Source organism: Gracilinanus agilis, chromosome 6 (assembly GCF_016433145.1).
Source record: "Gracilinanus agilis isolate LMUSP501 chromosome 6, AgileGrace, whole genome shotgun sequence".
Taxonomy (NCBI): domain Eukaryota; kingdom Metazoa; phylum Chordata; class Mammalia; order Didelphimorphia; family Didelphidae; genus Gracilinanus; species Gracilinanus agilis.
In genome coordinates this window covers 52,822,087-52,894,175 of record NC_058135.1, presented here as the reverse complement: position 1 = coordinate 52,894,175, position 72,089 = coordinate 52,822,087, and the positions used below count along the sequence as shown (strand labels likewise).

Below are 72,089 nucleotides of genomic sequence, written 5' to 3'. Positions count from 1 at the left end.
CATAACAGCAGTAAAGGTTAGGCAATGGGGGCAGGGGGTTAAGTGACATGCCCAGGGTCACACAGCTAGGAAGTATCTGAGGTCAGATTTAAAAATGGGACCTCCCCTCTTTGGGCCTGGCTCTCAATTCACCAAGCCACCTACCTGCCCCCTTAGGCATTTTTTTTTATCATAGCTTTCAGGTAGTCCAATAATTCTTAGATTATCCATCCTGGAACTATTTTCTATCTAGATCAGTTTTCTTTCTGATGATATATTTCACATTTTCTTCTATTTTTAAATTTTGATTTTGTTTTTATCATTTCTCGATGTTTTATAGTGTCATTAGCTTCCACTTACCCAGTTTTAATTTTTAGAAATCATTCTCTTCAGTGGATTTTTGGCTCTTTTGCCATTTGGCTAATTCTATTTCTTAAGGTATTCTTTTCTTCAGAGTTTATTTTTGTTCTTCTTTAACCAAGCTATTGACTCTCTTTTCATAATTTTCTTGCATCCCTATTATTTATTTTCCTAATTTTTCTCTATCTCTCTTATCTTATTATTAATCTTATTTACGAGTCCTTCCATGAATTCTTTTTGGTCCTATGGCCACACTTTTCTTTGAGATTTTGCATGGATCTGTGTATGGATTTTCTCTTCTTCTCAGTTTGTGTTTTGATCTTCCCTGTTACCACAGTAGCTTTTTATGACCACTGCACTATCTCTAGCTTCAAACTTTTCTTACTACTTTTTTCAGAGCTATCTCTTGGGGTCAATAAGTTTATAGTTCTTTAAAGGTGGTATGATCTATGTAAAAGTATGATCACTTGACTGGACTATGCACTGGTCTATGAGCAGCCATAATCATTCTTCTCTACCCTCAAACTGTGACCTGACTCTTGTATTTCTGCAGCTACAAGTGCTAGTGAATTAGTGTTCCTCTTACCTCTGGAACTGTGGCCTGGCACTGTGTGTGTGCAATATGAGAGGGTCCTAAATGCAGTGCCAGCAAAGATAGCCCTCTCACCATCTGTCAGTTAGGAGCTCTATAAGCTATTATTGTTAAACTCCCCCTGAGATTTGCTTCTGGCATTCCAACAGGGTTTGGGCTGCATGGTGTATGCTGGGATCCAGATCCAATCACCATCCCAATGTGTCTTGTCTTTCCTGCTGACATCCTAAGTTAGCTTTGTCTAGAAAATTCTATCACCTGAACTTTTTTTTTTTAAACCCTTGTACTTTGGTGTATTGTCTCATAGGTGGAAGATTGGTAAGGGTGGGCAATGGGGGTCAAGTGACTTGCCCAGGGTCACACAGCTGGGAAGTGGCTGAGGCCGGGTTTGAACCTAGGACCTCCTGTCTCTAGGCCTGACTCTCACTCCACTGAGCTACCCCTATCACCTGAACTTTTTGATGTTTCTGATGATCTGGAATTTGATGTGAAACATTATTTTACAATTATTTGGAGGTCTGTATGGAAGATCTCAAGTCAAGCCCCTGGCTTTGCTCTGTCATCTTGGTTGATGATTTCTGCTTCATAATAAAATGTGTGTTGGTAGCATGTCTTCTGAATATTTATTTTGAATGTTGAAATCGATCAGAGATGGGATTTGGACTCAGGTCCTATCATTTCAGAGTATGTACTCTTTTCACTCTTCTATATTGCCTTTTATATGAAATTGTAGTTTATTGTACATTTGTAAAGGCCCTGAGCATTTCTGATCCTACAGCAGAGACTGAAGACTAGAATCATGTCAAAATTCTTTTTTACATTATTCTCCCTACAGAATGATATGTAACTGGAAACAGATTCATAGAATCTACAGAGAGTATTCAAAGATCATCTAATCCAACTCCTTCATTTTACAGCAGAGGTCCAAAGATGTTAACTGACTTATAGATGTAGGTAACAAGAAAAAAATTGAGACTTGAACATAAGTGTTATAACTTAAAAGCCTTTCCACTTTTCCCCAGAGTTTTTTTTATAAAGACTTGTTGCTGATGACTATATATCTTTGTTATGGACCTTCAATTATTGTATCCTGTTCCTGAGAGCTAAATTTTGGGAGCTGGAGGAGTCACAATCTGGTTGATAAAACCAAATCAAAGAAATTAGGGATAGTAGAAACTCAACTAGCAAATCAGATATCATCTTTGGGGAAAACAGATGTTCTTAGAATTTTTTGAACTGTTCAAGCTGGTCTTGTTCAATTCTTATGAAAATAGTTTCACAGCAACTTAAGCTTCCTTAATGTGTGTCTGAAAGGATCTTCAGCTTGAAAGTCTTTAATTTTATCTCTTCATTCTTTTCTTACTTTTTTGTCAAGCTTAAATAAGTCAGTCCCTTCTCTTATTCTTCTCTATGATTATTTTCACTGATGGATGGACATTCTGCTTGACTGTGGCTAAGCTATATAGAAACTACATGATTAGTCTTCTTCAACTTGCCTCAAAAACCAGTACCTCATGCCGTGTATCATGTTGGTTGTCCTCCTCTCTACTTCTCTCAATCCATGAAGCCCTTCTTTTATTATCTCTGTAAAGTCATGTTTTTTGACCATCAATTTATTCACATTTACTCACCATCCTCAATGTGAGATCTTGAAAATTGCCAGTAGCCATTCTCACCTATTTGCATATCTGTTTCAAAGAAGAAAGATGGATTTAGTTCAAATCCTTTAACATTCTTCCTCTTTATCTGAACCATTGTTAGGGCTTCCTAATTATTTGGCATATATCCAGTGTCTATTCTCTCTGATTTCTCCTCCATACATTCGTCCCCTATTATAACCACCAAAAAAAACTACCCAAACCTAAGTTTTATCATATTTCATTCTTAGTAACTTCTAGGAGCTCCCTAGAATCTTTAGAATACGTTGTAAACTTCTTAGTCTGACATTCAAGTTTCTACAATCTGATTTCAGTCTCCCTTTTATGAACTCCACGTTCCAGACAAATTGGACTACTAAACATTTACCTAAATTTGACATTCTCTTTTCTTTTTCGTACAATTGATTTAGCGCCTTAAAATTTTGAGTAATTAGACCTTTGTCAGAGTTTTTTGTTGTAAATATTTTTCCCAATTTGTTGATTCCCTTCTAATTTTGGTTGCATTGGTTTTGTTTGTACAAAACCTTTTAAATTTAATGTAATCAAAATTATATATTTTACCTTTTGTAATTTTTTCAAACTCTTGCTTGCTTTTAAAATCTTTCCTTTCCCAGAGATCTGACAAATATGCTATTCTGTTTGCCTAATTTGCTTATAGTTTCCTTCTTTATATTCATGTCATTCACTCATTCTGAATTTATTTTGGTATAGGGTGTGAGATGTTGATCTAGTCCCAATCTCTCCCATACCATTTTCCAATTTTCCCAGCAGTTTTTGTCAAATAGTGGATTTTTGTCCCCAAAGCTGCCTTTTCTGCCTCCAATATACTCACTCAAACATGCCTTTCTCCATGACTAGAATGTATCCTTTCCACCACTCTACTTTTCAAAATCCTGTCTTTTCTGTAATCTGTTCTAGTGCTGGGCAGATTCCCAGGTAGAAAAAATAAATTTAATGATAGTAAGCAATAGAACTGTTAGATCCTCATAAACAGAGACATGACTTGTCTGTGATGTCTTCTTTGATTTATCTCATTTTTAATGCTCTTTCTTTTCTTGTTACTCTTAGATTCAGGGGTGTGGTAGTCAATGTTTAACAATCAGCTCTATTAAAACATGTATATACCACACTTTTAAGATTTATCTGCCTTATTAACATTTTTCTCTATAACTTTATTAAGTCTAGACAATAAAGAAAACAAGTCAAGGCCTGATTTTTAGTGTTTGTTGATCTCCAAAGTGTAAATGCCCACACTGAACATATAATTAGGTCTTGCTAGCAGAGCAGGTACATGAGTACATGTTGACTCCAGCATAATCCTGTGTTACATTTATTTATTATTATTTACAAGTGCCTGGGAGGATTAGAGGAACACATATCTAGAAATAAATGGGCCATCAGAAAACAGTGAGTCAAACCATTTCATTTTATAAAGGAGGATATTGAGATTTATGGAAGAAAAGGAAAGTTGAGCAGGGTCTTCAGCATATATATATATATGTGTGTGTGTGTGTGTGTGTGTGTGTGTGTGTGTGTGTGTGTGTGTGTGTGTATTTTCCCCCTCCCAGCCCCTTGCCCAGTGCCTTGTATGTTAATGAATGACTGTCAAAATGAATGTCACTTCAGATGTTTTTGTTGGTGAGTAGGGCATCCTCCTTTTACTTGAAGGAGGAATGGATCTTTTAACATGAAAGAGAGAATTATTTCTTAAGAGAGGAGATTATAGAAGAGAGGCTAGTGAGTTTGGAGTAGAAGAAATGAAGAGTGGGGAACAATAATTTCTGGGAATGTCTGAGAGCAGTTGGTTGGTCATTTCATTCATAGTCAATATGTATATAGACTATAGAATCAAAGTTTCAGACCTGGAAGGGCCCTTAGAAGCATCTACTCCAACTCTTTTATTTTACAAATGAGAAAACTAAGACACAGGTTTCTTTGGTCACTTGGCTCAAATTGGGAGGCACTGTGCTAAACACTTGGGATATAAAGAAAAACAAAGATAATTCCCTGCCCTCAAGGAGTTTACATTCTAACAGAGGAGACAATATGTATATTATTGGGCATTTACAAGATATATTCAGAAAAAATGGAAAGTAATCTCAGATGGAAAGGGACTAGCAGCAGAGGAACCAGGAAAGGCCCCCTGCAGAAGTTCTGTGGCTGAAGTGATGTGGGAAGGTATGGGAGACTTGAGAAGAGATGAACAGATTTGGAAGAGCTGCTGTGCAAAGTAGGATAGTAAGTGGATTTAAAATAAAAGAATCTTTATTGTGGTGGAGGGAAAATTACAGTTAAATAAAATTAAAAAAAAATAAGTGACCCTAGTCAGCTATTTTCAGGTGATCAAATATGAATAGGAGTGAAGGAAGTGGGAATAATTCACGGTTGAGTTTTAATGAGGTATCATTGGTGATAGGGAAAGGTACAAGGAATTTGAGAGCAGTGGAGAGTGTAGAAATGAGGCCCTTCACCAGAAAATAAGATAAAGAATAGAGAAGAGTCTGTTTAGTGTTTATTTCCCTACAAAGGACTTTCACATTTCATGAATATGGAAGTGTTCATTTCTGCAAGATAGCAAGATCAAGGACATGCATAGCTGAGGTCCAGTGGAGAGATGGTCAAGGGAATTGAGTAGAATGAGAAACCAATAATTTGAAGTAATTTTGATATGTTGGATGAAGTTCCCTTGGATGAAGGTAGGAGATGTGGAAGAGATAACTGATATTCAGATGCAATTCATTATGGAAAGGAGAATGTGAAAGGATCAATAGAAATTAACCACTGGCATCTGTATTAAGTGATAAATTTGAATTGTGTGAACCTCAGTGGAAAAGAGCTCATTCATTGAAGGTGGAAGAGTAGAAATCTGGAAATTACAATGGAGAATACATATTTGGACTCCTCAATCATGACACAAATGTGAGGAAGAGACCACGAGGGAAAGAATATATAGAAAGGTGGTGTATGGATGGTCAAGGAAAATCAGGAGGGAGCCATATTTTACTGAGGACCACGAGATGGAAAGAGTGAGAAAGAATAAAATTTAATATGAAAGAAAGTTTGGTTTTAATATGAAAGAAAGTTAGGATAGGCATTCCAGAGAGCATTGTCGAAGTGGGGTAGTGGGAATGGGGAGTTTGGCAAGGCAATTTGTGGGTAAGGAACACAGTGTGTATATACAGTGGCAGCCAGTAGAATTTGAACTCTAGTCCTCTGACTCCAGAGTCAGTGTTTTTTTGTTTTCTGGAAGCTATTTAAGATTAGAAGTTTTAGACTCTTTTGTCTTTTCCTTCACATTTGCACCATTTTTAAAAAATGGCATGAAGAACTTTTGCAATGCCATGAAGATAAAACTGTTTGAATTATCATCATGTTTGGATGACAGTAACTCCTACAGGTGTGGCCTCTACTGCCTTTGTCAATGCTTGTAATCTTACATACTATTGCTTTTAAAAAAAAAAACATCTATACTTAGGCAATCTGTGATCTTATTTCTATCTCCCACTCCCGTTCTAAATATAATTTTCTTCAATGACATCATGAAAAAAGATTGCTAGTTTTCCTTGATTGATAAAATATAGGCCATTCTGTAACTTCAGTCCCATATGGTAAGCTTTATCCCATACAATCTTGCCAATTTGGAGGTGTCGTAATATACTAGAAAATGATTGTTCAGAAGTTGCTACTTATTATTGGGGGAAAAAGAAAGCATTCTTAAAAATCTTTCCAATCCATTTGGATCTGGCTACATGATTCCTTGAATGAGTTGACTCATGGCTAGCTTTTTCACACAAACATGTTTTTTACAAAGACTGAATCAGAGGGAAAAGCAAACCCAGCACAGAAACTGAGTCTCAGCCAAAGTAAATATTGGGCCAAAGAAATCAGCATTTCTTCCTCCAAGTTCACTGTCACTGAGCAGAAAGTGGACTCCACAGACACAGTTGCCCTCAAATCTCATCAAATGGGGAGTGGAGAGAAGGTCCAGGGATGGGGAGACCTTGACACAGCCAATCACAGAATTCTGGATTGGAAAGGCTCAGAGAGGCTGGAAGATAGAAAATGCCATAAAAATGCGTCAAGTTAATTTCACGCTTTCCCACCTTCAACTTTTGCGTAAATTAAATTTAATGCTCCTCGACCTCAGCAGTTTGCACGCAAAACAGCAGCACATGGGTTGGCCTGATGGAGATAAAAGGGGCTTGGTGTTATTTGCAGAACGGTGAAGAAATATTTGTTCTGCAATCATTGCTATACATTAATTAAAAGTTCCCCCTTCGTCCCAACTTATACCCCCTGGGGAAAAAAAAAGATAGAATTTAGTCTTAGCTAAGAAAACTTCCTGGGGACACTTTAAAATGAAGATTTGTGAGTTGTATGGAATCATCCTCACCTGTCCCTGAAATTAAATAGTTAATTAAGGGACTAAATCCAGGTCTAAATATTCAAGCTTCACTTGTACAAACGTTAGTATGAAAGCTTCCATAGGACAGAATTGTGTACACTCTGTATAATGAACTAAAAAATCAGAGAATGGAAAGGGACCTCAAGTGCCCCATTATCTAACATCCATATGAATAATTGGGTCCTTGCAGCTACCTCATTCAGCGTCAACTTTTGCTTGAAGATCACTCATGGGAGGGAACCCTCTATGTCCCAGAGCAACCCATTTCACTTTGGGACAGCTCTGATTGGTAGGGAAGAGGCAACTAGGTGACTCACTGGATGGAGTTCTGGTCCTAGAGTCAGGAAGACTTGAGTTCAAATGTAGCCTCAGATACTTACTAGCTGTGTGTCTGTCTACCTAATCCACTGGAGAAGGAAATGTCATGCCATGCCAGTATCTTTGCCAAGAAAACCCCATGAACCCTCTTGGTATGCTATGATCCATAGGGTCGCAAAGAGTTGGATTTGACTGAAGAATTGGTAGAACATTTTTTCTTAGAGTGTTCACATCTGACTTTTCAACTGGATGAAAGGTGTAAACATGTAAAGAACTGGGTAGGATACACTTCAGATACGTAGAGAGTAGAGGAAGGGGAATCTCATGTGGGAAGACACTTGCTGCTGGCCAGGGAGACCGGAAAAAGTCTCCAGCAGAAAGGCAGATTTCAGCTGATTTTTGAAGGAAGCCAGGGAAGTCGTGAGCCAGATGTGAGGGGGCAGAGAATTGTAAACTTGGAGAAGTGTGTGCAAAGGCTGCTGGAGGCTGAGATGGAGTGTTCTGTCTGAGGGACAGGGAGTGGATCCATATAGCTGCCTCTTGGGGTGTATGGAGAGAACTGATGCGTGAGGATGCTTGAAGGAAGGAAGAAATCAGTCTGTGAAGAGCTTTATATGCTAAAGAGAAGACAGGATTTGATGCCGAGGGTAACAGGGAGCCACTGGAGTTCCCTGAGCAGGGGAGTATCTTGGACTGGTTTGGGGGGAGGGAAATGCAGCAGCAACTCTTGGCTGCTGAATAGGGGATGGAGTGGAGTGGGAGGAGACTTGGAGGCAGGCCATCGAGGGCAGAGAATGGAGGAAGGAGAATCCAGTGCTATTGGAAAGGGTGAAGATTAAGAGCAGAAATATTACTGATGAAGACAGGTGAGTGCCTAGGTATGTGTGTATGTGCATGGATAACCTGTTGCTGGAGATGCTGCAGAGCAGAAAAGGGTATGTTTAATTTTTCAGGTCTGTTTCACTGTTCTGTAGATCCTTCATTTCGCTCCTATACTTTCAGCATGGATGGCAGAGCAGATGGCAATATGCCGAAGATGGTCTGAAACTAGAGAAATACATGTGTAAAATATTTTCTCTAAGAATGAATATGAGATTATATTGTAAAACATAAATATAATTTAAATGTTTTAACACGATATGTTATAATTAATATAAGAAATAGATTTATAACATTCCAGCCTGTTCATACATACACTTGTACACATATTCACACACAACTTAAACACATGTGTGTATGTGTGGTATAAATAAACATGGATAAATAGTTTGTAATCAGATGATCAGATTTAAAATGTATAATTGGTTAAACATTAGATATTGATATTTTCATTTATGTATCGATGTTTATCATTATTCCAGACTGGGATATGATGCTCACATAAGAAAACTCGCATTTCACAACCTACAAATTGTTTTCCTCACAATAGGTAGATGGTGCAAGCGTCATTATTAGAGGCAAAGTGGTGAAGGAGAAAGGACTCAGAACCCAGAATCACTAAAGAGATATGAGTTCAAATTTTAATTCTGACCATTATTACTTATATATATATGGGCAAACGACAATCTCTCTGAGATTCAGTGTTCTCAGCTGCAGAATAGGAATAACAGGTACCTGCATCACAAATCTATTGTGTGGATTAAATGTTGTAATGTATGTAACTATATATAAGTATCAACCTCTATTATCCCTTTTTTACTATGAAGGAAACTGATTTTCATGTTGTTGTTGATGTCATTATTGAGTCATTTTCAGGCCTGTCTGATACTCCATGACTCCCTATGTAGGGTTTTCTTGACAGAAATATTAGAGTGGTTTTCCATTTCTTTCTCCAGGTCATTTTATAGATGAGGAAACTTGAGCCAACAGGGTTAAGTAACTTGCTCAGGGTCACATAGCTGGTAAGTATCTGAGGCAAGATTTGAACTCAGAAAGATGAATCTTCTTGACTCCAGTCTTGGAACTCTATCCACTGGGTCACTAGCTGCCCTTTAGCTGAGTCCTATATACATTAAATAACCTCTGTGCCTTTCCCACTCTACCAGGCTACCCCTGCAGGAAGTAAATAGCACCTGGTGAGATTCTAAAAGTTACCGACAGCATATATCCCTCTTGAATAAAACTGCCCCATTCTGTTAGCTTATGAAAAGTTTTAAACATATTTGAGTAGTCTGAATAAGGGCATCCATTCCCTATTATTCTGAGGAAGAGGCTTAATTTCTTTCCCAGACTTTATGAAAAATGATGGCATTGCTTCATTCATCTTTAGTCCAAAGTTTTTGTCTGTCTCATCAAAGATGTGGGATGTAATACAATTAATATTAAATATAAGATTATTTTTCTTTTGAGATAAATGACCAGGGAGATATTATATTAGGTCCTGGATATCCTATATATCACTCCCAGAGATTCAGAACATTCCTAAAGTTCCCAAGATTCTCTTAGTAACCCATCATGAGTCTGTCATCCATGAAATTACCTCAGTTCTTTTGGAATCAATTTCTATTTTAAGTCTATAGCAGTTTGTGAGGTAATGTATTCCAAAAGTTTACTACACACTGTGTGAATGAATACTTCCTTGTATTTGTTCTAAATATATCTCTTTCAAGATTAAAGAGTGCTTCCTTATTTAATTACGCTAATGTAGGATGAGCAAGTTCATGGTCCCCACCCATTTTTTATACTTCCATCTCATTCTCCATTTCCCATCTTCTATCCTCTTTCCAGTCTGATGAGACCTCATGTGGCTAACTTGTTCTCATGTGACAGGACTTGTATTGCTTAGTTTGTTTGTGAACTGTTAGACTTTTTCCAGTTGTCCTCTATTTGTTCTGAATTAGTGGAACTGTAAATCAGAGGTTTGATGTGGAAAGAGACGTTGGAAAGGAGATAATGTTTTCTATGCCTTTCTAGTGTCTGTATTGATGATACTAAGAACTTTGTTGGTCTTTTTGCAAGTAAAGTGGATATTGACATGTAAGAAGACTTTCATGATTCTCTGTTCTCTGGTCCTATTGAAACTCATTTGTCACTTGTATCCATTCACACAACCACACATCTTCTTGTAGAATTAGACTTTACATGAGAGACTTCCTAAGAATTAGAGCTTTGGGAAAGTATAATAGGCTTCCTCAGGAACTAGTGGATCTCTCCTCATTGAAGATCTCTAAGCAAATACCCAATGACTACTTGGTGAATCTGATATAGACAGGATTCTTTTTCAACTAGTGGTTGGGCTAGATTGCATTCTCTTATACTTCCAAACATGAAATCCTGTTACCCTGGTGGATACACCCATCAGTTTGGCTATTCAATAATTGGAATGTATGGGTATTCAAAGAACACTAACAATGCTGATGTAAGGGCTTGCTGGGTTCCTTTTAGGGCTGCTCATTCACCTTTGTTGTCCACATGACACTCAACTTTCACCTGTGGTTTCAAGAAACTACAGCAGATGCAGTGGTCAAAGCCATATAAAACTATCTCAGCAGATAGGCTAAACCAGATTGTGGGTAACTGATAGAACACAAACCCATCAGTAAGTTGGGGAGGTATCTACCTTGAGCATGTTAAAGACTTCCCCTGGTTGAATGGATGGATAAGAATGGTTTATACCAATAGCCATGAAGGCAGCTGAATGAGGTGCTGTGGAGTTCTTAGAATTTCATCAGAAACTTGAGCATATGTGCATATGTACATACACACACACACAGACAAGTATAAAACATGCTGCAGCCTGAGTCATCAGCAGTCAACCTGACTTTTGTCTTGCCATTGGATTGGTTCATTCTGGAAGAGAGATTGAGGCTGAGAACTTTGTGCAACTCTGCCTCATTTAAATCCAATTCACAAACAAGTCAAAATAACACCTTGTGATAGGATGTCACTGGCCTGCTTTGAAAACAAAGGCTCAGTGCTACCTACATACTTTAATGTTTTATTTTCCAAATTATATCTAATAAAATTTACATATTATTTCCAAAATTATAATAACTGAGTTGTCTCCCTCCCTCCCTGAAATGGTAAGCAATTTGATGTGGATTATACATGTATGGTCTTGCAAGTCATATTTCCATATTAATCAAGTTGTGAGAGAATACTTACATTAAAACAAAACCACAAATTAAACACACATAATAAGTGAAAAACGGAATGTTTCAATCTTTACTTAGACTCCACCATTTCTGTCTCTGAAGGTAGATAGCCTTCTCTATCATAAGTCCTTCAGAATTGTGTTGGACAATTTTGTAGCTCAGAACAGCTGTTTTTCATAGTTGATCATAGTACATTATTGCTGTTACCAAATACAACATTCTCCTGGTTCTGCTCTCTTCACTCTGCATTAGTTCATGTAGGTCATTTAAGGCTTCTTTTTTTCCCGTAATCACACTACTCATCATTTCTTATAACTCAATAGCATTCCATCACATTCATATGCCATAATTTGTTCAGTCACTCTTCAATTGATAAGGAACTCACTGTTGACTCACACTATTTATATAGCCTTGTTGGGGAATGTTATTCCCTCTCACTCCATTAAAAAAGACCTTTCCCTACCTTCTTGGTTGTCTTTTGCAGGAAAATTGCTTTATTCCATCCCCTTATTGGTCTTGCCACTCTAGTATTCATTTTGAAGGTTCATTTTCTGTTTAATTAGACGGGGTTTTCAGAGAGATTTGGGTACTCCTTTCTCTACTCCATCATCTTGGCTCTGCCTCAACCTACCCACATACTTTAATGAGGCATATATTTCATTTGTTTCTCCCCTTCCACGTAATATACCAAAGTGTCAAATAATATAGATCCCAAAACTAGTTATTTTAGGTAAATTTTGTTTAACCTCTTACAACATGATCTCCACATATTTTTTATGTCTCAGACAGTTACCTACAATAAAACAACACCTCTCATCCTTCAATGGCTCACTTATTTAAAAACTTTTGGTGTAGAATCTTTACAAAGGCATTTTGAATGTGGCAATACATTTTCATTGATTCCCCTTTATCTTTATGAACATTTACTCTTTTGATGACCTTTAACAGATATTTAAAAAATAATAATCTTATATGTAAATCTTGCCATTTTAGCATGACAGGGAAGGCAAAATCAACCATATATACATCCTTAGTAACAAAGCCTTATGTAAAAGCTAGTTATAAAATTTTAATTGTTTAAAGTATGGCTATTATTAGGCAGAGTGGTGCCTAAGTGGTGCACAAAAGCAGAAAATCTCTGTATTTGCTCATAATTTTATGGTGGAGTAGAAAAAGATTGAGGATTTTGTCAGCCTGGGGAACTCCCTATAGGAATTCATTTTTATCAATGCAGGTTACAACATTCTTTAACAGGTATATAACAGTCTTTCCATTATTCTGTTCTGCCTTTCAGAGAGATTGGCTCTAAATATGTGATCTGGTGTGTCTGTGTGATCCTAGGGAAGTCCCTTAGCTCTTCTGGAGTCAATTTCCTGATCTTCAAATAAGAAGTTGGTCTAGATGACCTCAAGGGCACTTTAAATACATACATGATCCTAAGTGTTAGAAGGGGCATCCAGGTGGTACAGTGGATAGAGTGTGAAGCCTGAAGTCAAGAAGACTCATTTTTCTGAGTTCAAATCCAGCCTCAGATACTTACTGTAAGCTATATGACTCTGGGAAAGTCACTTAATCCCTTTTTACCTCAATTTCCTTATCTATAAGATGAACTGGAGAAGGAAATGGCAAATCACCTTAATATCTTGGTCAAGAAAAACCCAAATAGAATTACAGAGTCAGAAAGGACTGAATAAAAAATCGTATCTTGGAAATTTGCTAAAGGCATATAGTAGTTTATTGATTTATATAACTAATAAACAGTTTATAGCCAATATATGTTATATATATTAGCTATATACCATATAGCTAATTAGTATCATAGTTTGCATTTGAATCCATCTCTTTCTGCCTCCACGGCCAGCCATTTATTCTCAAGGCCATGCTACTTCTGATTTGTGGTGGAATATAACTTTTAAAATAGCTTAACATAATTAAGCAAATCTGAATTATGGTAATGTGAACAGAAATGGAATCACCTTTTGTTTATCTGTGCCATTGCATTTTGACTAATAGCATATCTAGAAGCTACTACCCCCACCTCCCACAAGCTGTTAGAATTAATTAAATATTCCCTACCAAGTCCCCAGAGTGGGTCATAATAAATTCTTTACTTGAATGTGAAGGGCTGTGATTAGTTTTGTCCTTCTTTTTCCTTATAACCACTGTTAATCTAATGTTCCATTTCCTATAATATCTCATATTTTCTTTGAAGCATTAAGATAATTTCCTTCTTAATATCCCAACTATCTCCTGGTCATCCCCAAATGTTCCATGTTTCTTCACAAAAGAGGTTGGGAGTGACAGACAGGTAATATATCAAAACTCCAATACCTTAAGGTGCTTTGGTATTAACAGACTCATTGTACACCCTGTGCTAATTTGAGACAGAATTACCTGATAAGGAAGCAAATTAACAAAAGCATTTTTAAAAAATCTCCTTTGTAGTAATTGATTAAAATTCACTTGATTCAGTATGATTTGGATGAGATGCAAAGAGAAAACTATGATCTTTGAAGGTCCTTAAAAAGCCACAGGGCTTTTTTACCCGAGTCACAGGATTTAGATATAAAAAATAGCATCACATAGAGGGAAGAACCTTCCATTTCAGGTGCTGAATTTGGTGGTACCATGTCTGAGTTCCAATTCTAAGTCTCTTATTTCTTACCTCATAACCTTGGAGAAGTCACGTAATTCCTTTATATCTGTTTCCTTATTGCAAAATGAAATGGTTAGACTAGATTATTTCTAAGGTCCTGCTAGAATTCTATGATCTTATGAAACATCTGGTGTCATCTCATCAAATTATCTCGTTTTATAAATGGGAAAACTAGGCCAGTGACTTGTCAAGGCACACAGATGACAGTCTTTCAAATCCACATTTAAGATTTACTCTTCTATTCTATCATGCTCATATTTACTATGGGTTTTAACCAGACATAATTGCTTGCTGCCCACATGGATTCTTCCCCTCACCTATCCCATTCCTCAGTCATCCCATATGATTTCACTGTGCTTTGCTCTCCCTTCCCTGCTTTCTCAATCTAAGCCTTTTCTCAAAGCCCTAGATAGACCTATTTATCTTCTGCTTCTTTTAATAATTGTTATTATATATAATATTATAATAATAATCAACAAAATCTGCTCAATACTTTATCTTTCAGTCTTTTTTTAAACCCTTACCTTCTTAAAGTATTAAACTTTAATTAAAAAAAATACTATGTATTGGCTCCAAGGCAGAAGAGTAGTAAGGGCTAGGCAATGGGGGTCAAGTGACTTGCCCAGGGTCACACAGCTGGGAAGTGTCTGAGGCCAGATTTGAACCTAGGACCTTCCATCTCTAGGCCTGGCTTTCAATCCACTGAGCTACCCAGCTGCCCCCTAGTCTTAACAACTAACTGACTTGTGGAAACTCTCCCCAGTGCCTTTCTCAATGAACTAGATATTGGGTGTTGGTTTCAAATAGGACCTATCTTTTTTTTTGACATTAAACTTAGAGCTTACCCTACTTTTCATTATGCCTAAAATTTTTAGGTAAACTAGGGTTTATCTTGGCTGTGAGTGTAATCTTGCTACTTTCAAAATCTGTATAATTCAAAGTTTGTACATTAATATGACTTTCAATTTATATTAATGAATTAATATCTAAGGTAAGTTAAATATATTTTCAAAATTGTTTATTTAATTCATTTAATATTCATTATATGTAATGTGCAATGTATTAGGCACTGGAAAGAGAGAAAAATAAGACCTCATTCTTGCCCTCAAAGGAGTATAGTAGTTAGGAAAGCTATGTACTCTGAGGCTGTGGGGGAGGAATAAAAAAAGAAGAGAATGAGTTTGAATTTTATACTATTCCTGTCCTCAAATAGTTTATAGGCTTATTTATGGAGTTAATATTTACATACCGAAAAGACGGAGCCACAAACTTGGAATTGTGGGATCTGAGTTTGAATCTGTTCTCTGTTACTTAATACCTGAGTGACCTTGGGCAAGTCATTTAACTTCTGTTTTTTTTCATCTATAATATAAAGTGGGTTGAAATCAATGACTTCTAAAGTCTACCCTACTTGTCTATCTAAGAACCTACTCTAACCATCTTGTGTAACAGCACAACTGTGCTCTTTCCTTCTGATTGGCTGGTTCTTCCCAGAACTTCAGTTTTAAGTAGGGGGTCCAGGTCAACTATATATTACTTTTTCTTCAGGCTTCACTCCTCATCGTCCATCTCTATAGGACAATGTCTAACATTCTACTCCCTGATCTTCACCTTCCTACACCTTCTGTCTTTCTAATGTTTTCTTTCCCACATGATAATATAAACTCCTCTAAGGCAGGGACTATCTTCTATTTACAGTCATATTCCTAATAAACATTTAACAAATGCTTATTAATGCTTGACTGAGACGAAAGTGGATCATCAGGAAGGGAGGTCATATTTACCATATAAGCAGACATATAGGGACAATGAAAAGTTCAATGTAACTCAAGCAAGAAAGGACATGAGAGAAAACCATGAGACAAGCTTGGAAGAGTTACTGTAGAGTGAGAGTGACATTACCAAGGTCCTGGAATGCCAGGCACACATTGAGGATGCATATCCTAAGGGAAGGATGGTCACTGCTACTTGATAATCTTATTTTTATTAATTCCCTATCTCATTTTTCACTGCAAATATTCTAAGCTGATTCTTCTCTCCTCAAATCCTCATTCATTGATTTATTTACCTTCCCTCTTCCCACACATATAACAGGCAGCTCAATTTCCATCTTCACTGAGAAGATTTAAGCGATTCTGACTGAGATCACAGAAGCATCAATGAAGAGAAGTATACTATAGAAGACTTGTTTTGCTTCATTTTGCTCTTCTGTTCCTTCTCTTGTCCCCAGATACTCTGGACCAGGGAGGAAAGAAGTGATATGATACTTTTCATAATATATACTTTGTTATAATCAATAATTGACAGCCCCTTGAAGTTTTGTTTTATGTATCTCTATTACTTGGTTCAGATCATCATTTCAGACATATACCAGTCACTATGTCACATTCTCTTCTTTCTCCAGGAGTTCAGCACTTGAATGGCTATCTTTCTCTGTAAGCCAATCACTGTCCTCATATCCAGGCAATTCAAAATACACATTGGCATCGCTCTCCTCTTGCCTCTAAATTCATGACTCCAACTCCAGTTGACTAGTCACATTCTCAACCTGACATTCTCAACTCCAGTGACTCAGTGATGATGACAACTTAAGATCTTATCCAGTTCCTGGTTAAGATGGCGGCAGAGTAAAATGCAGCGCTTAACCTCTCCTAACCGAAACATACAGGACTCCTCAAGGGGACATAAAAACAAATCCAGATGAACGGAGGGAGCCCACAACAGGGCGCAGTGTGGAAGGTACATGGAATCGGGGCATTTCCATGCTATAAAGGGGTGAAACAGCTCTCACTAAATCGCGGGCTGAGCAACACCCCCCCCACCCCCTCCACACACACCACCTATAGCGCCGAAGCCAGCTAAAAAGAAATAGAGCAAGTTTGGAGCACCCATCAAGTCATTGGCAGCTCCAGGGCCTGTTCCTGAGAGCAGCAAGATTTAGGTCCCCAAAAAGCTAAACAATGCACACGAACTCTGAGCGTGGTTGGAGAGCGCGGGCTCAGAGCACAGGTACGGGTGGAGGCAGACACAGCCACGAGCTAAGACTCTGAAACTGTGAGTGGGGAACCAGTGCAGAAGGGTATACGACTGTGGAAGCAGCACCCTGAGACTTGTAAAGAAACCTCAGGCAGAGGATCAAGCAAGGGGGTCCACCAGGGGGCTTGACCTTGGAAAAAACCAGACCTCAGACCTCAGGAGCCAAAAGACCGCAGACATTCGCTGAGTGCGAGGATAAAGCTGAGAAGCTGCTGGGCTAATGATGGCTAACCAGACTCAGGAAGTTCAGAAAAGAAAGATTAACAACAAGAAAAAGAAGTCTTTAACACTCGACAACTTTTACACAGAGAAAATCCAGACAACCGAGTAAACAGAGGAGGAGAACAAACAAGCATCTGGACCCTCCTCAAATAAGGAAAACGGGTCACAAGCTATGGAAGAGTTCAAAACTGAGATTTTGAGGAAGATGGAAGAGATCTGGCAAGAAAATAACAGTTTAAAAGGTAGAATCTTGCAATTGGAAAGTGAGGCACAGAAATCAAATGAACTGATAAGCAAATTGAACACCAGAAATGACCAGGTTGAAAAGGAAAACCAGAAGATTATAGCCAAAAACCAAAAGATCATAGCTGAAAACCGAAAGATTATAGCTGGCTTGACCTTGAGTAAAACCAGACCTGAGTCAGTGTGAGGATAAACCTGAGAACAGGCTGGGCTAACAATAGCAACCCAGAATCAGGAAGGTCAAAAGAGAAAGATTAACAACAAGAAAAAATCTTTAACACTTGACAACATTTACACAGAGAAAATCCAGACAACTGAGCAAACAGAAGAGGAGAACAAACAAGCATCTGGACACTCCCAAAATACTGAAAACTGGTCACAAGCTCTTGAAGAGTTCAAATATGAGATGACGAAAAAGTTGGAAAAGATTTGGCTAGAGAAATGGGAAATAGCTCAAAAGGAAATCAGGCAAGAAAATAACAGTTTAAAAGGCAGAATTTTGCAATTGGAAAGTGAGGCTAAGAAATCAAATGAACTGATGAGCAAATTGAACACCAGAAATGACTGGATTGAAAAGGAAAACCAAAAGATCATAGCTGAAAACCAAAAGATTATAGCCGAAAACCAGTCCCTAAAGGCTAGAATTGAGCAATTAGAAGCTAATGATCTCTCAAGACAGCAAGAACAAATAAAACAAAGTCAAGGGATGGATAAAATAGAAGGAAACATGAAATATCTCAATGAGAAAGTGATAGACCAAGAAAACCGGTCTAGAAGAGACGATTTGAGAATCATTGGTCTTCCAGAAAAACCAGAAATTAATAGAAACTTGGACACCATACTAAAAGAAATTATTCAGCAAAATTGTCCTGAAGTTCTACAACAAGAGGACAATATAGACATTGAAAGGATCCATAGATCACCTTCTACACTAGACCCAGAAAGGGCAACGCCAAGGAATATAATAGCCAAATTCAAGAGCTTCCAAGGAAAAATCTTACAAATATCAAGGAGCAACAATCAGGATCACACAGGAGCTAGCAGCCTCCACTCTAAAAGACCAAAAGGCTTGGAATATGATATTCAGAAAGGCAAGAAAGCTGGGCCTTCAGCCACGGATCAACTACCCATCGAAACTGACTATATACTTCCAGGGGAAAGTATGGGCATTCAACAAAATTGAAGATTTCCAAGTATTTGCACAGAAAAGACCAGGGCTAAATGGAAAGTTTGATATCCAACTACAAAAATCAAGAGAAACATGAAAAGGTAAATAAGAAACAGAGGGGAAAGAAAGAAAACTCATAATTTTTAAATTTGCCTTTTTAAGGGCCTCAGTAAGATCTAATTATCTGTATTCCTATGTGGAGAAATGCTATGTATAATGCTCTGTAGTGAACTCTATTCACTATTATAGTATTCACTATTATAGTAATCAGAAGAATAATTCATAGGGAGAGAATGGAATACTAAATGGTCTAAGATGATATGGGGGTGGGGTGGGAAACAGGGGGGTGAATAGCAAGGGACACCAAGAGAAACTTGAAAGAATGAGAAAAATAGGATATTCTATTACACACAAAGAGGGCATGGGAAGGGGTGGGGACAAATACTATTATAATGAGGAGAGGAAGAGAGCATTAAGAGGTAATATTTAAACCTTACTCTCAGTGTAATCAACCCGGAGAGGAACGAGTAGCTATATTATCCATTGGGATATAAAACTCTATGTAACACTACTGAGAAAGTCAGAAGGGATAAACCAAGGGGAGCAGGGGAGTGGAGAGGTCAAAAAAGGGAGGGGAGAAGAAAGGGGAGGGAATTTATTAGGCCTTTAAAAATAAAAATAGGGGAAGAATAAGGGAGAGGGTAGAAAGGGAAGTTAATCAAGGGATACTGGCTTAAAGCAAATCACTGGTTTAAAAGGAAATAGTTTAAGAAGAAGGGGTAGGAATAGGCAAGGATACGAAAATGTCAGCAAATGCACAACTGATAATTATAACTCTGAATGTGAATGGGATGAACTCGCTCATAAAACTGAAGCAAATAGCAGAGTGGATTAGAAATAAAAATCCTACCATATATTGTCTACAAAAAACACATATGAGACGGGTGGACATACACAAGTTTAAGGTTAAGGGCTTGAGCAAAATCTTTTGGGCATCAAATAAGAAAAAGAAGGCAGGAGTGGCAATTGTGATTTCTGAGAAAGCCAAAGTAAAAATAGATATAATTAAAAAAGACAGGGAAGGTCATTCCATCCTGATTAAAGGCAGTATAAACAATGAGGAAATAACACTGCTCAATATTTATGCACCAAGTGGCATAGCACCCAAATTCATAAAGGAGAAACTGGCAGAGCTCAAGAAGGAAATAGATAGTAAAACCATAATAGTGGGAGATCTAAATATTCCCCTTTCAGATCTAGATAAATCAAACCAAAAAATAGATAAGAAAGAGGTAAGAGAGGTGAATGAAGTCCTAGAAAAATTAGGTCTAATTGATATGTGGAGAAAAATTAATAGGGGCAAAAAGGAATACACCTTCTTTTCAGCTGCACATGGCACATTCACAAAGATTGACCATGATATAGGGCATAGAATCATTGCAAAGAAATGCAAAAGAGCAGAAATAATAAATGTAAACTTCTCAGATCATAATGCAATAAAAATAATAATTGGTAAGGGCACCTGGACAGGAAAATCAAAAACTAATTAGAAATTAAATAATATGATTCTCTAAAACCAATTAGTCAAAGAAGAAATCATAGAAACAATCAACAATTTCATTGAAGAGAATGACAATGATGAGACATCCTACCAAACTCTGTGGGATGCAGCCAAGGCAGTACTCAGGGGGAAATTTATATCCTTGAGTGAATATATTAACAAATTAGGGAGAGCAGATATACAAGGAGTTAAAGCAATTGTATAAAAAATCAAGCCATTCCCCAATTGATAAATGGGCAAGAGACATGAATAGGCAATTTTCAGGTAAAGAAATCAAAAGTATCAATAAGCACATGAGAAATTGTTCTAAATCTCTAATAATTAGAGAAATGCAAATCAAAACAACTCTGAGGTATCACCTCACACCTAGCAGATTGGCCTCCAGGAACTGATGCAGAGTGAGAGGAGCAGAGCCAGAAGAACATTTACACATAGACTGATATATTATGGTAAAATCGAATGTAATGGACTTCTGTACCAGCAACAATGCAATGACACAGGACAGTTTTGAGGGATTTATGGTAAAGAATGCTACCCACATTCAGAGGAAGGACTGCAGGAGAGGAAACATATAAGAAAAACAACTGCTTGAACACATGAGTTGGGGTGGACATGATTGGGGATGTAGACTTGAAACCACCACACCAATGCAACTAACAACAATTTGGAAATAGGTTTTGATCAGTGACACAGGATAAAACCAGTGGAAATGTGCTTCGGCTATGGGGGGAGTGCGGGGGTGAAGGGGAAAGTAGGAGCAAGAATCATGTAACTATGTTAAAAACGAATATTAATAAATGTTTTAAAAAAAACATACACTAAAAAAAAAGATGTCATCCACACTTATAATTGTGCTGCCTCCATGATGTTGAATTTTGGAATTGCTCTTTCTGATCATAACTTCCTCTGATTCTACATGTCTTTTTCTCTCTCACTCTTTCTAACAACCAGTTCTTTTGTTCTCATTTTTGATCCCCATGAAAAGATAGTTTTTATGAAATTTTGTTTATTTGCTATTATACTTTTCATATTCTGAAGGTATTTCCATGATTAGATTTTTTTCAGAACAGAAGACTGTGCAGCATTGTACAAAGCTATATTTTTCCCCTGCTAGAAGTATACATGAACTTTGCTAATTCTAACAAGTTAAAGATAAAACTGCCAGGCTTCATATACTTGTCATCAGTGAGTCTCTAAAAAGAAAATGTTATTTTCTGAGGTTAGACCTCAGTTTTGTCCTCTGTGTATTCTGAATTATATTATCATCTATACTTCTAGTTTCTCCTTTAGGTCTCATACTTGTATTTTAGATCAGCTTCTTTTTTGACCAATCCAACTTAATTTGTTTCTTGCTCCTGACTAGAGATGATATATTCTGACTGGGGAATTTGGATTTGGCATCACTTCAAAAAAAAAAAATCATCTCCTGCCACCATCAACTCCTCTTTTTTGCAGTCTGCCTCTTTCTCTCTTGGCCATTATTTACCTTTCCATCAGTGAAACATAAGTAGTTTCATAATTGTCACTGTCCCTAAGTAGGCAAAATAGGGCTGTACTTTTACAGGATGAATTTTTGTCTTTCCTTTGTTTTTCATAGACAAAATAATTAATTATTTTGGGAGACATGACCATATGAAATGACTTCATATTACCCGCAGGCCAATCTCTTGGTAAATGTCCCCCATAGAAGCATCTAGATATCCCTATATATTAACTCCTTTGAAAATATATTCATCCTCTTCTAAATCTTTGTCATCTGTAGTAGCAGCAGTACCACCACCACCAGCAGCACTTGTTTTCCAGAAGATTTCAGAATCAGGATCAGAGAGGCACACTTTCTTGAGCAAGAGCATTTTCTGGGTGGGTTTCCTGCTCCATGCCTTTTTGGACAGACTTACTTTTATTTTCACAGGAGCTCTCTTTGGAATCTTGGACAATTACACCAACAAATCCACCTATCATCATCTTTGCCTTCTCCTTTTCCACTTCCTTGAGATGAAAATCCTAGATGGTCACTTTTGTTTCAGTTCCCACTATGCTTTTGGCATATATGCTATTTTCAAATGCAAAATTAGTTATAAGAATATTGTCCAAGGAAGACTCTTCATCTCTAGAAAAGATTTCAAAGCTATCACTTGGACATTTTTTCCTCTGAGGAAAAGGATGGATATCGGCATCATTGTTCTCAAAGCTAGTCAGCCATGTGGGAGAATGAGTTTGTTGCTCACACATGTTCATTGAATGAGTTAACACAGTTCATTGCTCCAAAACTGTTTCTTAACATATTTTGTCCAGGTAGTCCATTTTGGCTTAGAGGCCACTAATGACTTTTATTAAGTGCTTATTGCGTCCCACGACCTATACTAAACACTGGAAATACCCAAAAAAAAAAAAAACCAAACACAACAATAACAAGTAAAAAGAAGGGGGCGGTAGTCCGTGAAGAGATAAAGAGGAAATCAAAAAAAGTTAATCTGAGAGTAAAGTGAGCATGGTGGGAGTCCTTTACTAAATGGAGGCTTGGGCCATGAACTCACTAATCAAAAAATCAGGCTTCCTGGCAAAGGCATCTCCAGGATGGGAACTCTAGGCCATTTTTGTTGAGTAATTCCTCAACAAAGGAGTTTTTTTCCATTTTATTGAAAAAATCAAGGACCTTTCTGGTAAGCCATATCCTCTAGAACAAGGCTTAAAATATCATTTAAGCAGATTGCAGGTCAGCAATGATGAGTACCTAACAAAGACTAGTAAGAATATGCTTATATAATGAAAGGGAATTTTAAAAAAAATTGATGGAGGAAAAAACTTCCATATATCTATCAAAAAAAAAAAAAAGGTACAAGGGATGAAGGGGCAGGAGAGAGGAATTGCTTACTAAGCATATATTGTTTTGAGAGAAATTCTAGGAAATTAGAGAAAAATATGGTGCACAACAATTGGGCAAAGAGCAAAAGAGGAAGAAACAAAAATGACTTTGTCACAGAGTACTACAGATTGTCTAGACCAGTGGTTCCCAAACTTTTTTGGCCTACCGCCCCCCTTTCCAGAAAAAAATATTACTTAGCCCTCTGGAAAATAATTTTTTTAAAATTTTAATAGCAATTAATAGGAAAGATAAATAAACCTGTGGCCATCACCGCCCTCCTTGGATTGCTGCAGCACCCACCAGGAGGCAGTAGTGCCCACTTTGGGAATCACTGATCTAGACAGATAAATAGATGAAAAGTTTGTGAAACTGTTCAGTTAAACTCAATAAATATCTATTAAGCTATTAGTATGTGCCAAGCACTGAACTAGACACTAACAAAAACATGTTTACAAGTTCATAAGAGAAGCATGATTTAATAGTAATGGCAAGTTCAGTTATCCAGAATTTACTATCAATATGTCTCTGTCTCTGTCTCTCTTTGACAAAAAGAGAACCTCTAATACATTCTTGATTTGAATGCAATTTCAACCCCTCGAAGGAGGATAGAATGGGAAGATGAAATTCTGATCTGGAACTGATTCTCAATAATGATGAGGAACCAATTGAAAATGATTGGGAGGAGGCACAGTTAGATGACTCAGTAAATTGAGAGCCAGACCTAGAGACAGGAGATCTTGAGATCAAATCTGATCTTGGACACTTTCTAGGCCTGTTACCCTAAAGAAGTTACTTACTCCCAATTGCCTAGCCCTTACCAGTCTTCTGCCTTGGAACCAAGCTTATTTTGATTCCAAATTGGAAGATAAAGTTTTTTTTTTTTAAATTAAAAAATAAAGAAAATTATTAGGGTTTTGCAGGAGCAGGAGTAAACACTTCTTAAGAGTTTATGACAAAAAAATAGGAAATCCAGGAACATTTTAACATGTACCCTTGATTGTGAGAGATAATTTCAAAGGATTATAGGCAAGAATAAGTAGGCTTCCATGAACTAAAATTCTACAAGGAAAATAAACCCAGGAAGAAGCAAAATCTTTCAGAAATGAGATTCTAAAGACACAAATAGAGATGATTTCATTGAGAAAGTTAAAGAAAAAAAAGATTTACATGGAAATGAAAGTACATGCATATAGACCATATCAATCAAATTATATTTTTAAAAATATGTACAGAAGATAAAAGCAAGATAAGTAATGGAGGACTACTTTTAAAATGTAGTCTGGTACTGGAGAAATATTACACCTAATGCTAAAATTAGAGTAAACTAATAAGGAAAGTTAAAAACAAGGAGGGGGAGAGGTGTATTCTGTTAATTTGGTTAGATTAGGGGAAAAAAGAGGACAAAAGAAGAGATAAGACTTCTCTTCTAGAAGAATGAGATGTTGATAACTGATAATAGAGAAGAAAGAAGCTACTTGACTCTTATTTTTGTTTGTTTATTTTAATCTTTGATTTTTTATTTACTGTTTTTTTTTAATTTTTCTGCAAGAACATTGACCTCTCTACAGGAAAAGAAATGATTTACTCTTCCCACCCTGGAGATGTCTTGCTAAGAGGCCTGATCTACTGAATGTAGACCTAGTCTTGGTCCCAATTAAATAAGAGACTCTTACCATGATCATTTTAATCTTAATTCTATTTGATTTCCTTTTCATCTCTTCATCAGCAGTCTCTTTCATTTCTTTATATTTGTTTTTATATTTTATATTTTGTATTTCTAGTTTTTCTAGTTTAATTATGTTTGGTCTAAGCCAATTTAATCAAATAAGAAGAAATTCAGTAGAATTAAATGCTAATTCTTATGATCTGATTAAAACAGACTTTGTAAATATAAAATGTGAGAAGCAAGGTTAGATGGAGTTTTATAAGAAAACAAACTGGAGCTTTTAGTGACCTACAAGTTCAGTATGAGTTAACAGTATAAAATAGAAACAAAAAAAATGATCTTATGAACTTTGAAAACAACTGATGCAGTTACATAGGACTTTGTCTGCTTTACTCTATGCTTCCAGATGTTTCAGTGGTTGTTATTTGGGTGTAGTCTCCTCAGTATCCAGCTTCTATCTCAATTTAAGAGCCTATGTCACTTGCTTATTTTATTTTATTTTATTTTATTTTATTTTATTTTATTTTTTTAAACATTTATTCATATTTATTTTTTTGAAAAGTTAACATGGTTACATAATTCATGCTCTTACTTTCCTTTTCACCCCCCCCCCCGAATTCCCCCTCCATCCCATAGCAGATGTGTATTTCTACTGGTTTTAACATTTGTCATTGAATCAAGAACTATTTCCAAATTGTTGATAGTTGCATTGGTGTGGTAGTTTCCAGTCTACATCCCCAATCATGTCCGCCTCAACCCATGTGTTCAAGCAGGCGCTTTTCTTCTTTTTCCTCTCCTGTAGTTCATCCTCTGAATGAGGGTAGAATTCTTTTCCATAAATCTCTCAGAATTGTCCTGGGTCATTGCATTGCTGCTAATACAGAAGACCATCACATTCTATTTTACCACAGTGTATTGGTCTCTGTGTATAAAGACTTCTGGCTCTGCTCCTTTCACTCTGCATCAATTCCTGGAGATCTTTCCAGTTCACATGGAATTCCTCCAGTTTATTATTGCATTGAGCACAATAGTATTCCATCACCAGCATGTACCACAATTTGTTCAGCCATTCCCCAATTGAAGGGCATACCCTCCTTTTCCAATTTTTTTTCCACCACAAAAAGGTGGCTATAAACATTTTTGTACAAGTCTGTTTATCTATGATCACTTTGGAGTACAAACCCAACAATGGTATGGCTGGATCAAAGGGCAGGCATTCTTTTATAGTCCTTTCAGCATAGTTCCAAATTGCCAGCCAGAATGGTTGGATTAGTTCACAACTCCACCAGCAAAGCATTAATGTCCCAATTTTGCCACATCCCCTCCAGCATTCATTACTCTCCCCTTCTTTCATTTTAGCCAATCTGCTAGGTGTGAGGTGATACCTCAGAATTGTTTTCATTTGCATTTCTCGAATTATTAGAGATTTAGAACACTTTCTCATGTGCTTATTGATATTTTTGATTTCTTTACCTGAAAATTGCCTATTCATGTCGCTTGCCCATTTATCAATTGGGGAATGGCTTGATTTTTTATACAATTGCTTTAACTCCTTGTATATTTGAGTAGGTAGCCCCCTGTCAGAGTTTTTTGTTATGAAGATTTTTTCCCAATTTGTTGTTTCCCTTCTGATTTTGCCTACATTATTTTTGTTTGTACAAAAGCTTTTTAGTTTTATATAATCAAAACCATTTAATTTACATTTTGTAATTTTCTCTAACTCTTGCTTGGTTTTAAAATCTTTCCTTTCCCAGAGATCTGACAGGTATACTATTCTATGTTCACTTAACTTATTTATAGTTTCCCTCTTTATTTTTAACCCTTAACTTCTGAATATTGGCTCCTACGTGGAAGAGTGGTAAGGGTGGACAATGGGGGTCAAGTGACTTGCCCAGGGTCACACAGCTGGGAAGTGTCTGAGGCCAGATTTCAACCTAGGACCTCCCGTCTCTAGGCCTGACTCTCAATCCACTGAGCTACCCAGCTACTGCTTCTTTCCCTCTTTATATTCTAGTCATTCACCCATTCTGAATTTATCTTGCTGTAGGGTATGAGATTTTGATCCAAACCAATTCTTGCCCATATTGTTTTCCAAATTTCCCAGCAGTTTTTGTCAAATAGTGGATTTTTTCCCAAAAGTTGGGCTCTTTGGGTTTATCATACACTGTCTTGCTGATGTCACTTACCCCAAGTCTATTCCACTGATCCTCCCTTATGTCCCTTAGCCAGTACCAAACCGTTTTGATGACTACTGCTTTAGAGTACAGTTTAACATCTGGTACTGCTAGGCCTCCTTCCTTCACATTTTTTTCATTATTTCCCTTGATATTCTTGATCTTTTGTTATTCAAAATGAAATTTGCTATAGTTTTTCCTAATTCAATAAAAAAGTTTTTTGGTAGTTTGAAAGGTATGGCGCTAAATAGGTAAATTAATTTGGGTAGAATGGTCATTTTTATTATGTTAGCTCATCCTACCCATGAGCAATCAATAGTTTTCCAATTGTTCATATCTAGTTTTAAATGTTTGGAAAGTGTTTTGTAGTTGTTTTTGTATAATTGCTGTGTTTGTTTTGGTAGATAGATTCCTAAGTATTTTATATTACCTAGGGTGATTTTAAATGGTGTTTCTCTTTCTACCTCTTGCTGCTGTGATGTGTTGGAAATATGTAGAAATGCTGATGATTTATGTGCATTTATTTTGTATCCTGCAACTTTGCTAAAGTTGTTGATTATTTCTAGAAGCTTCTTAGTTGATTCTCTAGGATTTTTTTAAGTATACCATCATATCATCTGCAAAGAGTGATAGCTTAGTCTCCTCATTGCCTATTTTGATACCTTTAATTTCTTTTTCTTCTCCAATTGCTACTGCTACTGTTTCTAGTACTATGTTGAATAATAGAGGTGATAATGGGCATCCTTATTTTACCCCTGATCTTATTGGGAAGGCTTCTAATTTATCCCCATTGCATATGATGTTTGTTGATGGTTTTAGGTATATACTGTTTATTATTTTTAGGAAAGGTCCTTCTATTTCTATACTTTTCAGTGTTTTCAATAGGAATGGATGCTGTATTTTGTCAAAGGCTTTTTCAGCATCTATTGAGATAATCATGTAATTTTTGTTGCTTAGATTGTTGATATGGTCAATTATGTGGATGATTTTCCTAATGTTGAACCATGCTTGCATTCCTTGTATAAATCCCACCTGATCATGGTGGATGATCTTCTTAATTACTTGCTGGAGTCTCTTTGTTAATATTCTATTTAAAATTTCTCTGTTTTTTTATCTACCTGACATTGGAATCAGTACCATATTTGTGTCATAAAAGGAATTTGGTAGGACTCCTTCTTTGCTCATTATATCAAATAATTTGTGTAGTATTGGGATTAGTTGCTCTTTGAATGTCTGATAGAATTCACTTGTGAATCCATCAGGCCCTGGCGATTTTATCTTAGGGAGTTCTTTGATGGCTTGTTCAATTTCTTTTTCTGATATGGGATTATTTAGGTATTCTATTTCTTCTGCTGTTAATCTAGGCAATTTGTATTTTTTGTAAATATTCATCCATATCTCCTAGATTGCTATATTTATTGCCATATAATTGGGCAAAATAGTTTTTAATTATTGCCTTAATTTCCCCTTCATTAGAGGTGAGGTCTCCCTTTTCATCTTTGATACTGTCAATTTGTTTTCTTCTTTCCTTTTTTTATTAGATTGACTAGTACTTTGTCTATTTTATCTGTTTTTTCAAAATACCAGCTTCTAGTCTTATTTATTAATTCAATAGTTCTTTTACTTTCGATTTTATGAATTTCTCCCTTGATTTTTAGTATTTCTAATTTAGTTTTCATCTGGGCATTTTTAATTTGCTCACTTACTAATTTTTTAAGTTGCATGCCCAATTCATTAATCTCTGCCTTCCCTACCTAATTAGTTAATATATGCACTCAAGGATATAAATTTCCCCCTGAGTACTGCCTTGGCTGCATCCCACAGAGTTTGGTAGGATGTCTCATCATTGTCATTCTCTTCAATGAAATTGTTGATTGTTTCTATTATTTCTTCTTTGACAAATTGGTTTTGGAGAATCATATTATTTAATTTTCAATTAGTTTTTGATTTGCCTTCCAGGTGCCCTTACTAATTATTATTTTTATTGCATTATGACCTGAGAAGGTTACATTTATTATTTCTGCTCTTTTGCATTTGTTTGCAATGTTTCTATGCCCTATTACGTGGTCAATCTTTGTGAATGTACCATGTGCAGCTGAAAAGAATGTGTACTCCTTTTTGTCCCTATTGATTTTTCTCCACATATCAATTAAATCTAATTTTTCTAGGACTTCATTCACCTCTCTTACCTCTTTCTTATTTATTTTTTGGTTTGATTTATCTAGATCTGAAAGGGGAATATTTAGATCTCCCACTAGTATGGTTTTACTATTTATTTCCTTCTTGAAATCTGCCAGTTTCTCCTTTATGAATCTGGTTGCTGTGCCATTTGGTGCACACATATTGAGCAATGTTATATCCTCATTGTCTATACTGCCTTTAATCAGGATATAATGACCTTCCCTGTCTTTTTTAATCACATCAATTTTTACTTTGGCTTTGTCAGAAATCCTAATTGCCACTCCTGCCTTCTTTTTCTCATTTCATGCCCAAAGGATTTTGCTCAAATCCTTTACCTTAAACTTGTGTATGTCCAACATCCTCATATGTGTTTCTTGTAGACAACATATGTTAGGATTTTGGTTTCTAATCCACTCTGCTATTTGCTTCCGTTTTATGAGAGAGTTCTTCCTATTCACATTCAGAGTTATAATTATCAGTTATTTATTCACCGACATTTTGGTATCCTCTCCTAGTTCTACATCTTCTTCTTACAGTATTTCCTTTTAAACCAGTGGTTTGCTTTATGCCAGGAACCCTTGTCCCCTACCTTGATTTACTACCCTTTCTACCCCTTCCCTTATTATTCCCCTCTATTTATTTTTAAGGCCTAACGAATTCCCTCCCTCTTCTTCTCTCCTCCCTTTTTTGACCTCCCCACTCCCCTGTTCCCCTTGGTTTTTCCCTTCTGACTTTCTCAGTAGGGTTGGATAGAGTTTTATATCCCAAAGGATGAAGCTAATCTTCCCTTTCAGGGTTAATTACACTGATAGTAAAGTTTAACTTAAGACCCCCCAAGAAGCTAAAGAACTCACGGACTCTGAACACAGACCCTGAGCCCAGGCACAGGTGAAGGGGCTGACACAGGTGCGGGCTAAGGCGTGGACTAAGGCACAGACTAAAGCGAGGACTAAGGGGCCGATTCTGAGTGCAGGAGAGGACCTTGAGTGGGGACCCAGTGCAGAGAGGTGCTTGACTGCTGAAGCAGCTCCTTCAGACTGTTAAAGGAGCTGCAGGCAGAAGAATGAGGAAGGAGACCACCAGGAGGCTTGTAGGAGAACAACTAGACCTGAGATCTCATGAGTCTAAAGAGAGCAGACAGATTCGAACATAAAGCTGAGAGGGCACTCAGCTTACAATGGCAAGCCAGAATCATCAGGAAAACCAGAAGAGAAAGATGAAGAAGAAAAAACCTTTAACACTTGACAACTTTTACACAGAAAAAATCCAGACAACATAGGAAACTGCAGAGGAGAACAAACAAGTAACCATATCCATATCTTCCGAAAGCAATGAAAACGGGTCACAAGGTCTTGAAGAATTCAAATCTGAGATCATGAGAAAGATGGAAGAGATCTGGCAGCAAAATAATAGTTTAAAAGGCAAAATTTCACAATTGGAAAGTGAGGCAAGTAAATCAAAGACCAGAAATGACCAGATTGAAAAGGAAAACCAAAAGATTGTAGTTGAAAACCAGTCTCTAAAGGCTAGAATTGGGCAATTAGAAAAAGATGCCCCCAAATCAAAAGAATTAATAAGCAAATTGGAGACTAAAATCAAATAGCTGGAAAACAGGTCAGACCAAACTGAAAAGGAAAACCAAAAGCTTATAGCAGAAAACCAGTCTCTAAAGACAAGAATTGGGCAAGTGGAAGCCAATGATATATCAAGACAGCAAGATCAAATAAAACAAAGTCAAAAGACTGATAAAATAGAAGGAAACATGGAATATCTCAATGAGAAATTGACAGATCAAGAAAAGACGTCTAGAAAAGACAATTTGAGAAGCATTGGTCTTCCTGAAAAAGCAGAAATTAATAGACATTTGGACTCCATATTAAAAAAATTATTCAGCAAAACTGCCTTGAACTTCTACAACAAGAGGGCAATATAGACATTGAAAGGATCCATAGATCTCCCTCTACACTAAACCCTGAAAATATAACCCCCAGGAATAAAATAGCCAAATTCAAGAGCTTCCAAGTAAAAGAAAAAATTTTACAAGAAGTGTTGTGTGCAGATGCAAAGCATGGAATCCCTGCAAAGGTACAGGGAGAGCCTCACCCAGAATTCGAGGGGATCCCCCTGGAGAATTTTGGGTGAGGGGCAGTTGAGAAGGGTTGAAGGCAGTTTATTTGTGGGATTGGATGTGAGCAGACACTCTGCTTGTTTCTCCTGACTTGGGGTTTCTCCTGAGGAACCATTGTAGCATAAGCTAGTGATTTCTACTCATAGGGTTAGCCTATTTGTTATTACTATTCTTCATTAATTTAATTATATAATTACTTAGTGATTAGAGAGTAAGATATTTATCTATAGCAAGAGAGCCAGTTTTAGTTAAGTTTCCTCCCCTCCAGTGAGGAGGGAAGAAGGGGCATCAATTTAATAATTCAGGGTCACCTTTTCTTTATCCTAAAACCTTCATTAACTTCTCTAATTTTCCTTGTTAATTCCTAATATAATTTTTTACCTTCAAATCTGTGCCTGATATTTATTTGGGAAGATACTTACAATTCAGTCTGTACATTTGGGTTGAATCCTGTTGGCTGCCAGTTTAAGATCTCCTCTGTCCTCAATAGTTAGGTAAATAATTTCTATATATCTCCTCTAACTGACCTAAGAGGAATATAAATTTAAGAAAGAAACATTATTGGGGGTTTCAGCCATAACAGAAACTCACCAGAAGAATCCTATTCCTGTCTTCATTACCAACTGAAGCAGAAGAAGTTAGAGGGGGAGGGGTTTGAGAATCAGGAGTGTTTTACCCCCTCCTTTCCTCACTGTAGCCTGTCAATCTCTGGCTCTTGACTTAAAGACCTATTTGACCCTGACACAATTATCTGCTTCTCCAAACTATCTGTTATTATCATCATAACAGAAGCCAGAAAGAGACAATTCAGATATCAAGGAGAACCAATCAGGATTACACAGGAGCTGGCAGCCTCCACACTAAAAGACCACAAGGCTTGGATTATGATATTCAGAAAGGCAAGAGAATTGGTTTTACAACCAAGGATCACGTACCCATCAAAACTGACTATATTCTTCCAGAGGAAAGTTTGGGCATTCAACAAGATAGAAAATTTCCAAGCATTTGCACAGAAAAGACCAGGAGTAAATGGAAAGTTTGATATCCAACCACAAAAATCAAGAGAAACATGAAAAGGTAAATAAGAAACAGAAGTGAAAATAAGAAAACTCATATTTTTTTAAATTTGCCTCTTTAAGGGCTTCAATATGATCTAATTATTGGTACTCCTTTGTGGAGAAATGTTATGTATAATTCTCTTTAGTGAACTCTGTTCACCATTATAGCATTCACTATTATAATAATTAGAAGAATTATTCATAGGGAGAGGTTGGAATACTAAATGATCTAAGATGATATGGGTGGTAGAGAAAGAGGGGGGTAAATAGTAGAGGACACCAAGAGAATCTTGAAGGAATAAGAAAAATAGGATATTCTATTACACACAAAGAGAGCATGGGAAGGGGAAGGGTTGAATACTATTATAAGAAGGAGAGGAAGAGAGCATCAAGAGGTAATATTTAAACCTTATTCTCAGTGGAATTAACCCTCAGAGGGAAGAATAGCTATATCCATTGAGATATAAAACTCTATCTAACCCTACTGAGAAAGTCAGAAGGGATAAACCAAGGTGAGCAGGGGAGTGGGGAGGTCAAAAAAGGGAGGGGAGAAGAAGAGGGAGGGAATACATTAGGCCTTAAAAATAAAAATAGGGGAATAATAAAGGAGGGGTAAAAAGGGAATTAAATCAAGGGAGGGGACAAGGGTTACTGGCTTAAAGCAAACCACTGGTTTAAAAGGAAATAGTGTAAGAAAAAGGGATAGAACTAGGGGAGGATACCAAAATGTTGGCGAATACATAACTGATAATTATAACTCTGAATGTGAATGGGATGAACTCACTCATAAAACAGAAGCAAATAGCAGAGTGGATTAGAAACCAAAATCCTAACATATGTTGTCTACAAGAAACACATATGAGGCGGGTGGACATACACAGGTTTAAAATAAAGGGCTGCGGCAAAATCTTTTGGGATTCAAATGAGAAAAAAAAGGCAGGAGTGGCTATTCTGATTTCTGACAAAGCTAAAGTAAAAATAGATATGATTGAAAAAGACAGGGAAGGTAATTACATCCTGATAAAAGGCAGTATAGACAATGAGGCAATAACATTGATCAATATGTAGGCAACAAATGGCATAGCATCCAAATTCATAAAGGAAAAACTGGCAGATATCAAGAAGGAAATACATAATAAAACCATACTAGTGGAAGATCTAAACATTGCTCTTTCAGATCGAGATAAATCAAACCAAAAAATAAATAAGAAAGAGGTAAAAGAGGTGAATGAGGCCCTAGAAAAATTAGATTTAATAGATATGTGGAGAAAAATAAATAGGGACAAGAAGGAATACACCTTCTTTTCAGCTGCACATGATACATTCACAAAGATTGACCATGTAATAGGGCATAGAAACATTGCAAACAAATGCAAAAGAACAGAAAAAATAAATGTAACCTTCTCAGGTCATAATGCAATAAAAATAATAATTAGTAAGGGCACCTGGACAGGAAAATCAAAAACTAATTGGAAATTATATAATATGATTTTCCAAAACCAATTTGTCAAAGAAGAAATCATAGAAACAATCAACAATTTCATTGAAGAGAATGACAATGATGAGACAGCCTACCAAACTCTGTGGGAAACATCCTAGGCAGTACTCAGGAGGAAATTTATATCCTTGAGTGCATATATTAACTAATTAGGTAGGGAAGGCAGAGATTAATGAATTGGGCATGCAACTTAAAAAATTAGAAAGCGAGCAAATTAAAAATCCCCAGATGAAAACTAAATTAGAAATACTAAAAATCAAGGGAGAAATTAATAAAATCGAAAGTAAAAGAACTATTGAATTAATAAATAAGACTAGATGCTGGTATTTTGAAAATAGATAAAATAGACAAAGTACTAATCAATCTAAAAAAAAAGGAAAGAAGAAAACCAAACTGACAGTATCAAAGATGAAAAGGGAGACCTCATCCCTAATGAAGGGGAAATTAAGGCAATCATTAAAAACTATTTCACCCAATTATAAGCAACAAATATAACAATTTAGGAGATATGGATGAATATTTACAAAATTATAAATTGCCTAGATTAACGGCAGAAGAAATAGAATACCTAAATAATCCCATATCAGCAAAAGAAATTAAACAAGCCATCAAAGTATTCCCTAAGAAAAAATCACCAGGGCCTGATGGAATTCTATCAGGCATTCAAAGAGCAACTAATCCCAATACTATACAAATTATTTGATATAATAAGCAAAGAAGGAGTCCTACCAAATTCCTTTAATGACACAAATATGGTACTGATTCCAAAGCCAGGTAGATCAAAAACAGAGAAAGAAAACTACAGACCAATCTCCCTAATGACCATAGATGCAAAAATCTTAAATAGAATACTAGCAAAGAGACTCCAGCAAGGAATCAAGAGGATCTTCCACCATAATCAGGTGGGATTTATACAAGGAATGCAAGGTTGGTTCAATATTAGGAAAACCATCCAAATAATTGACCATATCAACAGTCTAACAAACAAAAATTGCATGATTATCTCAATAGATGCTGAAAAAGCCTTTGACAAAATACAGCATCCATTCCTATTGAAAACACTGGAAAGTATAGGAATAGAAGGACCTTTCCTAAAAACAATAAACAGTATATACCTAAAACCATCAACAAGCATCATATGTAATGGGGATAAATTAGAAGCCTTCCCAATAAGATCAGGAGTAAAACAAGGATGCCCATTATCTCCTCTATTATTTAACATTGTACTAGAAACACTAGCAGTAGCAATTAGAGAAGAAAAAGAAATTGAGGGTATTAAAATAGGCAATGAGGAGACTAAGCTATCACTCTTTGCAGATGGTATGATGGTATACTTAAAAAAATCCTAGAGAATAAACTAAGAAGCTTGTAGAAATAATCAACAACTTTAGCAAAGTTGCAGGATACAAAATAAATGCACATAAATAATCAGCATTTCTATATTTTTCCAACACATTAGAGCAGCAAGAGGTAGAAAGAGAAACACCATTTAAAATCACCCTAGATAATATAAAATACTTAGGAATCTATCTACCAAAACAAACACAGCAATTATACAAAAACAACTACAAAACACTTTCCAAACATTTAAAACTAGATATGAACAATTGGAAAACTATTGATTGCTCATGGGTAGGATGAGCTAACGTAAAAAATGACCATTCTCCCCAAATTAATTTACCTATTTAGCGCCATATCTATCAAACTACCAAAAAACTTTTTCACTGAATTAGGAAAAACTATAACAAAGTTCATTTGGAATAACAAAAGATCAAGAATATCAAGGGAAATAATGAAAAAAATGTGAAGGAAGGGGGCCTAGCTCTACCAGATATTAAACTATATTATAAAGCAGCAGTCATCAAAATGGTATGGTACTGGCTAAGAGACAGAAGTGAGGATCAGTGGAATAGACTCGGGGTAAGTGACATCAGCAAGACAGTATATGATAAACCCAAAGAGCCCAATTTTTGGGAAAACAATCCACTATTTGACAAAAACTGTTGGGAAATTTGGAAAACAATATTGGAGAGATTAGGTTTAGATCAACATCTCAGATCCTACACCAAGAGAAATTCAGAATGGGTGAATGACTTGAATATAAAGAGGGAAACTATAAATAAGTTAAGTGAACACGGAATAGTATACCTGTCAGATCTCTGGGAAAGGAAAGATTTTAAAACCAAGCAAGAGTTAGAGAAAATTACAAAATGTAAAATAAATTATTTTCATTATATAAAACTAAAAAGCTTTTGTACAATCCAAAGCAATGTAGCCAAGATCTGAAGGGACACAACAAATTGGGAAAAAATCTTTATAACAAAAAACTCTGACAGGAGTCTAATTACTCAAATATACAAGGAGTTAAAGCAATTGTATAAAAAATCAAGCCATTCCCCAATTGATAAATGGGCAAGAGACATGAAAAGGTAATTTTCAGGCAAAGAAATCAAAAGTATCAATAAGCACATGAGAAAGTGTTCCAAATCTCTAATAATTAGAGAAATGCAAATCAAAACAACTCTGAGGTATCACCTCACACCTAGCAGATTGGCTAAAATGAAAGAAGGGGAGAGTAATGAGTGTTGGAGGGGATGTGGCCCAATTGGAACATTAATGCATTGCTGGTGGAGTTGTGAACTGATCCAACTATTCTTGATGGCAATTTGGAACTATTTTCAAAAGGCTATAAAGGAATACCTGCCCTTTGATCCAGCCATACCAATGTTGGGTTTGTCCCCCAAAGAGATTATAGATAAATAGACTTGCATGAAAATATTTATAGCCTCGTTTTTTGTGGTGGCAAAACACTGGAAAATGAGGGTATGTCCTTCAATTGGGGAATGGCTGAACAAACTGTGGTATATGCGGGTGATGGAATACTATTGTGCTAAAAGGAATAATAAACTGGAGAAATTCCATGTGAATTGGAAAGACCTCCTGGAATTGATGCACAGTGAAAGGAGCAGAGCCAGAAGAATATTGTACACAGAGACTGATATACTGTGGTAAAATAGAATGTAATGGACATCTGTACTAGCAGCAATGTAATGACCCAGGACAATTCTGATGGACTTATGGTAAAGAACGCTACCCAAATGCTTGAATACATGTGTTGATGAAGACATGATTGGGGATCGAAAGTACCACACCAATGCAACTATCAACAATTTGGAAATAGGTCTTGATTAATGACACATGTTAAAACCAGTGGAAATGCATATCTGCCAGGGGAGGGTGGATGTCGGGGGATGAAGGGGAAATTAAGAGCATAAATCATGTAACCATGTTAACTTTTCTAAAATATAAATATTAATAAATGTTTAAAAAATGGAAAAAAATCCACCTGTATTCTTCATCCTCTTGGGGTCTTAAGTCTTGCTGCTCTCAGGAGCATGCCCTGGTGACCCCAGGTAGCTGCCTAGGACTTAATCTGTGCTCCAAACTTGCTCTAACTCTTGTGAGCTGGCTTTGGCACTGTAGTTGGTGTGGGGTGCAGGAATGGGTTGCTCAGCTCTCATTTTAGTGAGAGCTGTTTCACCCTTTTATAGCATGGAAATGCCCCGATTCCACATACCTCCAATGCTGCACCCTGTTGTGGGGTCCCTTCGTTCCTCTAGATTTGTTTTTATGTCTTCTTGAGGAGTCCTGTATGTTTCAGTTAGGAGAGGTTAAGCAGCTGCTTTTACTCTGCCGCCATCTTAACCAGGAAGTCCAAACTATATCACTTGCTTATTTTAGAAAGAGCAGAACCTTATATGGTTTTGTTCTATATATAAGGAACAAAAAACGAACTCTGTGTATTGTTTTCTTCCTTCTCCATGCAATATGATGCATTGAGTCCTGTCTGTGAAGGGATAGGGATAGGGACCTGACCTATGATTTCCAAAGTATAGACAACTCTCAGGTAAATGAACTCCCTCTGCAAATGAAGGTCTGCCTCTTATTTCCAGCTTGGACTCTTAGAACAATGGCATCAAACTCAGATAGAAGCAGAGGCCACTAACCCATAAATAAAGATAAAATTATAAGTCTGGTACAAAATAATGACTTTTGCATAATGCATGAAGATGATATTATTAGCTGGTCATTACCCTTAAAGTATATAAGCATTGAGTATTTTTTTCTAGTTGTGGGCCACATATTGACTTAAAAAGCCACATATTATGATAGTGATTTTTATCGTATTTTTATTTATTTTGACAAATATTTCCCAATTATTTTAATCTGGTCAGGTCCTAATCAGGAATGTTATTGCTTCCATATATCCACATCTGGGTGTTTGGCACCTCTTAATGACTTGCCCAGGGACACATAGCCAATAAGTTTTTGGGGGTGAACTTGAACCCTATTAATACTTCCTGGTTTCAAAGTCAGCTTTTATCAGATTGCCTCTATGGACTCTTGGAAGCAACAGAAAAATTATAGTTACCTTGAAAAGCTTATTACCACCTCTAGACTGCATCTTTGTCTAGCTATGGCTTTTATGCCAATTTAGTCAGGAAGTTTGGACTGATGCAGTCTCATTATTTCTAATAATTACAAATAAAGTGCTTTGTCAAAAGGCATGTTGGTCTGATGCCTATTCAGAGAAGCTCTCTCCTCTTGAGAATAGGTGATTACTCAAATGGGACTACCCTGTATTTCCACAGTGTGCTGAGTCGACAGCCAAGTCTCACATGAGTCCTTCCTGACTAGAGAGAAAAATAAATTGGAAATCGAACTAAATTTCTTTTCAATGAAAATCAAGGAAAGGTACCTGTAGGAAGTTCAACCAGTGACCTGATTGGCAGAAAATATTGAATGGTAGTTGGATTGACCAGCGTCATTTTTCATTTCTATGTGCTTGCTTCTTTGCTTATTTATTAATCTATGATTCTCTTTTGTTTTATATCTTTCTATATGTTGTGCTTATCCCTATGGTATAGAGGCATTTCACCCAATATGCTATTTCAGCATGAAACAAATATAATGCATCTCTGCACCTTTTCTCATTGTCTTCTAGATAGCCAAAGCTAGTGACAAGTGTACATTTCCCCAAATCTAATGAAAGTCACATGAAGACAGAATGTCACAGTGTTAGCTGTCTGCTGTCCAACTTTCTGGGCTTTTACGTGTTGATAAAGTGGCCTGTTACTTCCACAAGGCTACAGCTCACAGTTCTAAGGCCTTGACCATGTACCATCTGATTATGTGGCTGGTGAATTTTCAGCAAGTCGTGGTTATTTGAATGTTTCACAAAGAAGTCATACCTTGTTATACAAGCTGCAGTAAATCAGTGGGAGTGGGGAAAGGGCATTTTACCCTCCCATCAATGTACAAAAGAAAAGAGGGGAAAGAATGCTTTTCTTCTGCATTCTGAGGGCTATAACAAGGTCAAGGAAAATGTTGGAGAGTGAGTATACAGTATACCTGTTCAATGCTTAGGAGCTCGAGAGGTTTACCTAGGGATAATATGGCAATATGGAATAGTGGAAAGAGTCTGCCTCAGAGTCAGATCTAAGATGTATGTCTGACCCATATTGGCCATGGAGCCTTGGGCAAACTGCTTAAGCTCTCAGTGAACTAGGCATCCCTCAGTGGTCATACCTTGAACAATGGTAATAAATTTGCCCTGGCAGAAGGAGTTTCTCTCTTAGAAGTTCCCAAATCTGTAAAATTATAGATCTGGTACAAAATAATGGCTTTTGATTAATCCTCAAAGATGAAATTATTAGTCAATATCCTTAAAGTATATATGCATTGAGTTTTTTCCCTAGTTTTAGAAATGGATTTGTACCACTTTCTTTTACCTGGTTCCCTTGTTTGCCAACTGGCTTCCATTTTTTATATGACCAATAGATTTGAGGAGCAATCTATAGCTGTGAAACAGGAAGAAGCTTTTTGCTCCTTATGCAAAGTGAAGTCTTAAGACTTGCTATTACAGTATAAATGAATCATAAATTAGAAAAAGGTCAGTTAGGCAACTAGGCATTCAAGGTCAGTCAATCAGCAAGCATTTCTTAAGTGCCTAGTATTAGCAGACACTGCTATTTTGGTTTTTATCTTGGGATCTTATAGGGAACAACTGTCACATAATTGGTCTGTGAATTGGCTGGAGAGGCTAAACAATATGCCACCTTGTTGGCAGGCATTCCTCTTTGTCTCATGCCCTACCCATTTTTTTAATTTCCATAGTCCATGAAAGAGCTTAGAGAAGACTAGAAGAAGCTTAAAGGACATTTTTTTCAGCCTCTTCATTTTACAGATGAGCAAAATGAGGCTCAGAGAAAGTAACTGACTGGTCCAAAGTCATACAGAGCTGGAATTTGAACACCAGGCCTGACTAAAGAAAGGATTCACCATCCTTCCCATTATATAATATTGATTATTACTCATATATTAATTTTGTTTTTCTGTTTTAATTTCTTAACCAAGGGTCAGCTTCTTTTAGTCAATAAACATTTGTTAAATTTTCTTTTGTGGAAGGATACTATGCCAAGTGTTAGGAATACAAACAAACAAACCAAAAAAAAAAAAAAAGAAAGAAAAAAGTCTCTGAACTTTTAAAAGCTTATAATCTAAAGGGAGAGACAGTCATGAAAATATCTAGGTAAATACAAAATATAGATATCATTTCACATCACAAGGGCTAAAGGTGCTGTTACCTTACAATCTGGAAAATCCATGTAAATTTTTTAGCCCTCCATACAAAAGAAAAAGTCTGAATTCTTTCTTTATCTTTTAGGAGGTGTTTATAATACCTTATATGCATTTATAAATTACTAAACTTTTTCAGTTAGCTCTACATTTCTAGCCTTTATTTGTCATCTGCTAGCTTTCCCTTTTTTTTATTTTGCAAACTTTAACTTTTTCCCTTATTTTAACTTTAAAAAAGAGGTTGTGTATATTTATGTGTATGAAAGATAAAATATGTTGATATTATGCAATACTATGCATATATTTTATGCATTTCTGAGTTTATAACCTTTTTCCCTGTCATCTGCTTGCCTTCATGTGTCAACAGCAGCTTCCACAAAACTCAAAAAATTCTGATTTAATTCCTTATGCTGACCCATGATATATCAAAACTATGATGACAAAGATCTCATTGTGGAGGGATACCTATATATACTGAGTAGATAGTTATCTCACTAGCAGAAAGGCACTAGGATCAGGGAGGCCTGGGAAATGCCTTCTGTGAAAGGTTGGTTTTGAGTTGAATCTTGATGAAAACCATGGTTTTTAAAAGAGTGAGGAAAGGAGAGAGAATATCCCAAACATGTGTGATAACCTGTACAAAGGAGATGGAGTACCCTATGGATGCAAAGGACAGCTAATAGGCCAGTGTGGTTAGATGGGGGAGTTCCCAGAGGGCAATAAAATATTAAAACATTGGAAAGGGAGGAAAGGTCTGCCTTATAAAAGAATTTAAATGACAAATAAAGAACTTAATATTTTATCTTGTAGGTAATAGAAGGTTCCCAGAATTTATGGAGGTAGGGGAGAAAAAGAGGGCATGGGTGATATAATCAACCCTATGTTTTAGGAAAGTCATTTTGGCAGTTGTATGGACTAGAATCAGGGAAGCATGAAACCTCCATGATAATCCCCTCCAACTAATTTTAAAATAATGCCACAAAATGAATACAGGAGTGAAAGAAACAACAAGGAGACAGAGTGAAGCAACTTTGAAGAGGAGGCTATTGTGATGGTTCAAATGAGAGACAATGAGTGCCTGAGCTAGAGTGATAGCTCTATGGAGGGAAGAAAACATTTGAAAGATATATGAAAGTGGAAATGACACACTAGTAGTGTTAAGACTGACACAGACCAAGAATTGTTTTAATATATGTAGAGTAAGAGTTAGGATCTCAAAATCTAGTACAAGGAAGTATAGAACCCATGGCAGTTAGAAGAGAACAAATAGATGGAGGAGTAACTAGAGTAGCAGCACTGTTTCACTACAAAAATCTACTCTGACCACAATTAAAATATCACCACAAAATGAATAAAGAAGTGAAAGAACCAACAACAAGGAGATAGAGTGAAACAACTTTCAAGAAAAGAAAAACCCAAAAGGTAGATAAAGACCATATGGGAAACTGAGGTGAGAGGGGAGCAGAGCTAGCAGGAGGCATAGCAGGGAATGAAGGGCAAGCCAAAAGTAAATCACAACACCCCACCCCACATCTGCTATCACAGGTTCTGAACATAAGATCTAACTAACAATCAGACCCCGAGATCCTGTCTGGACAAATAGATGTCCAAGCCAATCCACACCCCTTGAAATTTCAAACCTGTGGAGAAATTCTGACCCCCAGGACAATCTGGGCTGACTGGGGCTGATCCATATAGGCCCAGAGTAAAGCCAGGAATCCCAGTCTCATCTTGGGATGAGGACATAATCCATGTTTTGAGGTGAGGACACAGTTCTAAAGGGGAGCCCCTTGGATCTTTTTGCCCAAAACTAAGGATGGAGCTCCAAGACAGGGCAATCAAGGGCATGCCTGATTCAATCAAGAATACCCTGAGATAAAAAACTTGAGCCTAAGCCTGGGACTAGAATTTGTACAGCCCTTGACATGATCAAGTTCAGATGGATATCAAAAGCTTACACCCAAACCTGAGGAAAGTCTTTAACTATCAGCATCTCAAGGGTCAATTGAATCTGCAGAGAGGGAGGGAAATCTCAGAGCAGACAAAACCAAAGTAGAAATTGAACTGATTATAAAAAAAATGAGAAAGGAAATTGCATTTTGCTAAAAGGTACTATTAACAATGAAGTAAAACCATCACTAAACATCTATGCAACAAATGGTATAGCTTCTATATTTCTAAAGGAGAAACTGGAGGAGCTCAAGGAGGAAATAGATAGTAAGACCATACTAGAGGAGGATCTCAATATGCTCCTTTCTGAACTAGATAAATTAAACCAAAAAATAAATAAGAAAGAAGTAAGGAAAGTAAATGAAATCCTAGAAAAATGAGTTAATAGATATCTGGAGAAAACTGAACAGGGATTAAAAGGAATATATCTTCTTAGCTGTACATGGTACATACACAAAGATTGACCATGTACTAGGGGATAGAAATATTGCAAACAAATGCAGAAAAGCAGAAATAATAAATTCTATTTTTTCAGATCAAAATGGAGTAAAATTATACCTAATAAGGGTCCATGGAAAGGAAAATCTAAAATTAATTCGAAACTAAATGATCTAATTGTTCAAAACTGAGAGGTCAAGGGAGAAATAATAGAAACAATTAGAGCCTTCATTAAAGAGAATGACTACAAGGAGACATCATATCAAAACCTATGGGTTACAGCCAAAGCAATACTCAGGGAAAAAAGTATATTGCTGAGTGCCTATATCAACAAATTAGAGAGGAAGGAGATCAATGAATTGGGCTTGCAACTTAAAAAATTAGAAAAATAACAAATTGAAAATCTCCAGATAAAAACTAAATTGGAAATCCTAAAAATTAAAGGAGAAATTAGTAATATTGAAAGTAAAAGAGTTATTGAACTAATAAATGAAAAGGAGCTGGTACTTTTAAAGAAATATAATCAATAAAGTACTAGTTAATCTAATAAAAAAGAAAGAAGAGCATCAAATCCAAGATGAAAAGGATGATCTCACCACTAAAGAAGAAATTAAAGCAATTATTAAGAACTATTTTGTTCAATTATGTGGCAATAAATGTGACAATATAGGTGAAATGGGTGAATATTTGCAGAAATAAAAATTGCCTAGATTAACAAAAGAGAAAATTGAATATTTAAATAATCCCCTCTCAGAAAAAGAAACCAAACAAGTGATTAAGGAATTTCCTAAGAAAAAATCCCCAGGGCCAGATGGATTCACTAGTGAAAGAAAACTAATCCAAATATTATACAAATTTTTTGACAAAATAAGCAAAGAAGGTGTTTTACCAAATTACTTTTATGACAAAAATAAGATACTGATTTCAAAGCCAGGAAGACCAAAAACCAAGAAAGAAAACTACAGACCAATTTCCTCAATGAATATAGATGCAAAAATCTTAACTAAAATACTAGCGAAACAACTACAGCAAGTTATCATGAGGTTTATACATTATGGCAACAAGGAGACATCATATCAAAACCTATGGGTTACTGGGGGCAGCAGGGTAGCTCAGTGGATTGAGAGTCAGGCCTAGAGACGGGAGGTCCTAGGTTCAAATCTGGCCTCAGACACTACCCAGCTATGTGACCCTGGGCAAGTCACTTGACCCCCATTGCCCACCCTTACCACTCTTCCACCTAGGAGCCAATACACAGAAGTTAAAGGTTTAAAAACAAACAAACAAACAAACAAAACAACCTATAGGTTACAGCCAAAACAATACTTAGGGGAAAAAGTGATCAGGTGAGATTTATACCAGAAATGCAAGGATGGTTTAATATTAGGAAAACCACTCACGTATTGACCATATCAATAATCAAACTAACAGAAATCACATGATTTTCTCAATAGATGCAGAAAAAGCTTTTGACAAAAATACAATACCCATTCCTATTGAAAACACTAGAAAGTATCAGAATAGAAGGACCATTCCTCAAAATAATAAAGAGTATATTTAAAACTATCAGCAAGTATCTTATGCAAAGGGGACAAGTTAGAAGCCTTCCCAATGAGATCAGAAGTAAAGCCAGGATGTTCAATATCACATCTATTGTTTAATATTGTTCTAGAAACAATAGCTATAGAAATTAGAGAAGAGAAAGATATTGAAGGGGTTAAAGTATGCAATGAGGAAACTAAACTATCACTCTTTGCAGATGACATTATGGTATACTTAAAGTACTCCAGAAAATCAACTAAAAGACTAGTTAAATAATTAACAATTTTAGCAAAGTTGCAAGCTATATGATAAACCCACATAAATCACCAGCATTTCTATATATTTCCAACAAAACTCAGCAATAGGAGTTAGAAAGAGAAATTTCATTTAAAATCACTCTAGACCAGTGATGGGCAAACTTTTTTAAAGAGGTGGCCAAAGGAAAGGAAATGCTCATCTGTCAGTCTGTTTCTAAGGCAACTCTTTTGAAGTTTCATTGTATTGAATCCTACTCATTGTATTCGTCAGATTAGGAATAATGTCACATAGCCAGATAGAACATTTCAGGGGGCCACATCTGGTCTGCTGGCCATAGTTTGCCCATCACTGCTCTAGACAATATAAAATATTTAGGAATCTATCTGCCAAGACAAATACAGGAATTATATGAACACAACTACAAAACACTTTTCACCCAAATAAAACTAGATCTAAACAATTGGAAAAATATTAATTGCTTCTGGGTAGGATGAGCTAATATAATATAAATGACAATCCTACCCAAATTAATCTATTTATTCAGTGCCATACCTTTCAAACTACCAAAAAACTTTTTTATAGAATTAGAAAAAATTGTAACAAAGTTCATCTGGAAGAACAAAAGATTAAGAATATCAAGGGAAATAATGAAAAAAGAAAGTGAAGGATGGAGGCCTAGCAGGACCAGATTTTAAATTGTACTATAAAGCAGTGGTCATCAAAACAATATGCTACTGGAAGCAGTAAGTTTTGCCACCACAGGAAGCTTGGGCAAATGGCAGATAAAAGTGGCTGAATGCTTAGGAGGAAAAATAAAACCAGAATTCCATAGTAATTTTTTGTAGACCTGAATCTGATGTGGATTATTTCAGAAGATTGTACATGAAACTTGGTAAAGCATGGTGGCTGATGATGAGATTGGAAGTTTCCTGCCTATTAAAAGGACTATTCGTGTCCTGGATGTTAATAATCAGTCCTTTAGAGAACAAGAGGAGCCAAGCAACAAAAGAGTTCGATCTCTGGCTCGAGTCTCATCTTTGGCAAATTTAATCTCTCCTGTGAGAAATGGAGCAGTCAAACGTTTTGGTCAAACCATACAGTCATTTACACTTCGTGGAGACAACAGATCTCCTGCTTGTGCCCAGAAATCATTTAATAGGGCTATTGTCCCAACTCCTTCTAAAAGCAGAAACAGTGTACGATTGTCAGAGATGTTAGATATCAACATGAAAGAATCTTTAACCACCAAAGAAATCAAATGTCAAGAGGCAATATATGAAATGCTCCGAGGAGAACAGGATTTAATTGAGGATCTTAAGCTTGCCAGAAAGGCCTACCGTGATCCCATGTTGAAGTTATCTATCATGTCTGAGGAAGAACTCACACATATATTTGGAGATTTAGATGCTTACATACCTCTGCATGAAGATCTGTTGGCAAGATTAGGAGAAGCAACAAAGCCAGATGGGACAGTGGAGCAAATTGGTCATATTCTTGTGAATTGGTTGCCAGGTTTAAATGCTTATAGAGGATACTGCAGTAACCAGCTTGCAGCTAAAGCTCTTCTTGATCAGAAAAAACAAGATGCAAGAGTTCAAGATTTCCTTCAGCGTTGTCTTGAGTCTCCTTTCAGTAGGAAGTTAGACCTCTGGAGCTTCCTGGACATTCCTCGAAGTCACCTAGTCAAATACCCCTTGCTATCAAAAGAAATCCTCCGACATACACCCAAAGACCACACTGATATAAAACCTCTAGAAGAAGCTCTATTGGTAATACAAGGAGTACTCTCTGATATCAACTTGAAGAAAGGAGAATCAGAATGCCAATATTATATTGACAAACTGGAATATCTGGATGACAAAGAGAAGGATCCTAGGATTGATGCTAACAAGGTGTTGCTTTGCCATGGAGAACTGAAGAATAAAAATGGACATAAACTCTATATTTTCTTGTTTCAAGATATCCTTGTCTTGACTCGTCCTGTTAGACGCAATGAACACCACTCTTACCAAGTATACCGTCAGCCTATTCTTGTTCAGGAGCTGGTTTTAGAGCACCTACAGGATGGTGATGTGAGAATGGAAGGTTCCTTTAGAGGTGCTTTTAGCAACTCAGACAAAGCTAAAAATATCTTCAGAGTTCGTTTCCGGGACCCTTCTCCAGGGCAGTCCCATACTTTACAAGCTAATGATGTGTTCCATAAGCAACAGTGGTTCAATTGTATCTGAACTGCCATTGCCCCCTTTCATCAAACCACCAGTCCAACAGAGTTTAAGGGTTTGTCGGAGCTCAATAAGAGGTGTGAAAAGAACAACCCCTTTGGCATCACACATCAAAACCCAAAGGAAGTCATCAACACTTTCTGGTCTCATTCCTCTGGAAGTAGATGAAAATTCCCCTGAATGTATTCCCAGCATAGCTATAAATGAAAGCTCCACAGGTATATACAGAATACAATCTGGGTCCCAAAAAGCCCAAGAGAAGGCCCAACTGAATGATAAAAGGAAAGAGACTTTGGTATAAAGAGAATCCATGTAGCAACTGAAGAAAAGACTGTTTATAAATGTGTATATATTTTTTTCATGTAATGCAAACATGCTAAAGTTACTTTGTCCTGATGTGTTGGTTTTTTAATGGCAGCTACTAATCACTCTGTTAAACTATGGTCTGTTTTTTAAAGAATATAAAATTTATATTTTCTTAATTTGTCCTATAAGTTGGCCATTTTTAAAGCTTAGCACAATTAGATGGGAAATCTAAAAGGCAGATTGTTCATAAGTTCTGATCTACTCTGTTTTTTTTCTCTTTTCAAATATTTTTCCTAATTATAATCAAAAACAATTTTTACCATTTATTTTTTAAAATGTTAAGTTCTAAATTCTCCCCCTTCTTTCTTCCTTCTTTTCCCATCTTAGTGAGAAAGCAAGAAATTTGATATAGCTTATACATGTACAATCATGCAAAACATTTCCATATTAGTCATATTGTGAAAGAAAACACAGACCAAGGAAAAAACTCAAGAAAAATAAAGTTTAAAAATCTACCATGGCTTCCTGATACCATACCTGATACCTGATATTTGAAATGTCAGCAAAATTAAATAATTTTGCAAATGCAAATATTTTACCAATATTTTCCCCAAAACTTTACAGCTGAATTTTTCTCAAAATTAAATGTTAACATGAGCTTTTAAAATCTGCATGGTATATATGTATTTTAAAATGTGTATTGAAATAGTTCTTTGGAAAACAGACCATAGAATTCAGTAGTTTCCATTTTAACAGCTGGAACTTTTTTTTTAATTGTACTTTTTAATTTTTCCTTTGCCTAACCTGCCAATTATTTACTTTTCTTATTGTAAAGTATAGTATTAAGGATTTTCTTATTTTTTTATTTTAATGGTTTTTCAAGTTAACATTTATTTAAAGTATTTGATCTTCCTTCTCGTAAAATGTGTATATTTGTGTGTGTATACATATATATGTTTTAAGATAATTTTAGCCATAGTTTCTTGAGCCAGTAAGACAAGTGGCATCTTTTAAATGTAGCATTTTGGGAGGTGGTAAACCCACATAAAAGGGCTTGAGAATGCTCTATACTAGTGAAAAAGGGCACACAGTGTAATGTCCAGTGATGAACAGTTTAGTGCAAAAATGAAGGAAGGAGGAGGTCAGGTTGACTTTTAATAAGCTCCAAAAAGGAAAAAGAGTAGTGGTTTTGTCTTAAAGTAAAATAGCTGGTCTCTGCAGAATGTGAGAGAAGAAAGTATCAAGGACAAACCAAAGGGATATAAAGCATGTTGAAGAGGACTAGACGGAATTGAACTTTATTTGTTTATTTTTTTTTTTATTTTTATTTTTTTTAAACCCTTGTACTTCGGTGTATTGTCTCATAGGTGGAAGATTGGTAAGGGTAGGCAATGGGGGTCAAGTGACTTGCCCAGGGTCACACAGCTGGGAAGTGGCTGAGGCCGGGTTTGAACCTAGGACCTCCTGTCTCTAGGCCTGACTCTCACCTCACTGAGCTACCCAGCTGCCCCCTTGAACTTTATTTGAAAGATGTTAAGAACAGTGAATAAAAAATGAATATGGGAAAAGAAATGGCATGAAGAAAATGAAATCTTGATAAAGTTGGCTAGGAGTAAAACTTTGTGAGGTCTTCCCAAAATGTTTTCAGGATTCAGAAAAAGTCTTTAGAGTTTTGTTTTCCATCTGCTAAAAGCACACACACAAGTACAGTGTAGCCCCATAGTGACTAAAAATTTAATCACAGCTTATATACTCTACAGTGGAAAGGAGAATCGGAAAAGTATTTAAATACATGAAACTAAATGGAGGGGTGTCTGTATAAATGAATTATACTATTAAAAAAACACAACCCCCCCAAAAAAAAACAATATGCTACTGATACAGAAGCAAGGATCAATGGAATAAACTAGAAGTAAATTACTTCAGGAAGCTAGTGTTTGATAAACCAAAAAGGCCTTAGCTTTTGGGACAAGAACTCACTATTTGACAAAAACTGCTGGGAAAATTGGAAAACAGTATGGGAAAAATTAAGTTTAGATCAACATCTTACTCCCTATTCCAAGATAAATTCAAAATGGGTCAAATATAAAGAATGAAATCATAAATAAATTAGGTGAACACGGAATAGTATGCCTTTCAGATCTGTGGGAAAAGAAGCAATTTAAAATTAAGTAAGAGATAGAGAACATTGCAAAATGTAAAATTTATAACTTTAATTATATCAAATTAAAAAGGTTTTGTACAAACAAAACCAATGCAACCAAAATTAGAAGGAAAGTGTAATAAGGAAATAATAAGGTAGGCTAATGGAGGCTTATATTAGGCTAGTATTTGAGGGCTTGAGTGGTATCAAGTTGAGTCTTTTAGGCAGGGAGGCTATCTCTTTAGTACGATTTGGGTCAGCCAGAGATTGTGTGAGCCTGGCTGAAATGTTTTTAGCCAGCCTCCCTGCTGTCTCTAAAGCTCCCTTGAGGGGAGGAGTAAAAAGCCCCTCCCTTCTGGAGAGAAGCTCCTAGCCTATAGGAAGTGAAAGCTGGTTCACTTCCTGACCAAGATGGATGCCTGGTTTAGCCCTCAGGAAATAAAGGAAAGTTATTCTTTTCCTCTTCAGCCTTGTCCCTAAATGTTGGTATAATAAATCACCAGAAGCTCTTTGAATAAAGGCCAAAGGGCTTTATTAAAGCCAAGGGTAAGCTGAGGGAGGAGGGTTAGGGTATGGAACTGTTGTTAGGGTTGAAGCCAGTGCTGGGTGGGGTCATAGAAGGTAGAAGTCAGGCTGAGGGAGCCAGCCCTCAGCCAAGGATAAATTTCACTGCCCTGATGTAATAGGGTCTGGCAGATTACTAAATGAGGTGATGGCTTGGTTTAATGTTGTCTCTGCCTGCCTTTAGAAACTAGTTCCCATGATCTCCACCCCCCAAAATTCCCTCCTCCCAGAGTCCAATGGGGAGATCAGGGATAGCAGGATGTCAAGGGAGAGGCCAAAGGAAATCAGCTAAAAGCCAAAAGCCAAAGCCAAAAGCCCCACAGTTGGTTCTCCAGGAATATTTCTAGTCCCAGCTCTAACGGTTTTTGCCCGTGAGACCACTGGTCAGGCTGGGTCAACATTCCGATTTCCAACTGTCAGGGTTGCTTCAGTTGGTTTTGCAAATGCAAGAGATTCTTGCAGCAACCCTGCATTACAAAAGCAACAAAATGGGAGAAAAATTTTCTACCAAAACTCCCCAACAAAGCATCCATTTCCCAAATATATAAGGAACTAAGTCAAATTTGCAAAAACTCAAGCCATTCCCCAAATCAACAAATGGTCAAGGGACATGAATAAGCAGTTTTCACATGATGAAATCAAAACTATCAATAAACACATGAAAAAGTGTTTTAAATCCTTCCTGATTAGAGAAATGCAAATCAAAACAACTCTGAAGTACCACCTCACACATAGCAGGCTGGCCAACATGACAGCAAAGGAAAATAATAAATATTGGAGGGGATGTGGCAAAATTAGGACACTAATACAGTGCTGGTTGAGTTGTGAATCGGTCCAGCCATTCTGGAGTACAATTTGGAACTATGTGCAAAGGGCTTTAAAAGAATGCCTACCCTTTGACCCAGCCAAACCACTTCTAAGTTTGTACCCCAAAGAGATAATAAGGAAAAAAGACTTGTACAAAAATATTTTTAGTCATGCTCTTTATGGTGGCAAAAATTTGTAAAATGATAGGGTGTCTATCAATTGGGGAATGACTGAATAAACTGTGGTATCTGATAGTGATGGAATATTACTATGCTAAAATGAATAATGAACTGGAGGAATTCCATGTGAACTGGAAAGACCTCCAAGAAGTGATGCAGAGTGAAACAAACAGAACAAGGAGAACATTGTACAAAGAGACTGATACATTATAGCACAATCGAATGTAACAGACTTTTCCACAAGCAACAATGCAATGACCCAGGAAAATCCAGAGGAACTTATGAGAAAGAACTTATCCATATCCAGAGAAAGAACTGTCTGAACAGAAATGCAGAAGCAAAACATATGATCAATCACATAGCTCGATAATAATATGATTACGATTTTAATGTTAAAAGATCACTGTTCTGCAAATACAAATAACATGGAAATAGGTTTTGAACAATGACACATGTTTAAACCATTGGAACTGCTTGTCAGCTTCGGAAGTGGGGAGGAAAGAGTAGAGGTGGGGGCAATCATGAATGCTGTAACCATGAAAAAATATTCTAAATAAAAAAAGGAGAAAAAAAAGAAGAGAACAAATAAATCAAGTCACATTTATTGAGTGGCAATACATGATAAGGGCAGTCGAGGAAAATGGAAACAAGTCTACAGGGCGTGCCAAGCAGAATTGGGCATATTAAAACTGGCAAAAATCTGGTGAGTTTTCATGGGGTTTTTATCTGAGTCTAATAGGACCATCTATTGAGATGAGAGAGGAAGAAATCCCAGACCAGGGATGTAGGTCAAGATTCTAGATTGGGGCTGACACATTATAGGGTTGAGAATATTTGGGAAATTTTCCTGTTGGAGGGAAAAGGGACCCTTAACCAAAACCATTCAGTAGCTCATGAAATTTGAGCTTCCCCTCGGCTTTTTCATTTAGCAAGGGTGGAAGCTTATAGGATCCTAGGTTATTTGGAGGATATTGGTATCCTTAACATCATCTCCTTCCTCTTCCCTCTTCTCATTTTTCAGAAGCTATATATAAAGCTAAATTAGGGAGTATTTTTATCTTGAAACAGGGTCAATCCATAAGAATACATACTCATATCAATCCTCTTCCATTAATCTTCTATGGGGGATAAAAATCTATCCCTTCAGCATTTTAGAGTAATGTTACATGTATGCATTCATCTCAGAGTTAGTTTATAAGATTGCTACCATATGTTTCTACTTTATTCGAGTGGCCCACTATCTATCTCATCCTTTGGGAAGTTGGAACAGAAGGATTTGGGACTTTCTGGTTTAGAACCCATAGAGAACCATCCTGCTACTCTGAAATCTGCAATGACTACTTCTGCTAAAGGATCAGTTGAATGGGTTGATGGAGATATGATTGGAGATAGTGACTCAACAAGCACCCTAGTGCAAATATCAATAATATGGAAATAGGTCTTGATCAAAGACACATGTACAACCCAGTGGAATTGTACATTGGCTATGGGAGGGGTTGGGGGAAGGTGAGGGAAAGAATATGAATCATGCAACCTTGTAAAAATATTCTAAATTAATTAAATAAAAATTTCCAAAAAAGTTAATAAAGGGTTAGTTGATTGACAACTGTCCCTGCACATTTGCCATAAACTTTTCTTCCCTCTTTAGGTAGGGGTCTCTTGGGGGTATTAATCTCTTGCACTTCTAAGATTTGAACCTGATGACTGACTGCCTTATCTATTAGACTGTTACAATTCTGAATTCTAGCCACATATAGCCTTCTAAATTATATTAAAAGGCTTTCAAAGAGCTTTCATTTAGAGACTTCAAGTTATAATATTTACATATTTCAAATAAATAAGAAATGTCTCCTCCCTGAAGGAATTTTATCAGTATGGAAAGCAGCATTACCACTGGGCCATCAGAATTATATTCTTAAAACAGTAGAATAAGGCTAATCAACTAGCTACCATCATTCTCTTTGTTTTCTTCCTTGGATTTCATGATGTCCAAAAACTCATTTTCATGCAATGTGCTCTCAACTCAGAAGCCCCATTCGTGGGATTCTTCAAACTAGGAATTGAGGACCATTTAATGGTATGCTTTAATAAAGGGAGTTTTCTCACCCAAATGAGTGAAATCATAGATCTGGGTAAAAAATATAAGTAAATACACCTCATTAGAGACTCACAAACAAAAAAGGCTATGATGTAATTTTTTAAAGAAATGATTCCTTACTTAGAAGGTATTGGAACTAGAAGCAACTTTATCTAGCCTTTAGTCCAAGTTTTTCTTCCCCTTATAAATGGAGCAATTTGGACCTCTGAGAGATGAAATGACTTGTCCTATGTCACACATTCTGTGAATAAGCCAGGATGTAAACTCAAAACTTCTGACCCCAAATCTAGAACATGTTCTGATTCCATTCTACTTCCATTAATGTAAACAATGATCAACAAATATTCATTGAATAGATGTGCAATAACTTTTTTCTCCATCAACAGTCATACAGAAGTTTATATTGTAATATGAGGTCCTGAGAAATAAGGAAACACTAATTCCTTCTTTCTCTTTTGCATAGTTTCTAAATCAATGAATGTTAAATACTAATTATCATCACTTTAGCTGTGGACTGAATTTAACAATACTTTTCAGAAACATTAACTTCCTTTGGTAGGTTAAAGAGTTGATGCACAGGAACAAATGTGTTAAGGCTGACTACATTTGTGGCAGTTCATTTAATTAAGGAGCAGGATCAAGGAATCTATTTATTTCATTATTTCTTTTTTGACCTCAGCCTAAAATGATGAAATGCTGAGGGAGACATTGAAGGCATTACAAACAAATTCTTAAACCTCCTAAAGTCTATTATTCAAATAAAATCAATAACAATAGTGAAAAAATGAACTCCTTGATGAATTTACCAAAAATTCTTGCTCATTCCTTTAACACTGAGAGGAATTTCTTAAAAGATTGTTTCCTTTTCAGTAAACAAACAGAAAATTCCTCATTGTTTTCATTCTATCAAGAATCTGATTAAGATGGTCTGAGAATCATTATGACTCCTAATTTTTCTTTGGGAAAGCATTTTTATTTATTTGTGATATGGAAATGTTTTGAGTTCAGCTGTGACATTAGAAATGGAAGGCTGACCTTGGAGTCAGACACTTTGTTCCTTGTAAGAGTTAAGAAAGAATTAAAACATTAAGCTAAAGAGAAGTTAGAGCTAGTTTCCAAAGTAGGTACTTCAAGAGTGCACAATTGAAAACAGAATAACCTAGTGAGCAGATGATCAAGATTGAAATACTTCTTTGTGACATATACTACTGTGTGGCCCCAGACCAATCACTTAAACTTTCAGTGTCCCAGGTGACTCTCCCTGGAAGGAGCTTCTTCCCTACATTTCTTTGCATCTTCAGATCTGGACACAAAGTAGGTACTTGAGAAATGCCCTAAGTTATTGAGTTAATAAGTGTTTTTTTGCTATAAAATGTAGAATCATTCATTTGGAACTGGAAGAGCCCATTTAGAAGTTATCAAGTCAGGGGCAGCTAGGTAGTTTAGGGGATTGAGAGCCAGATCTAGAGACAGGAGGTCCTCAGTTCAAAACTAGCCTCAGATAATTCTATCTGTATGACCCTCCCCCGGGGCAAATCACATAACCCTCATTGCTTAGCCTTTATCACTCTTCTGCCTTTGAATCAATATACAACATGGATTCGAAGATTAAAGGTAAGGGTTTAAAAATGGAAAAAAGTTATCAAGTCAAGTGTCCTTGCCATTTTACAGATGAAATGACATGCAAAAACTTTTTTTAATCATTTGCAATATATACAGCTTGGAAAATCCTCAATATTCAAGGCAAAATATTAATTTAACATTTCCACCAAAGGTTGAATTCTGTGGTAAACTTTGGTGACATTTCTCCCCTTTGCAAAGCAAAATTCCTTCATAAAGTTTTATCATCTGAATTACTGGTTTCTCAGTGAGAGTACTTATTTCATGCCAATTCACAGGAAGATGATATTGCATGGGGGAGAGCACAGCCTATCAGTCTCTTTGGAAACCTTAAAGAATTTTTACACTGTAATCCGTATTTCCCAACAAACAGAAATGGATGCCCATCACCCTTTTATATCTTTTCTTTATAGATTTGGGTAAGTTCAACAAAAATTAAACATTTCGTTTATCTCCTAGATCCACTGATCTTCAGATGATATTTATTCCTCTGGGGTGATTCCCTGCCACCCCCTTCTCCCTTCTCTCCTTCCTTGCCCATCTTTCTTCACACATTCCTAAATCATCTTCCTTGTTTATCTTTCCTTTCTGAACTTTTTTCATGAGTTCTTTAATATACCTTCTACTGCATCTTGTCCTTAGGCCATTTCTTTTTTTCCTATACTGGTGACTAATTTGTCAGATACACTCTCCCATTAATGCAGGGAAAGATTAACAAATAGAACTTCCATTAGTGTTAATGAGAGCTAACTATCCAAATCCTTCCATGCATGGAATAATAGAGTTGCTTCCATTGCAGAGGTAATACCTGCCAGTGTTCAGCTGTGCAGTGTAGACTGCTTTGGAGAATAAAATTTCATTAATAAAATTCTATTCCTTTTTAATAGACTTTTCCCCAATCTTTCCTTTAAGTAGTTAAAGAAATTGAAGTAGGCATCCAGTTCCCTTTGGTTTCAAAACTCCCACTGCCTTTGTCCTAAATGGTAATATTCAGTTTATCCATCATGGGATGAGACCTTGCTTGACAATCGTCACTTTGCATAAAGGGATATCATGTAAATTGCATCTTGTCTTTCTTTTACCAAATACATCCGACTACCACCAAGCCAGAAAAACAGAATTCAAAGCTGCCTCCTCTGTATCTTACTTTGAAACACATTTATCAATGAATATTCCTTCCTGAGTTGTCTTTAGCCTGTCACAATAAACCCATCAACAATTCCAAAGAATGCAGCAATTAAAATCTTCAAGGAATGGTGGTTGTTATGGATACTGCTAAGTACTCTGCAAGGAAGATTGGTGGCTTATTGAGAGAGAATGCATCCAATCTTTATCAATCCTTGACCTTATTAAGGTTTTCATATGGAAAAAAACACACAAAAAACCCCTGCACACATGCATACACACATGTACAAAGAATGAAAGTTCCTAACTGTGCATTTTCAGTCTGGATTATACACTTCTGTTTTTGCAGTTTTTTTTAATCCATTTAATATTACTTTTTTTTCCCTAAAGAAATTGCTTTGTAATTGTACTTCCAGAGAGGAGCTTTCTGGACATTTGTAGTAGTGGAATGATTATAAAGAATGCTGGTCTTTGTGGGAGGAGAAACTTTCCTCTGACATGAAAAATTATGAGACCAGAGAACACAGGGTCATGAACCAAAAGAATGACTTAGGAAATAAGCAAATGGGGGTAATCAGAAGCTTAATTGTGATGAAACACATTGCATTTAAGAGGATATGTTATTTAATCTACTTTATAAGAATAGTAGAAAATACCTTATCCCCAACAATGAAAAATTCTGAAAAATGTGTAGTTAGTTGATAGAATGTTGATTGTTTTCTTCCTTTATTTTATTAGAAGCTTCATGGCTATCCATCGAGAGTCATCCTCAAATTTAAGAGGACCAATTTTCAAGTTCATCTGACATAAACTGGCTCCATGACTCTGTACAAGTCACTTAATTTTTAAATGTCTCAAGAAACTAAAAGTTGCTTGTCCTCAAGTCAAAATCATTAAGTTGCAAAACATTTAGGATCATAGTTTGAGGACTGAAAATGATCTTCTAGTTCAGTAGGTTCAACTTATTCATTTCATAAATGGAGAAATTGAAGCTCAAAGAGGATAATGATTTTAATAGGGTCAGTAAGCTAAGAATTTCAAGTCATATCCCAAACTAGGCTTTCCTGATAAGCCCAATGTTCTATCCATTATACCATATTGACTTAGTAGAGAGAATTTCTTTATCATTAATTTCCTTGTGCTGTAAGATGATAGTCAAAGGTTTCTCTCCTTCCCCTCCCCCCTCTCCTTCTCTCTTCTCTCCCTCCTTCTCTGCCTCTTTTTCTGTCTCTATCTCTCCACACAAAGCCTTCTCAAGACATGTATGTTCATATATTTCTTTTTTTATTTAATAATTTTTATTTTTTAGAAAAGTTAACATCGTTACATGATTCATGCTCTTACTTTCTCCTTCACCCCCTCAACTTCCCCCCCCCAAAGCCAATGCACATTTCCCCTGGTTTTATCTTGTGTCATTGATCAAGACCTATTTCCAAATTGTTGATAGTTACATTGGTGTGGTAGTTTTGGGTCTATATCCCCAATCATGTCTGCCTCAACTCATGTGGTCAAGCAGTTGCTTTTCTTCTGTTTTTCCACTCCTGCAGTTCTTCCTCTGAATGTAGGTAGCATTCTTTTCCATAAATCCCTCAGAATTGTCCTGGGTCATTGCATTGCTGCTAGTACAGAAGTCCATTACATTCGATTTTACCACAGTGTATCAGTCTCTGTGTACAATGTTCTTCTGGCTCTGCTCCTTTCACTCTGCATCAATTCCTGGAGGTCTTTCCAGCTCACATGGAATTCCTCCAGTTTATTACTCCTTTGAGCGCAATAGTATTCCATCACTAGCATATACCACAATTGTTCAGCCATTCCCCAATTGAAGGGCATACACAGTTTTTTGCCACCACAAAAAGCACGGCTATAAATATTTTTGTACAAGTCTGTTTATCTATGATCTCTTTGGGGTACAACCCCAACAATGGTTGCTCATATATTTCTAATGAAAAAAACAAACAAAAAAAACAGATGTAATCATAGGAGATGCCCACATCTGAGATTTATACTAAAGGTTGATGAAAGGGGAAGTTGGTAAGACAATGGATAAAGAGTCAAGTCTGGAGTTTAAATTTGGCCTCAGACTCTTCTTAGCTGTACTACCCTGTGCAAGACACTTAAACCCAATTACCTAGCCCTTACCACTTGTCTACCTTGGAACCAACATACAGTATTGATTTTAAGAAGGAAGATAAAGGTTTAAAAAAAGGTTGAGGAATTCAAATGGAGAAATGTGGTCTGTATAACCTCAAACAAACCCTGGTCCTTTGGATTTTTCCCTGAGTAAAATCTATAGTTACCTGTTTTGCCTTTAGATTCAGATTTTTTCCATTTCTGAAATTCTTTTAATGACCCCAAACTCTTGCATTGCTAATCCCTCTGCCATTCCCCATCTATTATACTCAGTGCTTATTTCTATCCCTAATCAACTTTTCTATATATTGACAACTTACCTCTTCTGTTCCTGTTTACCTTAGATCTGCTCTATGAATAGGTATCAGCTATACTTCCTGGCCAGCTCTATTCCTTATACCAGTGATGGGCAAACTTTTTAAAGAGGGGACCAAAGGAAAGGAAATTCTCATCTGCCAGTTTGTTTCTAAGGCAACTCTTTCGAAGTTTCATTGTATTGTATCCTACTCATTGTATGCATCAGATTAGGAATAATGTCGTGCAGGATAGAACATTTCAGGGGCCACATCTGGCCCACAGGCCGTAGTTTGCCCATCACTGCCTTTTAGCATCACTAAGTAAAATCCAGGAAAATCCTATAATTAATATACAATTAGAAATTGTTAAATTGTCTATAGAAATGAGAATGGATAATCATCTATCTAGAATTGTAACCTGACTGAAGACTGAAAAATATATCATGACCTTCAAGTCATAAAAGGACAATGGCAACTGATAGCAGGAAAAAAGAAAGGAAGATTATTCAACTTCTAAAGTGCTTCTTTCTTCTCAACACTAAAATGAATTGCCAAGAGGAGGCAGTTCACTTATCAAGGAATATCAGGGCTAATCATGCAAGTTTATTCATTGACAAAGAGAAAGGCTAGAATGGTTTTCCATTTTAAAAGTTCATAATGCATGAAAAGGCTTAGTTATCAGTCAATATTTATATACTGTAAGGAGAAAACATGATAATTATCTCTTAGAAGTCCAATCATTTTAAAGGTCATTGATGAAATGAAGAGAAAACAGTTAGTTGCTCTTTACATGAAAGGTAAGCAAACATAAAGATCTTAAAGAAAGAATATAGAGGGTGAAGGAAATAAAATATCTAATTGAAAACAAAGAATTAGGGAGATCTTGGGAAAGGAGAGTTCCTAATCCTGGATAAATATCACCTAATATTAAATCAGTAAAAATATAAAGTATATAGGTTAAGGTTGGGCATCAGAAGGCCTAAATGTAAAAGCAGAGATTCGTTTATATTTTTTAAAGTAACCTGCATTTAGTTGGAGTGGGGGAAGGAGGTTATATAATTGATGGAAGGAAAATAAATTTAACAGTTATAATTTTGAATGTTAATGGGCCTAATTTGCCCATAAAATTAAAGAAAATTAAAGAATGCATTAAAAAGGAGAACACAATGATTTGTACTATATGAAGATACTTTTGTTAATAAGGAACTGGAATAAAATGACATACTTCAGCTGAATTAAAACAGGAGTTACAATCATGATGATTTTAGGTACTGGAACAATAAAAAATTAGGATCAAGAGAGGAATAATACAGGGAAATATTTGCTCAAAGGGTACATAGATTATGATTTTTGGAAAGCTGAATCAGACAATTCATTGTAGTGGTAGAAGAAAGTCTTTGTAAAGAAACTCCCTCTACTAATACAGATCTACAATTGTTAGTCTTAGAAAAGTTGTCATGACATTGAGAAGTAAAGAGGCTTGCTAATATTCAAACAACTAAAGCCAGCATTCTAACCATAAAGACATATTTTTTAACCTTCTGTACTTTTATGTGTGGCATGGCCCCTTTTGGCACTTCTGTAAAGACTAAGGACTCACTCTCTGTCAAGGTCTCTCTCTTTCTCTCTCTCTGTACCTCTGTTTCTCTCTTATATTACATTACAAAGGAAAGCAATCAATAATATTAAAATACAGTTATCAAAATATTAAAAATAAAAGTTTTTAGACCTCAATTTAAGAACCATTGCATTCATAGACATGTGCAGCTGATCTCTCTCCTCTTATTTGGTATTTTGAAAATACATTTTATAAAACAATATTTATAGGTTACTTCAAAGTACTTTTTCATAAATTCATAAGTCAAAAATAAATATAAAATAAAGAATTAGGTCTAAATAGACCATTGAGAGTAAATAGATTAGATAGACCTATGATCATTGTTGAATAGGAATATCATTGGATGAATTTATTTTATTAAATAATTATTGAATGATCATAGTCTTATTATTTAGTATTACATGGCACTTTTATAAGAAATGATAATATTCTAGAGCATAAATGACAAAAATAATTACAGAAATAGAAAAATAATAAATACATCATTTAAAGATCAAAATTATATATTAAAAATACAATTGAAAGCATAAATATGAATACAAGATGTAGATTTAAATGGGGACAAAACAAAAGAATTTCCAATGATAAAATAATCAATGAACAAATCATGAATATTAAATGATTATAATGACAAAATATAATTAATATATAGAATTCAAATAGAGTAACTCATTAGAGGAAAATTTGTATCACTGAACGCACTAACAAAATATAAAAACACTAATTAAAAAGGAATATTTTAAAACATTTATTAATATTCATTTTTAACATGGTTACATGATTCATGCTCCCACTTTCACCTTCACCCCCCGCAACACCCCCCAACCATGGCCGATGCACATTTCCACTGGTTTTATCTTGTGTCACTGATCAAAACCTATTTCCAAATTGTTGATAGTTGCATTGGTGTGGTAGTTTCGAGTCTACATCCCCAATCATGTCCACTCCATCCCATGCGTTCAAGCAGTTGTTTTTCTTATATGTTTCCTCTCCTGCAGTCCTTCCTCTGAATGTTGGTAGCATCTTTACCATAAATCCCTCTAAGCTGTCCTGTGTCATTGCATTGTTGCTGGTACAGAAGTCCATTACATTTGATTTTACCATAGTATCAGTCTCTGTGTACAGTGTTTTTCTGGCTCTGCTCCTCTCACTCTGCATCAGTTCCTGGAGGTCTTTCCAGTTCACCTGGAACTCCTCCAGTTTATTATTCCGTTTAGCACAATAGTATTCCATCACCAGCATATACCACAGTTTGTTCAGCCATTCCCCAATTGAAGGACATACCATCCTTCTCCAGTTCTTTGCCACCACAAAAAGCACAGCTATACATATTTTCTTACAAGTCTGTTTATCTATGATCTCTTTGGGGCACAAACCCAACAATGGTATGGCTGGATCAAAGGGCAGGTATTCCTTTATAGCCTTTTGAGCATAGTTCCAAATTACCAGACAGAATGGTTGGATCAGTTCACAACTTCACCAGCAATGCATTAATGTCCCAATTTTGCCACATCCCCTCCAGCATTCATTACTCTCCCCTTCTTTCATTTCAGCCAATCTGCTAGGTGTGAGGTGATACCTCAGAGTTGTTTTGATTTGCATTTCTCTAATTATTAGAGATTTAGAACAATTTCTCATGTGCTTATTGATACTTTTGATTTCTTTACCTGAAAATTGCCTATTCATGTCTCTTGCCCATTTACCAATTGGGGAATGGCTTGATTTTTTATACAATTGCTTTAACTCCTTGTATATTTGAGTGATTAGACCCCTGTCAGAGTTTTTCGTTATAAAGATTTTTTCCCAATTTGTTGTTTCCCTTCTGATTTTGACTACATTGTTTTTGTTTGTACAAAAGCTTTTTAGTTTAATATAATCAAAGCCATTTAATTTACATTTTGTAATTTTCTCTAACTCTTGCTTGGTTTTAAAATCTTTCCTTTCCCAGAGATCTGACAGGTATACTATTCTGTGTTCACTTAACTTATTTATAGTTTCCCCCTTTATATTCAAGTCATTCACCCATTCTGAATTTATCTTGGTGTAGGGTCTGAGATGTTGATCTAAACGTAATCTCTCCCATATTATTTCTCAAATTTCCCAGCAGTTTTTGTCAAATAGTGGATTCATGTCCCAAAAGTTGGGCTCTTTGGGTTTATCATACACTGTCTTGCTCATGTCATTTACACCAAGTCTATTCCACTGATCCTCCCTTCTGTCTCTTAGCCAGTACCATATTGTTTTGATGACTGCTGCTTTATAGTAGAATTTAATATCTGGTACTGCTAGGCCCCCTTCCTTCACATTTTTTTTTCATTATTTCCCTTGACATTCTTGATCTTTTGTTATTCCAAATGACATTTGTTATAGTTTTTTCTAATTCAGTAAAGAAGTTTTTTGGTAGTTTGATAGGTATGGGGCTAAATAGGTAAATTAATTTGGTTAGGATGGTCATTTTTATGTTGTTACTGGGTCCTACCAATGAGCAATCAATGGCTTTTCAATTGTTTAGATCTAGTTTTATTTGTTTGGAAAGTGTTTTGTAATTGTTTTTGTATAATTGCTGTGTTTGTTTTGGTAGATAGATTCCCAAGTATTTTATATTGTCTAGGGTGATTTTAAATGCTGTTTCTCTTTCTACCTCTTGCTGCTCTCATGTGTTGGAAATGTATAGAAATGCTGATGATTTATGTGCATTTATTTTGTATCCTGCAACTTTGCTAAAGTTTTTGATTATTTCTACAAGCTTCTTAGTTGATTCTCTAGGATTTTTTAAGTAGACCATCATATCATCTGCAAAGAGTGATAGCTTAGTCTCCTCCTTGCCTATTTTGATAGCTTCAATTTTTTTCTTCTCTAATTGCTACTGCTAGTGTTTCTAATACTATGTTGAATAATAGCGGTGATAATGGGCATACTTGTTTCACACCTGATCTTATTGGGAAGGCTTCTAATTTATCCCCATTGCATATGATGTTTGTTGATGGTTTTAGGTATATACTGTTTATTATTTTTAGGAAAGGTCCTTCTATTCCTATACTTTTCAGTGTTTTCAATAGTAATGGATGCTGTATTTTGTCAAAGGCTTTTTCAGCATCTATTGAGATATTTGTTAGACTGTTGATATGGTCAATTATGTGGATGGTTTTCCTAATTTTGAACCATCCTTACATTCCTGGTGTAAATCTCACCTGATCATGGTGAATGATCTTCTTAATTACTTGCTGGAGTCTCTTTTCTAGTATTCTATTTAGGATTTTTGCATCTATGTTCATTAGGGAGATTGGTCTGTAGTTTTCTTTCTCTGTTTTGATCTCCCTGGCTTTGGAATCAGTACCATATTTGTGTCATAAAAGGAATTTGGTAGGACTCCTTCTTTGCTTATCATATCAAATAATTTGTATAGTATTAGGATTAGTTGCTCTTTGAATGTCTGATAGAATTCACTTGTGAATCCATCAGGCCCTGGCGATTTTATCTTAGGGAGTTCTTTGATGGCTTGTTCAATTTCTTTTTCTGATATGGGATTATTTAGGTATTCTATTTCTTCTGCTGGTAATCTAGGCAATTTATATTTTTGTAGATATTCATCCATATTTCCTAAATTGTTATATTTATTGCTATATAATTGGGCAAAATAGTTTTTAATGATTGCCTTAATTTCCCCTTCATTAGAGGTGAGGTCTCCCTTTTCATCTTTAATACTGTCAATTTGGTTTTCTTCTTTCCTTATTTTTATTAGATTTACCAGTACTTTGTCTATTTAATCTGTTTTTTCAAAGTACCAGCTTCTAGTCTTATCTATTAATTCAATATTTCTTTTACTTTTGATTTTATTAGTCTCTCCCTTGATTCTTAGTATTTCTAATTTAGTTTTCATCTGGGGATTTATAATTTGCTTGCTTTCTAATTTTTATATTTTATGCGCTATTCATTAATCTCTGCCCTCCTTAATTTGTTAATATATGCACTCAAGGATTTAAATTTCCCCCTGAGTACTGCCTTGGCTGCATCCCACAGAGTTTGGTAGGATGTCTCATCATTGTCATTCTGTTCAATGAAATTGTTGTTTGTTTCTACAATTTCTTCTTTTACTAGCTGGTTTTGGAGAATCATATTATTTAATTTCCAAATAGTTTTTGATTTTCCTGTGCAGGTGCCCTTACTAATTGTTATTTTTATTGCATTATGACCTGAGAAGTTTACATTTATTATTTCTGCTCTTTTGCATTTCTTTGCAATGTTTCTATGCCCTATTACATGGTCAATCTTTGTGAATGTACCATGTGCAGCTGAAAAGAAGGTGTACTCCTTTTTGTCCCTATTTATTTTTCTCCACATATCAATTAAATCTAATTTTTCTAGGACTTCATTCATCTCTCTTACCTCTTTCTTATTTATTTTTTGGTTTGATTTATCTAGATCTGAAAGGGGAATATTTAGATCTCCCACTAGTATGGTTTTACTCTCTATTTCCTTCTTGAGCTCTGCCAGTTTCTCCTTTATGAATCTGGTTGCTGTGCCACTTGGTGCACACATATTGAGCAATGTTATATCCTCATTGTCTATACGTAGCCTTTAATCAGGATATAATGACATTCCCTGGCTGAACAAATTATGGAATATCTTTGTATGGAATATTATTGTAATATAAGAAATGATAAACAGGATAATGTCAGAAAAATCTGGAAAAAGTCACATGAACTGACACAAAATGAGCAGAACCAAAAGAGTATTGTACAATATGATGCAATATTTTTTGATGAGCAACTATGAATGACCTAGTTGCTCTCAGCAATGCAGTGTGATCCCAGTGAATCCCAGAGACTTAAGATGAAAAAATGTCACCTGTCTTCCCAAAAAGAACTTATGGAGTCTAGATTCAGAAAGAAACATTTATGTTTCACTTTATATTTTCTTTTGAGATCTCTTCCACTAAGTTGCTAATATGAGAAAATATGATTGAACATCTCAGATCTATATCACATTGCTTTACCATCTCAGAGAGCAGAGAAAGATGAGAAAGTGAGAGAGCGTCAAGGAAGGAGAAAATTTGGAACACATTAAAAAAATAATGTTAAAATTGTTTTTACATGCAATTGGGATAAAACAATATCTTATTTAAAAACAAAACAAAACACCTCTCACTCCTCTGTCTTTAATAGCTATCATCTGACATCACTCTTTCTTTTTGTGGCTAAAGTCCTTGAAAAGGCTTCAAAGTTGGTGCCTCTACTTCTTTTCGTCTTACTCTTTTTTTATGGGTATGTTTAGATTTTCAGAGTAAGTGATCTGGGAGTGTTTCCAGAACTCCTTTTCTCTTTGGAACACATTATTCCATTATATTCTGTCACTTCTGATATATGAAGAATAGTCTTACGTTATTTTCATTGCCTTTCTTTATAATTGAAGGCCTTTTCCCCTTACTTGCAGAATTTGTTGTTTCTCAGAAAAACTTTTATATTTAACCAATATGTGTCTTGGAGTTTGCATCAAACTTTTTATTTTTTATTTTAGTCTGGATATAATGAATGGGTTCCTTTGATTGACACTTTGTTTTATGTGTTCAGACATTCTGGGGCAGTCTTATATTATTTATTGTATTATGGTATTAATTTTTTATTTGTGTTCTGAAAAATCTCTAACCCTTAAGTTGTTCTTATCTTCAAAATTACTATGATTTGCATGAATGGAGATCATGTGTTCTTTTTATAGTATTGTTTTTTGCTTCACTTCTTCAAAATTGCCCTTCAGTTCTGTATATTTTCATTCCCAATCACTTATATACTCCTTTGTTTCTTTGATGAGACACAACTATGGATTCACTTTTTTTCCTGCCAATTATTTTTGCTGGGCAGGAAATAAATTCTTCTTTCATCCTTATTATTTCTCTTTTACACCACTGAGAAACATCCTATTGTGGATTTTTTTTCTCTTGGAAATCCACAAGTTTCTCTGTCTGGTGCTGATTCATTTTCCTTTGTCTTGATAATATAGGTACCTGAACTCTTTTATTTGTTCTGCAAGACATATTTCCTTTTGCTATTAGTATTTTCACTATTGGTTTATCTGCTTATGCTCACTAATTGAGTTATCTTTTCCTCGAATTCTTTGACAATTATAGCCTTTTTTCTTCATCTTCCCTTATTGCTCAATATTTATCTTTTATGCTTTTGATGATGGTTTCTCTAGCATGGATCCCAAAGAGTCTCACCCCTCTCCAATGTTATGCAATTCATAATTCACCATCCTCAGTCTCTGCTCCAAGTGATTTCTGAGGGTATAAAATTTGTCCAAGCTTGATACTGGACACTTTCCCTCAGATTTAGGATATTTTTAAAAATTAGAGAGCATCAGATGTATTTATAGAGAGCACGTAAAGAACCAGAAGATGGAGAAAAAGTGAAGATAAGAGATTGGAGTCATCTGGAGGTAAGAGGAGAAGTTGGTATCAAATATAAGTGGAGAGAACTATTAGTTGGTGCAGTGGATAGAGCTCTAGGCCTGGAGTCAGGAAGACTTGAGATCAAATCTGATCTCATAAACTAGCTAGGAGGCCCTGGGCAAATCAATTAATTCCATTTGCCTATGTTTTTAAAATGTATTCATAAAAAGACTGCCTGTCTTGAAGAAAAGCTCAATCTCTTCAATCAGTGACTAGAATAAAGGAAGTAAAGGAATTGTAATTGGTATCATGAAGTTTTGAAATAAGAAAGGAAGAAAGGAGTGTTTATGGTCATTGAGATAAGGCCCGAACCAGTCATTTATGCTATGACTTAGAGAGAACAAAGGGGCCATTTGACAGATTGTCATTTTTGCTTTAATAAAGGGCTTAATAAAGTTTACTATGCAGTATACAGATCTACCATCAGATATCATATTTATATGATGTAGTGAAATGAATATGATATAGTATTACTTTACATAGTGAAGAATTTCCTATAATGAAAGCACTAGAAACTTGAAATTTTGATGAAGAAATTAAGCCTAATGATTCAGATGGTAATGGTGAGGTTTAGTATTACAAAGGAAGGGTGAGAAAGAATTGTCTTAAAGCAAAGAATAGATGCCATAAAAAATAAACAACAACAATAAAACCAAATTATTAATATAGGTAATTAGTCCTAAAAAAGATTTCTCACCATTTTCCATTACTAAGTATAGCTTAATTATTAAATGTCAGGATAATGTATTAAAAATGTAGGGATGTTTTAAATTTAAGAACACATTTAAAAAATCCAAAACCATATTTGAACCCAAAAGAAAAAAAAATTTAAAACCCAGAAAGAAATTAATATTTGCCAATATTTACTGGTATGAGAAGATAAAACTTATTTTGATGGTGTTATCCAGTGACATCATATGTAAAATCAAAGACTGGAAATTTGTCGATCTTCAAGTAAGATACAGATGAAAGAACACTTTACACAAATATAGAAAGCCATCTCTCCATATTTTGGGGGGTTCTGAGTGGCGTTTTTATGGCATCGGATTGTTAAGACAGGAAAAAGAAAATGAGAACATCCAGACTAGTGGTTAGCCATGCTGATCTAACACTATGGGATTTGGAGTTTATTTTATACTGATTTCAAACAAAGAACACAAAGAAAGAGTCACAGCTGTGAAGGAGTTACAAATCATACACAACCCATTAAAGTCTAAAAAGTAGAGATATAGGTACAAGGACAAGGGCCAGATTCCAACCACCAATTAGTGGGGGTTAATTCTGGTAGCAGAAATATATTTCATGGAGATGTTTACTAATTGCGTTCTGCCTTGATTTACAGGTCTGCACCTGGTCAGATAGTCTGGCTTCAGTCTTATCTCTACCTTTGTCTGTGTCCAGCCTTGACTATATTTTTTAGAGTTCAGGCTTCTTAATTTTCAAGGAGAGAAATTTTTAACTCAGTAGTTGCTGGTCTGCTGAGGACTCAAAGCTTTTCAATTAGTCTATAATGTTTTTCCAATAAGAAAAAGTATGGATCATAAGAGGTATCAAAAGAGGGGTCTCACATTTTTATCTATTCTCTTATTGGCTCCCCACACACAAGAGTTGAATGCTATAAAATTTGATGCTTGGAAATAATTTCTAAAAATTATTAAAAATTGGGAAAAATAAAATATAGAAAATTCTCAATATAGTGTCAATGATCTTGAATAGTATAAATTTTGGGGGAAATAACTCTATGTCTATTTCTTAGATTCACACATTCCTGGAAAACGTCAATGCTATCAGTTATAATCATAGTTAATGATAGCTAGTATTTATAGAGTGCTTTACAAATATTTATCATTTGATCTTCTCAACCACTCTGGAACATAGGTGCTATAATTATTTCCATATTATAGTTGAGGAAACTGAAACAAGCAAATTAAATGACTTGCCAGAGTCACACAGATAGAAAGTATCTAAGGCAGATCTTTTTTACTTATGGTCTAGTGCTCTAAGTGATATGTTGTTGGTCATCTTTCATTTTTGAAGAGGACCAATGATATCACAAATGATGTCTTGACACGTATGAATTGGGTTTAAGTAAAGCAGAGTTGCACAAAGTCATCAAGAATCATTGAAGTCCAATGGCAAGACAAAATTCAGGATGATTGATGATGGCCTGGGATGCAGTGGATGACTGATATCTTTGATGTGTGACTAAGCTCTAAGCACTCTAGAAAGCCTTCTTTAGCCACCTTTATGTCTTTTGAAATAAATTATTGTCATCCACTCATTCTATTAAGGGAATCTTCTCATGCTTGGGGTAAAAATCATCCTACCTCATGGATTTTATGAGAGCTATTAGTTACCTTCAGCCTGATTTAGCCTAGCTTCTAACAGTTTTGCTGGTGTATGGCCATTGTGTATACTGCAGTTTCTTGGAGCCATAAGAGAGAGTTAAGGGAAAGGTAGACACCAAATATGGGTGAATTGCCCCAGAAAGGGCTCAGAAAGCCTCAGATGTGCTAGACCTTCCAAAATACCCCAGAAATCCCACTGTATCACCTAACTGCAAAGAGAATAAATCATTCAATAAATTACCACAGAATCAAAGCATTATCAGAACAAATAGTACCCAATCATTCTGACTACTGGGAAAACTACGATACTAATACTTTAGTTATTTTATTAAATATACAGAAAGAATATTATTATAGTTTCCAAATCTGAAATTCTTGAACTCATTTTTATAAAAAACCTACTTAGTTTTCTTTGAATAAAACATAATTACTATAAAAGAGAGATCTCAAATCCCTGAAACTAAGAGACTTAGTTTTATTTAAATTCAAATAAGATATATATATATATATATATATATATATATATATATATATACACACACATACACGTTTTTTCCGGGTTAAGATGGCAGCAGTGTAAAAAGCAGCTCTTAACCTCTCCTGACCAAAACACACAAGACTTCTCAAGGGGGCATAAAATCAAACCCAGTCGAATGGAGGGACCCCACAACAGGGTACAGCATGGAAGGTACATGGAATTGGGACATTTCCATGCTATGAAGGGGTGAAACAGCTCTCACTAAATCGCGGGCTGAGCAACCCCCACCCCCTCCCAACAACACACACAAACCACCTGCAGCACCAAAGCCAGGTCAAAAGAAATAGAGCAAGTTTGGGCCACCCATTGAGTCATTGGCAGCTCCAGGGCCTGTTCCTGAGAGCAGCAAGATTTAGGACCCCAAAAAGCTGAGGAATGCACACGAACTCTGAGCGGGGACTCTGAGCACAGGCGCGGGTAGAGACACGGAGGGAGGCTGACACAGGCAGGAGCGAAGGCTCTGAAACCCTGAGTGGGGAACCAGTGCAGATGGGTATACGACTGTGGAAGCAGTGCGCTGAGACTTGTAAAAGAGCCTCCTGCAGAGGATCAAGCAAGAAGGTCCACCAGGGGGCTTGACCTTGGAAAAAACCAGACCTCAGACCTCAGGAGCCAAAAGACCGCAGACAAACCCTGAGCACAAGGATGAAGCTGAGAAGCTGCTGCGCTAACGATGGCTACCCAGAACCAGGAAGTCCAGAAGAGAGAGAAAAAGATTAACAACAAGAAAAAGAAATCTTTAACACTCAACAACTTTTACACAGAGAAAATCCAGACTACCGAGCAATCAGAAGAGGAGAAAAAACAAGCAATCACATCTGAACCATCCCAAGATAATCAAAACTGGTCACAAGCTCTTGAAACGTTCAAAACTGAGATGACGAGAAAGTTGGAAAAGATTTGGTCAGAGAAATGGGAAGTAGTTCAAAAGAAAATCAGGCAAGAAAATAACAGTTTAAAAGACAGAATTTTGCAATTGGAAAGTGAGGCAAGTCAAATGAAGACCAGAAATGACTAGATTGAAAAGGAAAACCAAAACATTATAGCCGAAAATCAAAAGATCATAGCAGAAAACCAAAAGATTATAGCCAAAAAACAGTCCTTATAGGATAGAATTGAACAATTAGAAGCTAATGATCTCTCAAGACAACAAGAACAAATAAAACAAAGCCGAAAGACTGAAAAAATAGAAGGAAATATCTCAATGAGAAAGTGACAGACCAAGAAAACCAGTCTAGAAGAGACAATTTGAGAAACATTGGTCTCCCTGAAAAGGGTGAAATTAATAGAAATTTGGACTCCATACTAAAAGAAATTATTCAGCAAAATTGCCCTCAAGTTCTACAACAAGAGGGCAATATAGACATTGAAAGGATCCATAGATCACCCTCTACACTAGACCCAGAAAAGACAACATCCAGGAATATAATAGCCAAATTCAAGAGCTTCCAAGTAAAAGAAAAAAATCTTACAAGAAGCCAGAAAGAGACAATTCAAATACCAAGGAGCACCAATCAGGATCACACAGGATCTGGCAGCCTCCAAACTAAAAGACCTCAAGGCTTGGAATATGATATTCAGAAAGACAAGAGAGCTGGGCCTGCAACCACGGATCAACTACCCATCAAAATTGACTATATACTTCCAGGGGAAAGAATGGACATTCAACAAAATTGAAGATTTCCAAGTATTTGCACAGAAAAGACCAGGACTAAATGGAAAGTTTCATATCGAACCACAAAAATCAAGAGAAATATGAAAAGGTAAATAAGAAACAGAGGGGAAAGAAACAAAACTCATAATTTTTAAATTTGCCTTTTTAAGGGCCTCAGTAAGATCTAATTATCTGTATTCCTATGTGGAGAAATGCTACCTATAATTCTCTGTAGTGAACTCTATTCACTATTAAGTATTCACTATTATAGTGGTCAGAAGAATGATTAATGGGGAGAGGGTGGAGTGCTGAATGGTCTAAGATGATATGGGGGGTAGGAAAGAGGAGGGTGAATGGAGGGGGACATCAGAAGAAACTTGAGAGAATAAGAAAAATAGGATAATCTATTACACAAAAGAGGGCATGGGATGGGGAGGAGACAAATATTATTATAAGAAGGAGAGGAAGAGAGCATCAAGAGGTAAAATTAAAACTTTGCTCTTAGTGTAATCAACTTGGAGAGGGAAGAGTAACTATACTAGACATTGGGATATAAAACTCTATTTAACCCTACTGAGAAAGTCAGAAGGGACAAACCAAAGGGAACAGGGAAGAGGGGAGGTCAAAAAAGGGAGGGGAGAAGAAGGGGGAGGGAATTCATTAGGCCTTAAAAATAAAAAGAGGGGAATAACAAGAAAGGGGGTAGAAAGTGAAGTTAATCAAGGGAGGGGATAAGGGATACCAGCTTAATAGCAAACCACTGGTTTAAAAGGAAATAGATTAAGAAGAAGGGGTAGGAATAGGGGAGAATACAAAAATGTCAGTGAATGCACAGCTGATAATTTTAATGCTGAATGTGAATGGGATGAACTCTCACATAAAATGGAAGCAAATAGAAGAGTGGATTAGAAACCAAAATCCTAACATATGTTTTCCACAAGAAACTCATATGAGGCAGGGGGACATACACAAGTTTAAGGTTCAGGGCTTGAACAAAATCTTTTGCACATCGAATGAGAAAAAGAAGGCAGGAGTAGCTATTGTGATTTCTGACAACGCCAAAGTAAAAATAGATATGATTAAAAAAGACAGGGAAGGTCATTACATCCTGATTAAAGGCAGTATAAACAATGAGGAAATAACATTGCTCAATATGTATGTACCAAGTGGCATAGCATCCAAATTCATAAAGGAGAAACTGGAAGAGCTCAAGAAGGAAATAGAGAGTAAAACCATACTAGTGGGAGATCTAAATATTCCTCTGTCAGATCTAGATAAATCAAACCAAAAAATAAATAAGAAA

General features: G+C 36.0%; 1 protein-coding gene across 1 annotated transcript; it reads left to right on the top strand.

Moving 5' to 3' along the window:
• The first annotated feature begins 45,589 nt into the window (after positions 1-45,589).
• Positions 45,590-47,213, top strand: LOC123251949 (neuroepithelial cell-transforming gene 1 protein-like). The gene is given in 2 exon segments (XM_044681288.1): positions 45,590-47,005; positions 47,007-47,213. Coding segments are annotated over 2 exon segments (1,623 nt in total).
• Positions 47,214-72,089: the final 24,876 nt, after the last annotated feature.